The 60,948-nt window shown below is 43.8% G+C and overlaps 1 protein-coding gene across 5 annotated transcripts; it reads left to right on the top strand.

Annotated features, from left to right (window-relative positions):
* Window positions 1–1,700: 1,700 nt before the first annotated feature.
* Window positions 1,701–55,372, top strand: GABRR1 (gamma-aminobutyric acid type A receptor rho1 subunit). 5 transcript variants are annotated; one of them, XM_025383159.1, is made up of 11 exons: window positions 1,701–1,873; window positions 28,491–28,589; window positions 29,695–29,748; window positions 31,606–31,712; window positions 33,363–33,430; window positions 34,518–34,741; window positions 43,062–43,144; window positions 47,394–47,534; window positions 50,827–50,979; window positions 52,397–52,593; window positions 53,820–55,372. In XM_025383159.1, exons 4-11 carry the CDS (start codon window positions 31,694–31,696, stop codon window positions 54,111–54,113), a joined length of 1,179 nt encoding a protein of 392 aa, XP_025238944.1. In that variant the 5' UTR covers window positions 1,701–1,873; window positions 28,491–28,589; window positions 29,695–29,748; window positions 31,606–31,693; the 3' UTR covers window positions 54,114–55,372. The 5 variants fall into 5 exon arrangements, with proteins under 5 accessions (XP_025238944.1, XP_025238943.1, XP_025238941.1 ...); XM_025383158.1 differs by lacking the exon at window positions 1,701–1,873 and adding an exon at window positions 14,411–14,987; XM_025383156.1 differs by lacking the exons at window positions 1,701–1,873; window positions 28,491–28,589 and adding an exon at window positions 14,411–14,987 and having other exon boundaries at window positions 29,698–29,748.
* The last annotated feature ends 5,576 nt before the right edge of the window (window positions 55,373–60,948 follow it).

Genomic DNA, 60,948 nt, shown 5'->3' with positions numbered 1-60,948 from the left:
TGAAATCCCACAAATTACCACTAAAGAACTTACTCATGTAACCAAATACCACCTGTTCCCCAAAAACCTATGAAAAATTTTTTAAAAATCTAGACAAGGACATTGATTTTTACCCACTGTCAGACATCAAGTTTGTGATGATGCTTGTGATGACAAAATAATACATATGGATAAAATTAAGGCTCTGCTATCAAAAGGTCATAGTTTAATGGTCTATTGATTCTTGGCACCACAGTTGTGGTTGGAGCCATTGTGGAAGGCTGGGCTGGGTGTGTTCAGACCACAAAACTTAGACTGTAAAAAAAATTTAACTAAAGCTAATTGAGGCTTCCTGTCCATCTAGATTTCTCATCAATCATGAAAATTTCAGTATAGATGGTGGGCAGTCTCCAAAAAGCCTATTGTCATCATCGTAATTAATAAGTAAAGTGCTTTCAGAGTGACACCAGCACCAGCTGGTTTATGGCATTGGTAACTCAGCAGGGAAGGAGAGACAGGGAAATGACAAAAAGAGCACATTACAGATGGGCATTAAAAAACGTCGAGATCAAGGAATCTGACCTGAATTAAACGAGCAGATGCAGAACGGGGGTGGTTCCTTTGGAAGCACCCTATAAATACCACAGCCTTCCCGACGGGACTGATATTAATGGTCTGACTAATGTTTTGTCCCCTCTTTGTTTTATTTGGATGTTCTGACTAATCTGAGTGTTTGGCTCCAGATATGCAGTGGGCCAAGGGGAAAAGGAGCCCCGCAAAGTGGGTTGACAGGAATCGAATTTGGGATCCAAGTCACTGCTACTTGACTCTTGGGATGGGAAGAAAAATTGGAGAGTTCAGCACATTGCTGACTGTTCCCCCAAATTTGTTCTTTGTTTTCATCGTGATATAATTTTAGCTAGGTACAAGATGACTCATCAAGAGACTACATTTCTTGGACTCCTCACAGTTATGAGTGACTACGAGGCCAAGTTTCTTGCCAATGAAATGTGAATTGAAGTGATGAGTGCAGCTCCTATGTCACTTGCCTAAACAGAAATTGCTTGCCTTTCATGTCTTCTCTGCCTACCGGCAGCCCAACTTTAACCAGGTACACAAAGACCACACCCTGAGAAAGGGCAACAAGACAAAGGGCACTTCGTCCTGGAGGAGATTCCCATCAGCCTGGACCACTCACCTCTAAGCTGTTCCATGACAAAGAAATGCTATTCTATCTTTTTATTGATCTTTCCATGGTTCCATTACAAGCAGCTTAAATTGTAGGCTTGGCAATATAGTGAGTAAAGAAGCAGCTGCATCAGGAACTGAAAAATGGCTCTTTGGGTCATTGTTTCATCAAATTCCTTTCCTTTGCCTTTTTAATTGTCCCTTATCCCCCACCTGTAAAGGACCAGTCCAATGCTGGGAGATTGTGTTTAGGCACTGAGCTCAGAGCCAGAAGCAAAATTGGTGCACTTGTGCAGTCATCCCTCAGTACCAAGGGGATTGGTTCCAGGACCCCAAGGATTCCAAAATCCATGGATGCTTAAGTCCTTTCATAAAATGGGGTAGTATTTGCATATAACCTTCGCACATTCTCCTGTATACTTGAAATAACCTCGAGATTACTTCTAATATCTAATACAATGTAAATACTAGCAAGTAGTTGTTATACTGTATTAGTTTTTTGAATTTGTGTTCTTTAATTGTTTTTCTATCCCCAGATATTTTTTATCTGTACTTGGTTGAATCTACAGATGTAAAGCCCACGGATGCAGACGGCTGACTGTGGCTAGAAAATGTGCTGCAGGGAGCATGTGCAAATAGTTGATGAGCACCTGTAGCCACTGTCTGGAGCAGCTCGGTGTGCTGCCTGCAGTTCACCCATCAGTCAGTGAGTGCTTTGTGTGTGGTGTTGGGTTGGCTCTGAGGGCTTGGGGCAAGGGGACATTGGATGGCCATGAGAATATAAGCTGGAGTTAAGTACTGCCTGGTCCTTCCTCTGCTGATGAAATTATTGCCCTGGAGACCCTGCATTGCTGCAGGGAAGGCCATGATGGCTGAGGAATAAAAAGGAGAGTGATAAGAGAGAGAAGACTGGTATACTCAATAAAGGAAAAGAAGAGTTTTGTCAAAAAATAGTGTTTTTGGCCAGGTGCGGTGGCTAACACCTGTAATCCCAGCAATTTGGGAGGCCGAGGCAGGCGGATCGCCTGAGGTCGGGAGTTGGAGACCAGCCTGACCAACACGGAGAAATCCCATCTCTACTAAAATTACAAAATTAGCCAGGCCTAGTGGCGCATGCCTGTAATCCCAGCTACTTGGGAGGCTGAGGCAGGAGAATCGGTTGAACCTGGCGGGGAAGAGTTTGTGGTAAGCTGAGATCGTGCCATTGCACTCCAGCCTGGGCAAGAAGAACAAAACTCTGTCTCAAAAAAAAAAGTATTTTTAAAAATTGGTCTGGAAGTGTTATAGTTCAGTAAGTCAATCTGGATCCTTAATATGCTCTGATGCCAGCCCTAACTGGTTCTCTCAGGCCTCTTTACAGATCCCTCCTACATCCTTGTCCTATAAAGAGAGCACAGATACTCTCCGCATTAGAGCCACATGTTGTTAGTGGGAAATAACGTTGATTAAGAACATTTAAAAGCAGCAAAGTAGCGAAATGTCATGGCTTTCTGAGCTCTCATGATAGCAGTAAGAGGGATGCATGGTTGGCTCGAGCCCAAAGCAGAAAGGGCTCTAAGACAGGGCCCCTCCCCTCAAGGTTCTGCCATAGGAACTTCCGGGTGGAGGAAGTGGCCTTGTTGCAAATGCTCAGCAGCTGGTACCACCTGTCCTGCCATCAAGCTAACTGGGGACCTGCTGAACCAGCTCTCTGCTTAGCTAAGAGAGGGTAGGAAATGCGTGTTTGAGGCCTTCTGGTTTGCTCTCTTTGGTTATGCCCAGGCTCCTGGCTCCTGGAGCTAGCCCAGGATCCTCTAAACAAGAAAGAAATATATTTTCCAATCTGGGCATTAGGAGCCATGTCCTTTCTACCTCCCCAATTTAATGCCTTATTGTACTGTTCATTTTGATATACTCAGCCCCAGAATATCTCCCTTTAGACAATTTGGTCTTTAAATCAGCAAGTCACTACAACTTAAGTATCTAACCATGCTTAGCTTACGTTGACCTCGGGAGACATCACATATTCTGCCTTTATTTCTATATGTTGAATGTTTTCGACATCTATTAATTGAAAGTACATTAAAGGATGATTCATATAAGAGGATATAATCATGACTCTCACCTAACTTTAAATGAACAGACATTGAAGATTTTATTTAACTCATTTAGTTAAGGGACCAGTAAGATGTTACAACTGGTTCAAATAAGGACTTGATTTATAGAGATTTATACTCTCCACAGCACAAAAGGAATAATTTGCATAGTTATGGACAGGAAAGAGATGCGTTACTATCAGTTTTCTACGTGTTAACATCTACTATTAGAGAATTGTAAAATAGCCTAAAGACAATCAAAGGCATACATCCCTATAGGATCAGACAATCCCTGGAGGTCTCGCTGGACAAGGCTCAGCATTCTATTGAAAGAACACCCAGTAATCTATTTTGCTCATTTCAAAGTTTGATAATTTTTCCTGACCATCTTCCCTCTCCTTGTTATCATATATAATTCTAAAGATTATTCTTGATCACAAAAAAAGGCTGGGCTCCTTAGGTTTGGCTAACTACTTCTACAGTGCATCAAGAGAGTTATGCATCATAGAGGCCTCCTTTGAAGTTTGCTTTACAAAACCTAGAGTCATACAGTGTTGAATGATTCCAAATTAGCTTCTGCCTAGAAGTTATCATAAGGCATCTTAGATTGGACTTCTAAAAGTGTCTATTCTTTTCTTTTTTTGGGGACGGAGTTTCACTCTTTGTTGCCCAGACTGGAGTGCAGTGGTGCGATCTTGGCTCTCTGCAACCTCCACCTCCCAGGTTCAAGCGATTCTCCTGTGTCAGCCTCCTGAGTAGCTGGGATTACAGGCATATGCCACCCCATCTGGCTAATTTTTGTATTTTTAGTAGGGACAGGGTTTCATCATGTTGGCCAGGCTGGTCTCGAACTCCTGACCTCAGGTGATCTTCCCACCCTGGCCTCCCAAAGAGCTAGGATTACAGGCGTGAGCCACCATGCCCGGCCATGTCTATTATTTTCTATCCTGCTAAAATTAGGAGACCAAGCCGAAGAAACTCCACCAAATTTTACCTGCAGTACCTATAGATTTGAGTGAATTCCTTTCTTCTAGAGGTTTCAGAAAAATACCCCTAAGTACTTGCCTGGAAGTGACTTTCCTTACTAACTGCAAGACTGGACACTATAAACTGGACCTACATCAGTTTTCCTGAGAGGACATTGTAGGCATTGGTTCTGTAAGTACAGCCAACCTTTATTCCTTAAAATGGCTTGTCACACTTCACTAAATTAACATTATTCTCAAATAGGGCATTTAAGGCAAGGCTTTCGTTGCATAACTGATGCTTCTGTGTCCGGAATTGGTGGGTTCTTGGTCTTGCTGACTTCAAGAATGAAGCTGCGGACACTTGCGGTTAGGGTTACAGTTTTTAAAAATAGTGTGTCCGGAGTTTGTTCCTTCAGACATTCAGATGCTTCTGGAGCTTCTTCCTTCTGGTGGGTTTGTGGTCTCCCTGATAGGGGTGAAGCTGCAGACCTTTGCGGTGAGTGTTACAGCTCTTACAGGCAGCGTGGACCCTAAGAGTGAGCAGCAGTAAGATTTATTGCAAAGAGTGAAAGAACAAACCTTCCACCAGTTTGCAAGGGGACCCCAGCGGGTTGCCACTGCAAGCCCAGGCAGCCTGCTTTTATTCCCTTATCTGACTCCACCCACATCCTGCTGATTGGTCCATTTTACAGACAGCTGATTGGTCTATTTTACAGAGAGCTGATTGGTCCATTTTACAGAAAGCTGATTGGTCCGTTTTGACATAGTGCTGATTGGTATGTTTACAATCCTTGAGCTTGACACAGAGTGCTAGATGGAGAAGTTCTCCAAGTCTCCACCAGATTAGATAGATACAGAGTACCAATTGGTGTATTTACAAACCTTGAGCTAGACACAGAGTACTGATTGGTGTATTTACAAATCTTTTTTTTTTTTTTTTTTTTTTTTTTTTTTTTTTTTTGAGACGGAGTCTCGCTCTGTCGCCCGGGCTGGAGTGCAGTGGCCGGATCTCAGCTCACTGCAAGCTCCGCCTCCCGGGTTTACGCCATTCTCCTGCCTCAGCCTCCCAAGTAACTGGGACTACAGGCGCCCGCCATCTCGCCCGGCTAGTTTTTTGTATTTTTTAGTAGAGACGGGGTTTCACCGTGTTCGCCAGGATGGTCTCGATCTTCTGACCTCGTGATCCACCCGTCTCGGCCTCCCAAAGTGCTGGGATTACAGGCTTGAGCCACCGCGCCCGGCCTGTATTTACAAATCTTGAGCTAGACACAGAGTACTGATTGGTGTATTTACAAACCTTGAGCTAGACACAGAGTGCTGATTGGTGTGTTTATGATCCTTAGCTAGACATAAAAGTTCTCCAAGTCCCCACTAGACTCAGGAACCCAGCTGACTTCGCCAAGTGGATCCTGCACCAGGGCTGCAGGCAGAGTTGCCCGCCAGTCCCGAGCTGTGCCTGCACTCCTCAGCCCTCCGGCAGTCGATGGGACCGGGCGCCATGGAACAGGGGGCAGCTCGAGCCCTGTGGGAGCGCACTGAAATGGAGGGCTCGGACGTGGCAGGCTGCAGGCTCCGAGCCTGCCCTGTGGGGAGGCAGCTGAGGCCTGGTGAGAACTTGAGCACAGTGCCGGCACACTGGCACCCTCTGCAGCTGCTGGCCCGGGTGCTAAGCCCCTCACTGCCCTGGGCCAGCGGCACCAGCCAGCCGCTCCGTGTGCGGGGCCGCCAAGCCCATGCCAGCGCCCGCACCTGCCAGAACTCGTGCTGGCCCCATTAGCACCATGCGCAGCCCCGGTTCCCACCCGTGCCTCTCCCTCCACACCTCCTTGCAAGCAGAGGGAGGCAGCTCCAGCCTCAGCCAGCCCAGAGAGGGGCTCCCACAGTGCTGTGGCAGGCTGAAGGGCTCCTCAACCACCACCAGAGTGGACGCCAAGGCCGAGCAGGCACTGAGAACGAGGGCTGCTAGCATGTTGTCACCTCTCAATCCCCCCTCTAAACAGGACACCCCAACTGCTGTTGGGAATTTGGCTGATGACCGCTCTAGTTACTTTCTGCAGGATGGGGTGATGAAGGGGCCCTGCAGTTGTGGTGTCCTCCAGAGGGGAGTTCTCTAGGCCAGTGAAAGTGCCAGTGGGTTGGTCCAGTGGTTCTTGGTAGAAGTTGTTAGTTGAGCTTGTTTGGGGTTCCATTTGTAAGACCATCTGTAGCTTGAAGGCCTTGATTCTAGAGGAAACACATTTGACAAGAAAGTTAAAGATACAGACCCCAAAGATGAGTAACAGCAAGATGGCTGCCATGGGGCCTAGAAAGGGGAGAAGCCATGTTGCCCAACTCCAGAGGTTGGTATAAGAGTTTGAAAGGTGTTGTCTGATTTCAGAAGCATTTTCCTGTAAATGCCGAGCGGCGTCTCATACTATCCCTGACTGGTTAGTGTAAAAACCACACTCTTCCCCTGAGAAGGTGCAGAGTCCTCCTTTCTCAGCAGTGAGGAAGTCTAGGCCTTGACAGTTTTGGAGAGTCACTGCTGCTAAAGAGTCTATTTGGGATTGTAAAGTAAGGATAGATTTTGTTATTTCTTGCAAACTGTCTGAGAAATCCTTTGAGAGTGTGTGGCAGTAGGATAATGAAGTAGATAAACCAGATATTCCAGTTCCTGTAGCAGCAGCAGCCATTCCTAACCCTATAAGTAGGGGTATTAGTTGTATGGCTCTGTGTTCACAGACTTGAGCTTTGAGAGGTACTGATAAGTTCTGATTTCCTTGGGCACTATTAATATTGGGACTTAGAAAGACTAAGATGCAGGTGCCAGTCCAGTTACTGGGAAGGCAGATACAGGCCGACATTCCACATAAGAAGAACATGCCTTGGCTGGGTAGACATTTAGAAATTTACCCTGGGGGCTTTTAAAGGAATAAGGTACATTGCTTTTTCTTTACTACTTCCATATCTCTTTCTTTCTCTTCGACTTCTCCTTTGTCTCTCTTTCTCTCTGACTCTTTGTCTCTTCCTCTGTTTCCTTCTTGCTGGTCTTTCCCTGCCTCTGCCAGCTGCTTATGCTGCTGTTATCCCCTCTCCTTCCCATTTTGATGGCTTTGGCAGTGTAAGACTGCCACCTCCTTGGGTTTTTGCACTGTGTGCAATAACTCTGTAATTTTCTTGTGGTATTTAATGGGGGTTCCCCCAGAGGTTAGGAACTCCCTTTCTTTCCATATTGCAGCATGGGCATGTAGCATTAGATAAGCATACTTGCTATCTGTATACACATTTATTCTTTTTCCCTTTCCCAGTTCCAAGGCTCAGGTAAGTGCCACTAGTTCTGCTAACTTGGCACTGGTCCCTGGGGGAAGAGGCTTACTTTCAAGTACAGTTATATCACTAACTATGGCATAACATGCCCTTCATATCCCATTCTTCACAAATGAACTTCCATCGGTATATAGGTTAAGGTCAGGATTAGCTAAGGGGACTTCTAAGAGATCATCGCGGGTGGCATAAGTCTGGACTATAATTTGGTGGCAGTCATGCTCGATTGGTTCCCCATCCTCTGGGAGAAAAGTGGCAGGGTTGAGGGCCACGTATGTACGCATTTGAAGCACCGGTCCCTCAAGGAGTAGCGCCTGGTATCTAAGCAGGTGGTTGTCTGATAGCCATAAACTTCCTTTGGCACCTAGTGTGCCATTTACATCATAAGTAGTCCAGACAGTGAGATCCTTTCCTTGTATTATCTTGATAGCCTCTGACACTAAGACAGCCACTGCCACAACTACCCGTAAACAGTGAGGCCAGCCTTTTGCTACTGCATCAATTTCCTTACTTAGGTATGCCACTGGTTGTGGGGTTGTCCCACGAGTCTAAGTAAGGACTCCAAGAGCTATACCTGCTCTCTCTGTGACATACAGAGAAAAGTTTTGTCCTGAGGGAAGGCTTAAAGCTGGAGCTTGTACTAGGGCTTGCTTTAAAGTTTTGAAGGCTGTTTCTGCCTCTGGTTCCCATTCTACTAGATGAGTATTTGCCTTCTGTGTTTCCTTGATTAGAGTATAGAGGGGCCTGGCTATATTGCTGTATCCGGGGATCCATAGTCGGCAAAAGCCGGTAATTCCAAGGAACCCTCACAACTGTTTTAATGTCTTAGGGCAAAGATAAGTCAGTATAGGCTGTATTCGTTCCTTGCTGAGGGCCCTGGTCCCCCTGACTAAGATTAGGCCTAGATATTTGACCTGCTGTAGGCAAAGCTGGGCCTTCGACCTAGACACCTTGTATCCTTGATTAGCTAGAAAGTTCAAGAAATCTAGAGTAGCCTGCTGGCATGAGGCTTCCGAACTGGTAGCCAAAAGTAAATCATCCACATACTGAAGGACCAGAGTGCCTGGAATTGAGAAGTGGCCTAGATCTTGGGCCGGTGAATGACCAAACAGATGAGGGCTATCCCTAAACCCTTGGGGCAAGACCATCCATGTAAGTTGGGATGTGTGTTCTGTGGGATCCTCAAAGGCAAAAAGAAACTGAGAGTCAGAGTGCAGGGGAATACAGAAAAAGACATCTTTGAGGTCCAGAACAGTGAACCATTCTGCTGCCTCTGGTATTTGAGAGAGCAAGGTATAGGTGTTGGGTACAACTGGATATAGAGGAATTACTGCCTCATCGATGAGTCTAAGATCTTGCACTAGTCCACTGACCATTCGGTTTTTGTACTTCTAGAATTGGGGTGTTGCAGGGACTGCTGCATTTCCTTACTAAACCTTGAGCTTTTAAATGTTTAACAATATCCTGTAATCCTTTATGAGCTTCAGGCCTTAAGGGATATTGCCTTTGATAAGGAAAAGTGGTGGGTTCTTTTAAACTGATTTGGACTGGGTGGGCATTTTTTGCCCTTCCAAATTATCCTTCCAATGCCTAGACTTCAGGGTTGATTCCCTCCTCAAGTAGGGGACAACAAATGGGTAACTTGTTCCCCATATTCATGTAGATAATAGTTCCAGCCTTGGCTAATATATCCCTCCCCATAAGGGTGTGGGACTCTCAGGCATAACAAGGGCATGTGAAAAGAGCAAAGTCTCCCAATTACAACTGAGGAGGTGGGAGAAATACCTGGTTACAGGCTGTCCCAGGATTCCTCGGATGGTAACGGACCTTGAGGACAGTCGTCCAGGACAGGAGATTAACATTAAGAAGGCCGCACCAGTGTCCAGGAGAAAGTCAATTTCCTTGCCCTCAATGGTTAAGCATACCCGGGGCTCAGTAAGGGTGATGACACGAGCTGGCGCTTGCCCCGGGCACCCTCAGTCCTGTTGTTGGATCATCTGGTTGGGGGTTTCTGACCCAGAGAACCTTTGTCGTCTGGGGCAGTGCACCTTCCAGTGATTGCCTCAGCATAGTGGACATGGATGAGGGGCAGTTTGTTTCTCATTGGATAGTCTTTTTTAAAGTGTCCTAGTAAACCACACTGATAACAAAGCTTACTGGGTGATTGGCCTGCTCCATTTTCTATCCTCTCTGAACCACCAAGGTTTGTTTGTCTGAGGGCCATGACTAAGGCTGTGGCCTTTCTCTGATCTCGCTTTTCCTTTTGGGCCTGTTTCTCTTGGTCCCTATTATAGAACACCGAGGTTGCCAGGTTTAATAATGCCCCAAATTTTGTTCAGGGTGCAGCGCTTGCTTTTGGAGCTTTCTCCTGGTATCTGCGGCTGACTGGGTAATAAATTTTAGAATCAATTGACCCTCAAGTGATTCAGGTGACAGGGGAGTATATTTTCTTAAGGCCTCCCGTAGCCGCTCGAGGAAGGCAGAAGGATTTTCTTCCTTTCCCTGGGTTATGGTGGACATCACTGAATAATTCATGGGCTTCTTCCTAATTCTCCTTAGTCCTTCTAGAACACAGGTCAACAGATGTTTATGACTCCAGTCTCCATGATCTGAGTCAAGGTCCCAGTGGGGATCCATACTGGGGATGGCTTGCTGACCGGTAGGGAACTTGTCCCTTTCTTCGGCTGTCATTCTATCATTTACTTGACTGAGATACCAGGTATCTCCAAACTCTCGGGCTGCAGCCAAAGCTGCATTCTTTTCATTAAAGGCCAGGGTTTGATCTAACAGTAGCATGACATCTCTCCAAGTGAGGGTCAAGGTTTGCCCTAGACCCTGTAGGACATCTACACACCTATCAGGATCATCTGAAAACTTCCCTAGGTCCGCCTTGATCTGCTTTAAATCAGAGAGGGAGAAGGCGACAGGTAGCCAGGTTGGGCCAAATTCCCCTCCCCCTACGGTTTGAAGGGGACATAACCAATAGCCTGGGGGTTTTTGTGGTCCTTTGGAGATTTCTTTGCTTATTTCCTTCTGGTCAGGGGAGAGTAGAAGAGAATTATCACTAACAGGAAGGGGAGTTATAGAGAGGCTAGGATATGGGGGTAAGCTGAGAGGTCCTCCCGGGGGATGTAAATTGTAAGCTTTGCATAGTTGTGTATTCTCCCTCAATGAAAAGAAAGCTTGGACATAAGGTATTTCACTCCATTTGCCTTCCCACTTACAAAAAAGGTCAAGCTTCAGGATAGTATTATAATTTGTACTTCCCTCAGGTGGCCATTTTTCCCCATCAGAGAGAGAATATTGCAGCCAAACCATAGGGCAGAAAAAATGAGCCACCTCTTTTTCAGGGTTTGTGGGTCAAATTGGTCCCAATGGCTTAGGATGCATTTCAAGGGTGAGCCTGTTGATGCCTGAGTGTTTGCCATCTGAAAGACAAAACCGCCTGCGATTTCAGTTTGTTTTGTTTCTCCCCCTTCCCAAGAATCTGCAATGGTCCCCGGACCCTGCTGATCAGAATAGTTGCGCTCACGGATGCAGCAGCAGAAACAACCCCTGCTCAAGAACCTGCAATGGTCCCTGGACTCTGCTGATCAGAATAGTTGCACTCACCGACACAGCAGCAGAAACACTAGTTTTTCCCCCAGACCACATGGAGGACCAAGGAAGGTCGGATTTAGTGGCCCTTACCAATGCATTCTCGAAACCCTGTACCCTTGCCTGTCCACCCAGACCACATGGAGAACCGGATTGAGAAAAATCGAATTTAGTGGCCCTTACTGATGCATTCTTGAAAACCTGTTAGAGTCCTAAGCATTCTCCTGTTAGCATTAGGACTTTACCCCTGTCCTATAAAGATGTTATACCCCAAAATTGAAGTGGAGGGCCATACGCTGAGGGAGGGAAGGGATCTCCAGGGTTGGAATAGTGACACCTTTTGTCCTCACTTACATGAACAGGAAGGATACAATTGCTGAGGCTCCCCATATCCTTGCTTTCAGGAATAGCTTTTGTTAGGCCTGTTAGTCTGAGCAGGGATCCTGAAATTCCAGGTAGTCCCTGCTATGCCAGGGCTTTGGGCAAAAACTGTCTTTCTGATTGGTGAGTCTGGGTGCCTAAAGAAGGTAACAGAGTCTTGGAGTTCATATTAGAAGTCATTCTTACAGGAGAAACTAGAAAACCACCAGAGCCAGGGAGCGATTTTTAGAAGTGGGACTAACCTCAGAGAAGAGAGGCAAGAGGAAGTTTGTCTGGCAGGCATTAGGACCCAGGGGCAAGGGTCAGAGTAGATAGAATAGATGGGCGAGTCTCACTTGGGTGACATGCCTTTGAGAGTTCTGCTCATGGCCGCAGGGTCAATCAACTTGTCAGGACCCTGGAGCTGCATGACTTTCCTCTCAGTCGACCCTCAGCTCAACCCAGAAGTACAGCAAAAGCGGAATCTGGTTCTGGGCAAACCAACGCTCCCAACTCCAAAGGGTCGGGGGTTGTTAGAGAGCCCTTTCCCAAAAAGCCTGACACCCTTGTCTTAAGTCCGGTGGCCGCGCTAGTCGCTTTTAACTGGCCAACAAGTACCCGGTATTTAGCCTACAAATTCTAAGGAAAAATAGGCCAGAATAGCAAGCGAAAGGGGTCCGTTGGTGCTCACCACTCGGTGATAGTCAATGTCCCACTGCTTGGTGATAGGTGAAAGTCTCACCACAATAGGCGAAAGTGTCAGCACTTGGGGATAGGCAATAGTCCCTTTGTGGTCGCCAAAATGTATCCGGAATGGGTGGGTTCTTGGTCTTGCTGACTTCAAGAATGAAGCCACGGACCCTCACGGTGAGTGTTACAGTTCTTAAAGATGGTGTGTCCGGAGTTTGTTCCTTCAGACATTTAGCTGTGTCTGGAGCTTCTTCCTTCTGGTTGGTTTGTAGTCTCGCTAACAGGAGAGAAGCTGCAGACCTTCACGGTGAGTGTTAACAGCTTTTAAAGGCAACGTGGACCCAAAGAGTGAGCAGCAGCAAGATTTATTGCAAAGAGTGAAAGAACATAGCTTCCACCAGCGTGGAAGGGGACCCCAGTGGGTTGCCACTTATAGCTGGGGCCACCTGCTTTTATTCCCTTATCTGACCCTACCCACATCCTGCTGATTGGTCCATTTTACAGAGAGCTGATTGGTCCATTTTACAGAGAGCTGATTGGTCCGTTTTGACAGAGTGCTGATTGGTGTGTTTACAATCCTTGAGCTAGACGCAGAGTGCTAGATGGAGAAGTTCTCCAAGTCCCCACCAGGTTAGCTAGATAGGGAGTACCAATTGGTGTATTTACAAACCTTGATCTAGACACAGAGTACAGATTGGTGTATTTACAAACCCTGAGCTAGGCACAGAGTGCTGATTGGTGTGTTTACGATCCCTTAGCTAGACATAAAAGTTCTCCAAGTCCCCACTAGACTCAGGAGCCCAGCTGGCTTCACCTAGTGAATCTCACAGGGGGGCTGCAGGCAGAGCTGCCCGCCAGTCCCGAGCCCTGCCTGCACTCCTCAGCCCATGGGTGGTTGATGGGACTGGGCGCCATGGAGCAGGGGGCAGCGCCCATCTGGGAGCCTTGGGCCGTGCAGAAGTCCACCACAGGGAGGGGGTTACTTGGACATGGGGGGCTGCAGGTCCCCAGCCCTGCCCTGCAGGGAGGCAGCTGAGGCCTGGCGAGAACTCCAGTGCAGTACTGGCCCGCCGGCACTCTCTGCAGCTGCTGGTCTGGGTGCTAAGTGCCTCACTGCCCTGGGCCAGCGGCACCAGCCAGCCCGCGACCGCACCCTCTGGAACTTGCGCTGGCCCGCCAGCGTCTGGCACAGCCCGGGTTCCTGCCCACGCTTCTCCCTCCACACCTCCCCATAAGCAGAGGGAGGTGACTCCAGCCTCAGCCAGCCCAGAGAGGGGCTCCCACAGTGCTGTGGCAGGCTGAAGGGCTCCTCAAGTGCCCCCAGAGTGGATGCTGAGGCCGAGGAGGCATCGAGAGCAAGGGCTGCTAGCACGTTGTCACCTCTCACTTCCAGTTGTATTTTGGCAAAAGGGAGGACAGATTCTTACTAAACCTATGCAAACAACTATATTGCCAAGAAATGTTAAGAGACTGGGTAAGTTTCTGAATTCAAACAAGGAGAATCGTGTCAGTGAGAATCATATATCATTCAAGAATACTTCATTTTGGTTTATCAAAGCAGAATTTAAAAACTTATTGTGAATTACAGATAACATAAGAAGAGAAAGACAAAGCTTCTTACGATCTGGAAACAGAACCTTAAAACAACTACATTTCAAATAACCCCAACAAAATTTCTCTCATCAATTCGTTCAGTCCTGTGTGATTAATTCTCATTCTGTTGTATCTTGGGTTAGCAGTTGTGTGAAACTGCTTTTCAGCTATAGAGTTCTGGGAATCCTGACTCAGTTTACCGGTACAGTCTGAAAGTTATCAAAACCATATCAGCTCAGCTTTGAAGAAATAATAGTTTGGAGTACCTAGAACAGTCTCTTCCACGAGGCTCTGAGACTGTCTTTTGATGAAGACACAAACTCTGGCCTGTAGATTATAGCAGAGTCTTGAAGTAAGCATCAAAGCAAAAGAAAAACTATCTATAAATAACACAGACTTGAGGCTAAAATTAATTTATTACTGGTATTTTTGAAATGTGGAAAGTGCAGTGAGGTTCATGATAAGAATAATGCAACTGACAAGGAAATTTACTTATTTCTGTGCCAAACAAAGACAAAAAAGCCTCTTCCCCAGTTGGCCTCTCAATCTCAGCCATATAGACAGCCCACGCAGGTACCAGGCCCTGGGGTTTCAGGGATTCAGCCACAGGAAGTGGGGGCAGGGAGCTGTTCAAATCCAGCCCTCAGCTAAAGCAAATAATAATGGCTGTAAGCTTAAAATAGATCCAGGGAGGAGCTCATTAATGTGAACATAGAAAGCAGTTCTGCACCTCTGGCCTTATTCCTTTTGGAAACTGCTTTGGTCCATTTTTACTTTCCTTTTATTCAATGCACCAGAAAGTAAGACTTTCACCAACATTTTTACCACATTTGATGATGAACTAATTTAGACTGGCCAAAATAATTGTTCCACTGGGACACAGGAATTCAACCTCAGTTTAGAAAATCCCTGACATCTGACGTAGGAGGATTTATAGGTTTAGTGGAAATTGCTTTCTCCTGCTCTCCAGATTGCATCCTGTGGGTTGATTTTTTTTGCATGAGTAAACATCCTTCTAATAATGAACAGACCAATAATGTCTTAAAGAGAGAAAAAGAACAACATTTTCCTTTTTGCTGTTTCTGGAGAGAGCTGTTTGAATTTGGAAACCCATGTTGACTGTCCCAAATATGAAATTTGGCATCTTTCTTTTGTGGTGGGGATGGGTTTTGGCCACTGAAAGCAGAGTGCACTGGCCTGGAAGAGAAGTCCACGAGATGTCTAAGAAAGGCAGGTGAGTGGACATTTACGGATAGAGGATTTAGGAAAAGAGGGTGCGCAAAGTGAGCTTACAGTATTGTTCTAGAAATTGAGCATCATTTCCAGCATATGGTGTTTTGTGTAGATGCCTTTTTCTTCCCTTTCCCTTTGTTCTCCTGCTGCCCTGCTTTTAGAAGGTTAGAATTAGGTTTTCTTTTTAAATGATGCTAGATTAGATTATTTTATCAGTGCATATTTTAAAATTCCTTATGAATTGTCCTAGGTGAAAGGTAGGTTCTGGAAAATAGAATATATGCACATTAAAAAAAAATCAAGGGCAATTATTTGCTGTCTGTGTCCTAGGGTTAGAACAAATCTGTGAATTTTCAAATTACTAATGGGACCTATATTTCATGAGAATGATTCTGCTGTAATTATTTCTGTTAGATTTGTGAATCACTTTTTAATATTTTAAAAGAAAACAGCTTTCTCCAAGCTGTATGACTAGAAGGATCATTATTAGATGGTCCACTACCTGTAAACTGGGAGGGCCATGGACGGAGGTGCCTGCAGGCAAGTGTTTGCCTGTGGTCAACACTAAAGGTGCATGCTGCCCTGTCTGCCAACACTTGCAGAGGGAGCTTAGACAGGAAACCAGGTTCCCCACCAGCCCCTTAGCACTCGGCCTAGCCTGATGCCATTCTGATGGCATCCTTAGCACTCGGCCATTCTGATGGCAGCACTGGCAGTGTCTATCTGGGATGCACACCTGCTTGCCCCGCATCAGTCAATAATACAGGAGACTTGGAGACAACCTAATCCAGTGCTCTCTTTGTACTGATGAGGAAATGGAGACAGTAGGGCATTGTTGATTCTTGGTCCTTTATTAGCCTTAGCTTCAAATTGAACTTCACCTTTCTTTGAGTGTAAATATAAATAGAGTCTGAGAGATCAGTGAATATGAAAAGAAATCTAGCTTTTGGGAGTTTGGGGTTAGGAGGAGGGCTGTGTGTCTAGTGCCTCAGTGTCCTCCCTCTGGGGCTGGAGGGAGCCCTCCTCACATGGGCTCCCAGACAGCCAGCTGTAGCTCACAGCATTGTTTCAAGGTGTTCTTAACAACATCGCAAAACTAGGAGCTGAAATACCCAGTGGTCATGGTGAGCCCTGGGATACTAAGGGAGGCCACTGTGCCCTATTACCATCAGAGTCAGAAGGTGCTTGGGCAAACACTGGAACTTGTGGAGTGGTACAGCCATAGAGATTATTTGATCCAAATGTGCTTATAGGGATTAAAAGCCACAACAACAACAAACTCTGTTGGTCTTCATCAAAAACTTTTCCCAAGTCAGAGTTAGAGTGGCAACCTATTCACAAATATCGGTGATTAAGAAGTCTAAGAGAGTGAAATAGACTTTCTTTTAAATAATTTATTTTAAACATTTATATTTTAATTGACAAATTATGATTGTATATATTAATGGGGTACATACAAAATGATGTAAGGATATATACATGCAATGTGGAATGATTAAGTTTAATTAATGTATCCATTACCACAAATACTTACTATTTTTTTGTGGTGAGAACATTTGAAATTTACTCAGCACTTCTGTAATATACAATACACTATTTTTAACTATGGTCACCCTGCTGTGCAATATGTCTCAAAAAACTATTCCTCCTGTCTAACTGAAACTACCTCTTGGCCAACATCTCATACCCTCAATCTCCCAGCCTCTGGTAACCATCATTCTGCTCTCTGTTAATATGATTTCTATTGTTTTAGATTTCACATACAAATGAGATTATATGGTATTTGTCTTTGATGCTTGGCTTATTTCATTAAGCCTAATGTCCTCCAGGTTTATCCATGCTGTTGCAAATGACAGAATTTCTTTTTCTAAGGTTGAATAGTATTGCATTGTATACCACATTCTCTTTATCCATTCATCCATTGATGGACACTTAGGTTGTTTCTATAACTTGGCTATTGTGAATAATGTTGCAGTGAAAATGAGAGTGCAGATATCTCTTCAACAAACTGATTTTAAGTCCTTTGGATATGTACCTGGACATGGGATTGCTGGATCATATGGTAATTCTGTTTTTAGTTTTTAGGGGAACCTCCGTCTAGTTTTCCATAAAGGCTGTGCTAATTTACATTTCCACCAACGGTGTTACAAGGGTTTTCTTTTCTCCACATCTTCGCCAATTCTCGTTATTGTTCATATTTTTAAGTTTGTTTTGTTTTTTGTTTGTTTTAGAGACAGGGTCTTGCCTTGTTACCTAGGCTGGATTATAATGGTTTCATTAATTTATGAATACCTGGCTAATTTAAAAAATTTTTTTCTATAGACAGGGTCTCACTATGTTGCCCAGGCTGGTCTCAAGCTCCTGGCTTCAAGTGATTCTCCCACCTTGGCCTCCAAAAGTGCCAGGATTACAGGCATGAGCCACCATGCCTGGCCATCTTTTTGATAATAGCTATTCTGACTGGTGTCAGATGATATCTTATTGTGGTTCAGATTTGCATTTCCCTAATGACTAATGATGTTGAGCATTTTTTCATATATCTGTTGGCCACTTGTATGCCTTGTTTTGAAAAATGTCTATTCAAGTCCTTTGCCCATTTTTAATCAGGTTACTCGTTTTCTTGCTACTGAGTTGTTTTTCTTCTATATTTTAGATATGAACCCCTTATCAGATGTGTATGCCTTACAAATATTTTCTTCCAATCTACAGATTGTCTCTTCACCGCATTAGTTATTTATTCTGCTGTGCAGAAACTTTTTAGTTTGATGTAATCTCATTTGTCTATTTGCTTTTGTTGCCCAAGCTTTTGGAGTCAAATGCAAAAAAGTCACTCCCTAGACCAATATTGTGTAACTTTTCTCCTATGTTTTCCTCTATCAGTTTTACAGTTTCAGGTCTTACACTTAAGTCTTTAATCCATTTTGAGTTGATTCTTGTATATGGTGTGAGATAGAAGGTCTGATTTCATTCTTCTGCGTGCGGTTATCCAGTTTTCTCAACATATTTATTGGAGAGACTTTTTTTTTCCATTGTGTGTTTTTAGGACCTTTGTTGAAAATCAATTGATTGTAAATGTATGGGTTTATTATTAGGCTCTCTCTTCTGTTTCACTGGTTAATGTGTTCGTCTATATTCCAGTTCCATGATGTTTTAATTACTATAGCTTTGTAATATAGCTTGAAATCAGGTAGTGTGATGCCTCTAGCTTTGTTTTTTTTGCTCAAGATCATTTTGGCTATTTGGGATCTTTTGTGGTACCATATGAATTTCAGGGTTTTTTTTATGTTTATGAAAAATGACTTGGAGTTTTGACAGGGATTGCATTGAATCTGCGGATCACTTTGGGAGTATGGACATTTTAACAATATCAATTCTTTCAACCCATGAACATACCTTTCCATTTATTTGTGTCTCCTTTAATTTCTTTCACTGGTGTTTTACAGTTTTCATTGTACAAATTTTTCACTTCCTCAGTTAAGTTTATTAGTTAGTCTTTTTTTTGTAACCACTGTATATTGGATTTTTTAAATTTCTTTTTTTTAGATAGTTTGTTGCTAGTGTATAGAAACACTTCTGATTTTTGCATGTTGAATTGAATCTGCAACTTTCTTGTATTTGTTCATTAGTTCTGACAGTTTTCTTGGTGAAGTCTTTAGGGTTTTCTATGTATAAGATCATGTCATCAGCAGACAGCAACAATTTCACTTCTTTCTTTCCTATTTCTATGCCTTTTCTTTCTTTCTCTTGTCTAACTGCTTTGGCAAGGACTTCTGGTACTATGGTTGAATAGAAGTGGTGAGAGTGAGTCTTGTTACTGATCTTAGAGAGTGAAATAAAATTTCTTTGTAATTTTACTTTTAAAAACTTTCATTTCTTTAGTTATGAAAGACACATATAACTATTATTTAAATTTACCAAAAAAAAGAGAAAAAAATTTTTAAAACATCCAAGAATTGCCCGTAATCTCCAAACCCAGAAGTAACCTTGTTAACATTTTTGTGTATTTTCTTCTTGTCTTTTTTGGTAAGCATATACTGAATACTAAGTAGTTTGGAATTATGCTATACATATAGTTTTATAACCTTATTGTATTTAATATAATATTGTCTGCATGTTTACTTATTTTAAAAGTCAATAGAATTATCATTTGATTGGCTGCATAATAATGCAAATATGTAAATTAATGCACAGTGTGCTACCATTTAAGTGTTTTTCTCTATTTACAGACATTTGGTTGCTTCCTCTTTGTTATTACAAATAATCTGTTTGTACATCTTTGTATATAAGAAGAGTTGTTCACATACATAATTATTTAATTAGGATAGACTCCTTGAAGTGGTATGGATCAAATGGAACAAAAACATTGAACGCTCCAGATACATGTGGGCAAATTTCTTTCCAGAATATTAGGTAGGCCGGGCGCGGTGGCTCACGCCTGTAATCCCAGCACTTTGGGAGGCCGAGGCGGGCGGATCACAAGGTCAGGAGATCGAGACCACGGTGAAACCCCGTCTCTACTAAAAATACAAAAAATTAGCCGGGCGCGGTTGTGGGCGCCTGTAGTCCCAGCTACTCGGGAGGCTGAAGCAGGAGAATGGCGTGAACCCGGGAGGCGGAGCTTGCAGTGAGCCGAGATCGCACCACTGCACTCCAGCCTGGGCGACAGAGCGAGACTCTGTCTCAAAAAAAAAAAAAAAAAAAAAAAAAAAAATATTAGGTGGACCCAACTTATACCCCACCAGCCAGGTTAAACTTCATTTTTATGTAGCCTAAACTTTTAAAGGGCTTACTGAATTTCATCCAGACTCTAAATCCATAACCTGCTGGTAATTTGTATCCAGGCTTCTTCACATGGTCATGCTAATAAAATAGCTTAGGTAAACATGGGCACACCAGAAGGTGAGTCTAGTGAGGTGCCTAGGGTGCAAAACTGAAGGAGGTGCTTACATGCCCCAGAGAGTGACTGGCTCTTAACATTTTACTCCCTATGCACCTTACCTACCTCACTATAGTCTCCACCCCAGCAAATAATTCATGTTTTCCCAGAATCTCCATGGGAGGCATATCCAGATAGGACCCATCTTCACCAATCATGCAGAATCAAGATCAGAATGCCAGGGCACTGGGCAATGTTTCTAGAATAAATCAAAACTTACTGTCTCAGGCCGGGCATGGTGGCTCATGCCTGTAATCCCAACACTTTGGAAGACTGAGACATGAGGATAACTTAAGCCCAGAAGTTCAAGACCAGCCTGGGGAACAAAGTGAGACCCTGTTTCTATAAAAAGTACAAAAAAAGTAGCTGGGCATGGTGAGATGTGCCTGTAGTCCCAGCTACTCAAGAAGCTGAAGTGGGAGAATGGCTTGAGACTGGGATGTCAAGGCTGCAGTGAGCCGTGATCATGCTACTGCACTCCAGCCTGGGCCCATCTGACTCTGTCTCAGAAACAAAACAAAACAAAACAAAACCCAAAACTTACTGTCTGTCCTCTCCTCCTCTCTTCCCTGGAAGAATGGAAACATAAGCTGCCTACACTACAGGCCCCTGGACAATGCCAGCTCAGGCTGTGGGAGGGCAAACTGATCCTACCAGAAGCTGGAAGTACATTATCATGCATTCTTTGTCGTGCTAAAGAATTCACATTTATTCTGAAGGTAAAGAGGAGCTGAGTGGTCTCAGCAGATTTCCATTTCAGAGAGACGATGCTTCCTTGCTCAGCAGCATGATGGAACACCAGGAAGGGGGCTAGAGGGGAAAGAGAGAAAGTAATCCAGAGTCTATGACCAGAGTCTGAGGCCAGGTAAGAGCTGGTGCAAAGCTCATTCATAGTGGAAAGAACAGGATGGGGATGGGAGAGGAATGAATATGAGAGATTTCAAGGAGCTAGAATGGTCAGAATCTGATTGGCTTCAGGGTAAGAGAGAAGTTTAGGGTGAATGTTCAGCAGGTATTTGGATTGTACGATTGAGTAGATGGTGGTGCTAGGAAGGAGAGCAGGCGGAGGAGTAGGTTTGGGGATGAAGGTGGTGAGTTTGGTATGAACATATGGACCTAGATGTGCTTGCAAGATACCAAGAGAAAGCTGTCCAGTCAGCAGGAAGGGATGTAAGTCTGCAGCTCAAGAAGGAAACTGGGCTTGGAGAATTAGATTTAAAGGGAGTCCCCATAGGTGGCAATGGATGAGGTGGCCAGAGATAGCATGTGGCATGAAATAAGGACCGGATCAAGGACAGACCTTGGGGAAGAGCAGCATTTGAGGAGAAGATAAAGGAAGGGGACTCAATGACGGAAACTGGAAATGAGTGACCAGAGAAATGGGTATAGAACTGGAACACAGAGGTGTTGCGGATGTTAAGAGGCACATTTTTTCCACAGTTACCAAGTGCTTATTACAGGGCAGGCACTACATTGGGCAGTGAGCTCTTCACCAATCACTCAGTGAGATGCAGACTGTGCCATCAGAGGCTTTCTGACTAGGAAGGGGTTCTGGCGAGGTGTCAAGGGTTTTAAGAAGGAGGGAGTGGTCAGATCACTCCAAGGTCAAAATCAACTAGTTAGAGGACTGAGAAGTGAGCCCTAGATATGGTAGCTACATGTCATTAATGGTCATCCCACAAAGAGACAGATGTCAGTGGGTTGAGGAGAGGAGAAGAGAAAATGGAGTGAATATAGACAGTATTTACAAGAAACTTGGTGTGAACTGAAAGACTGAGACGGGATGAAGGTGAAAGAGGAAGACAGGAGAGCTTTAGGGTAGGAGGGACTTTGGAGGTTTCAAAGGATGAAGACAGGCCAGGGGTGGCAACAATGTGGCATGAGGTGTTGCTGTCAAATCCCTGTCATGCGTGACAAAGAGAAAGCTGTGGGATTAGCGACTGATTGCCCTAAACGCCTTAAAATTTGATTTTCTCTGAAGCTAGTAGCATTCTCTTTGTCTTGTCCCTCTGCTCCCCAGAAAGTTTGCTTGAACTTTTGAGTCCCCACTTTGTGCTGCCTGGTCCTTGTCTCCCTGCTGATTACGACCTGCCCTTCCTCCTTGCAGTCTCCTAAGGCCTCTGCACCTTCTGCTCCCATGCTCACAACGCCATTCTCTTTCTTATTTCTCTGACCCGTTTTTTCTCCCTCCAATATTTAGCAGAGGTGTCACCTCCTCTGAGAAGCCTTCCGTGGCCCTCCCTCACCCTCTGCCTCTCAAGTCTCAATTAGGTGGCTTACTTCTGAGCTTCTGCAGCTCTCCACCACTCTTCTGTCTAAGGACTAATCACTCAGCATTGCCTTTTTTATCTCATTTGTCTCTGCTTCTAGACTGTGAGCCCCTTGAGGGTGCATTTATCCTTGTTTCCCCACAATCAAGAACAATGGTGAATGTTCATGAAATGTTGGGCATGAATAAATGAGTGAATCCTGACCCTTGCTATTTCCTGTACTTCATTCATTCATTCAACAAATATGTATTGAGGGCACTATACTCCAGGCACTGTGCCCATGGCTTGGGAGGCAATGGAAAGCAGAAAAGACCTGCTCCTCCCCTCGAGGTGCTGACAGTCTAGTGGGGGAGATAGACCTTAGTCAGACCATTTTTGTGAATACAAAAATCAAAAATTTTGCAGAAGGCTGGGCATGATGGCTCACACCTGTAATCCCAGCACTTTGGGAGGCCAAGTGAGGAGGATTGCTTGATCCCAGGAGTTCGAGACCAGCCTAGGGAACATAGTGAGGCCCCATTTCTATAAAAACAAGCAAAAGTACCCAGGTGTGGTGGCACACACCTGTGGTCCTAGCTACTCGGGAGGCTGAGGTGGGAGGATCACTTGAACCTGGGAAGTCGAGGCTTCTGTGAGCTGAGATTGCGACACTGCATTCCAGCCTGGGTGACAGAGTAAGACCTATCTCAAAAAAGAAAAAAAAAAAAAAAAAAAAAATCTGCAGAATGTCAGACCTTCAAGGACCTTAGAAACCCCCTCACTTTAAAGAAGAAAAAAGCAAGGCTCAAAAAGGTACACAAACTTGTGCCATAGTCACATAACATACATGCAAAACCCCACAGACCCCACGTTTCTACTCTGGTGCTCTCCTCTCGCCATCAGAAAACGAAAGAAAGTTATATTGATGGACATAAAACTCAGGTTGAACCAAGTAAAAATGTTTTTGTATGTCACAAACAGTTGAATGTCAGCCATTTCCTGTGGTTCAAATTAACATTTTCTTGCTTAATTCTTACAGCATGCCAGTAAAGTTAGTATTATTCCCCCCATTTTATAGGAAACTGAGACACAGAAAGATCAAAGGTGTCACTGCCCAAGGTTAACGGCTAGTTTGTGGCTCCCCTGGGATTCACACTGAAGTCTGACTGATGCCAAGTCTGCACTCCTTCCAATACCGTAAGCTGCCTCATCAAATAAATCTAACCTCAAACAAGCAGTGGTGGCTCTTGGGATTGCGGTGATAGCATTGAGAAGACCTCGTGAGTCTTGACTAACCTCTGTTGAAGGCCTGGTCTCTGCTCTACTCCCCAGGCGACAGGGCGGGAGGTGAAGCGAGGTAGAGATGTTCCATCCACAATTTCACATTCTGAAATGCATTGCAGGCTGTCCCCTTGACAAACACTCGTTTTTGTTTGTTTTGTTTCTGTTTTTAAGCACTGAGACATTTAATTGGCTATGGGGATTTCACTCTAAAGGCATTAACAAGAGTCTAAAATGTTGGCATTGGGGTCAAATAGATATCTACAAGTTAGAAATCTACGTTTCTAACAAGTTAGAAAGGTAGATTATCTACGTTCTATAAGAAATGGGAATAATACAATCTGAGAATTCTAATAAAGAAAATAGGTGGACAAAATTCAGAGCTTTAAATTAAAAATAAATAAATAAATAAATAAATAAATAAAGTAACCTGGCATCTTCAAGTGAGAAGGCATATGGTATTCCCAGGCATAGGAATTCAGACATATGTACAAGGGGAGAAAAGGGATGATCTAGGCTGAGATTTTTTATTGAAGTCCACAACTTGGACTATAGGCTGAGATCTTATCTAAGAAGCAGTTAGACAAACATATTCTTGATGTGTTCTTTTTACTCTGTGGCAAGGCAGTAGCAGGCCAGGGCTGTCTGTGTGTTAGGGGCCCAAGTTGGTGGGAAGAGAAGTCAGTAATGGTGGCAAGACAGCTTGATCAAATACCCTGAGACTGGACAGAAGCTGACAGGTTAAAGCTGGGTTGGTACCCCCACCCCAGACAGCTCTCGCGGCCCTTTGGCTGCAGGCAACAGCTCAGATCTCCCTCAGATGTGCAGGCCTGAGAGGTCAAGGAGTGTTCACACTCTATCCGTCAGGGATCTCCAGAGGAAGAGAACCAATAGGCTGTCCACATCCACATCCTTATGCCTTTCTCTGTCTGGATCACACATTTGTGGGGACTGCCAAGTCTGAGATCTGCAGGGCAGACTCGCAGGCTGGAAGTTCTGGCAGAAGCTGGCGTGTTGCTGTCTTGAGTAGGAAGGCAGTCTGGAAGCAAATTCCTTCTTCTTCGAGAAACCTTAGTCTTTTCTCTGAAGGCCCGCAGCTGACTGGATGGGGGCTCCCCACATGATGGAGGGTAATCTGCTTTACTTAAAGTCCGCTGATCTAACTGTTAATCACCTCTTTTAAAAATATCGTCACGGTAACATTTAGACTGATGTTTGACCAGAACCAGTACCATGGTCTAACCAAGTTGACCCATAAAATTAACCCTCACACATTTTAGAGAACATGATTTGAAAAGCACAGTAGTGGTTACCAAAAACCCACTTAGGAAGGAATCAAAGGAAATGAACTATTTAATATTTACAGCCAAGGAAAAATACAAAATGGTCAACTCATTATGTGGAAGAATGCACAGCCCCTATAACAATTCAAGAAATGTAATATAAATAACATGATGAGTGCATGCTCATTAAATTAATGAAAGTTAAACACACACACACCCCCAGTGCTAGTGGGTCTGTGTGGAACCCAGACCCCTATTGGTGCAGCTCTGGCAGGGGACCTACCTTTCTAGCATCGCCTTCAGCCAACAGGACTAGAGCAGTGAAGCACCTCTCACATCTCAGGGAGCCTGCTGCCTTCTGGAATGAACTTGAAAGGTTTCGAAGCCATCTCATTGCCTAAACCCTTACTTCACAGCTGAGGAAACAGACCTGGAGAGAAGCAACTTGCAATCTCCCACCAGTAAGCAAAACAGGTTCAAGGCAGTGTGCTGGCTTCCTGACTGCCTGCTGTCCTCCTATTGTACCAGGTCACGGCCTCAGAGAGCTGTGCAAAAGAGCTCCATTTTTAAAATTAGAAATCACAACTTTGGTTGAACATTGGAATCACATGAGATTTGAAAACTATCGATGACTGGCTCCCACTCTTAGAGGTTCTGATTTAATTGGTCTGCTCTGTGGCCTGGGATTTTTAAGCTCCTCAGATGATTCCAATGTGTAATCAGGGCTGAGCCTTAGATGGTTGTGTGCTACATGTCCACTATTCTGGTAGCAAATAATTCTTTTCTCTCTTCCCGATTTGAAGACCACTCTCTTTGATGGAGAATAGCAAAGTAAAATTGGATTCTGTTAGCAGAATCTCAGCCTTATTGTAATTGTTTATTAACATTGCCTCATCTCTGCCAGGCGCGGTGGCTCACACTTGTAATCCCAGCATTTGGGAGGCTGAGGCGGGCAGATCACTTGAGCTCGGGGGTTCAAGACCAGCCTGGGCAACATGGCAAAACCCCGACTCCGCAAAAAATACAAAACTTAGCTTGGCATGGTGGCAAATGCCTGTAATCCCAGTTACTCAGGAGGCTGAGGTGAGAGGATAGCTTGAGCTCAGGAGGTCAAGGCTGCAGTGAGCTGAGCTTGTGCCACTGCATGGTAGCCTGGGCAACAGAGTGAGACCCTGTCTTCAAAAAAAAAAAAAAAAAACCAAAATGAAATCTTGCTTCATCTTCTCCAAGTGGTATACTTCCTTCTACTGACTCTCCTAGCTCAGGATGCAACTGGAAAGAATTCTGCTTGTCTTTACCATGTCTCTTGTGTCTCATTTAGACTCTGGCCTCCCTTGACTCATTTTTATGGGTCCCTTCAATTCTGTGGAATACACCCTTGAGTTTGTGCTTCTCCTTCCATATTTTGTACCTGTCCTTGTAAAGTCAATTCTGCACACTGCTAAGGGTTTACAGAGATGTGTAACATAGAGGCCAGGCATGGTGGCTCACAACTATAATCCCAGCACTGTGTGAGTTTGAGGCAGGAGGATCCCTTGAACCTAGGATGTGGAGACCAGCTTGGGCAACATAGTGAGACCCCTTCACTACAATTTTCTTTTTTTTTTTAATTAGCTGGGCATGATGTCACACACCTGTGGTCCCAGCTACTTGGGAGGCTAAGGCAGGAGAATTGCTTTAACCTAGGAGGTTGAGGCTGCAGTGAGCTATAATTGCACCACTGTACACCAGCCTTGGGCAACAGAGAGAGATCTTGTTTCAAAAGAAAAGAAAAAAAATAGAGTCTCTCATCTATTGATCCCACGGTGAAATGAGTGGGATGGTCAGAAGGCCTATCACCACAACAGCACAGTGTGCACATTCTGATGAAAGCATGTAAAGGAGAGAAGCACTGAATTCAGTGCGAAGGAGAAAAACTCAAGAATGCTTTCAGGAGGAGGTGGTATTTTATCTGGGAATGCATGGAGCTGTCTGGATAACAAAGGGTGTGAAGACTAATGGGAAGGGCATTCCAGACAGTTGGGACATCAGGAGCAAAGCATAGAGATGTAATTGACAACAGCAAGAAGTTGGGGGCAGAGTGGGAGCTGAGAGTGGGAAAGTGAGTAGGAGCCTTATTATGGGCCTTATATGCCCAGCTTCCACAGATTTTACTTTGAGGATGAAGGGTTTTAAGAGGGGAAGTGACATAACTGTGATTTTCATTCCATGGTATTGGTGGGATGGTTGGATTAGAGAAGGATAAGACCAGAGGCAGGAAAGCCTGCTGCCTCCCATATGCTAAGTAATGACACCCAAGGCAGCAGGGTGGGGATGGAGGGGGCAAGACAGCCGGGGCAGGGTGGGGGACGTTGAGAAGGAAGTCAGCCAGGACTGGCCACCTGACTGCTGTGGGCAAGGCCCCAGTTGGTCTTTCAGGGCCTTTATGCACATCAGAAAAATGGACCCCTATGAGCAGGTACATATCTAAGAAGTGGAGCTAGAACTGGATGTACCCTGTTGTTCTCAGTGGCTCTGGAGGAGGATTGAGAGATGGGTGGGGATTGGGGGGTGTGCGGGGTGGGGGTGTGCCAAGGACAACATCTGGGTGTTTTGCACTACATACAAGGACTTCTTTTCTTGGCTTTTACAAATGCTGAGAAAGGAAGATCATTTTCATTAGCCGATTTCTGCTTCTTTATAAAAATTAAGTTCTCTATCTTGTCAGGTGAAATAGTCAGCAAGGTGAAGTGTAATTTATCAGATGCCCGGCCATTAGCTGAATGAGCCTTCCAGCAGAGCTCCCTCATCACAAACCCCCATCCCTGCTCCAACTCACCCCTGAGAAAGTTCTGATACCTCTTGGGAAAACATCCACGCACAGACTAAGAACTAGAACAAGCAGACATCAAGAAGTCTCATAGGTTGGAATTTGTCATTTTATCCAAAATAAAAATGGGTGTTCAACAAATGTACACCGTATGTTCAGTTCAAAAAGCTGTCTCGAATGTCATCCTGTATCATCTTAACTTGGTACATGCCTATCCTTTCTTCATAACCTCCTGGGGCTCATTCAATAAATATTTATCATGCGCCTACTTTGTGCAAGGTCCATGTTAACTTGTATATGAGGAGACGATAAGCTCAGACCTTCCACATCTAAGCCAATTTCCTGGCAGTGGGAGGCAAATCTTCCAACGTGATGCTATGAACAGTCTTGCTTCCAACCCTGGAGCCAGAACCCCTGGCTCTGACTTCTGGCTCCTTCACTTTTACGAGTTATTAAAAGTCTTTGTGTCTCAGTTTCCTGCATATAAAATGGGGATAATGATGAGGCCTACTTCCTAGGGTTGTTTTGAGGAATAACCTGAGTTAACACATGTAACAGGAGTTAGCATATAACTCGCACATAGGAAGTGCTCAAGCAGTGTCAGATTTTCCTATTACTTGTTTTGTGTAATATATCATTTCAATACTAATAATCATACCCTCAGATGGCGAAAAGATGCCAATCACGCAAAAAATATTCCATGATATATTATAATTTGAGTTTAAAAGAAAGTTTCAAACTGTAATTCTCCAAGAATTATAAGAAATAAAGATGCAGAATGGCAGAGGTTACTTGTGAGTTTATATTCATCTTCTCCTTTATGATTAATCTATTTTCTAAATTTTTTTACACGGGCATGTAAACAGGAAAAAAGTTATTTAATAACATTAAACAATAATGAAAAAGACCATAACTATATCCTATTCATCCGTCTTCTCTTGGCTAGAATCCAGGCTTCATGAAAGCAAAGGCAGTGGCATCTCAGAATTTGACAAAACTCCTTTCGTCAGTGTCTGGTTCCATTTCAGGCTGGCCCAAAGCCAAAGTAAGAGCTGGGCTAAGCTTTTTTCCATTCCAACCTCCTCTTTCATTCCCTCCTGTCTCCCTTCTTAAGTGCCCATCTAAGGGGCTGATTCCTTCCTTCATTCAACTAATAGGTATTGAGGGTCCACCGGGGTCCAGCACCGTGCAAGGGACTGAATGCGAAGAGAACTCTGTCCCCGGTGTCCTTCGGCCTCATGCTGCCCATCAACTGTGATGGCCCATTGCCCGGAGTGCATGCCACTCCCCGGTCTTAACTCTGCCCACGCCTGCAGAGCGCACACCTGTCTCTGCTCCATTTTCTACAGATGACATAATCCCTGTGCATCTGTCCTGATGTGTCCCTGTGCATCAGTTGAGTCCTGGCAGAAAACAGCATTGCCTTCAAAAGGGCTTAACTCATGATAATTAAATAAAAGAACAATTCAAAGAGATGTGGGCAGAGTTCAGGGATCCAGTCAGGCGTGTTGATGCCCCCAAGGACTAGGAATAGCAGGAAGCCAGGACTACCCCTTGATTAGAAGGGGAAATATTATTATTGGAGTTTATTGAAGATACTGTGATTATCTGCAATCACAGAGTAACACAGGCATTGCTAGTCCCTGGCATCAAAGCCAGGAGAGAATGAGGAATAAATACCCTGACCTCTTTCTTCCTCCTCCTCCTCTCTCATCTCCTGTCAGTGCCCATTTGGCTGAAATCATGAGCCAAAGAACGAGGATGCTCAAGTGATGCAGTTCACTTAGCAAATGTGTTACTCTCCATAATGATGGTTTTATGGTGGATCAAAGTTAAAATGTATACATCCTTAAGAGCCTTCTAAGAGAATGGCGTCCATTTCAGACCTGGGTAGACCAGTGGGGAAGATTATTTTAGGTCGGACCTCTTCAAATTAGACCTTCTGAGTAATGAATCCTCCAGTTTCTTCTGTAGGTACTTGGAAAATGCTCAAGAAGAGGCTAAATGAATGCATTGAAGCTTTGTAGTTTTTCTCCTTCTTTCACATTTTATTCTGGTTAGATTTGAAGCAAATCTGAAGGGAGAGGGGTGCTTGGTTGATTTGAGTAACTAGACTGTCTCTACAATGCCTTTACTTTTTTTGTTCATAGTAGGCCTCAAAGACAAAGACGAGAAGTACATGAAGATGCCCACAAGCAAATCAGGTATGACCATAAGCACATGCACACTGTTTTGCAGATGTTTCTTCCCTGAACCTCAACCGCAGTGATTTTCAGCAGAGCCCCTCCCCGACCCCTCACCAAGGATCAGAAACTGGAGGATGGGGACCAGAGGAAGCGGAGCCTGAAAGGAGACGGCAGCAGGGGGTGGGGGGCTGGCTCCTGGATCAAGCTGGTGAGAGAGGATGTCCATGGCAATGGGAGCTGGTGTTCCTTCTCTTGACAAACCCGGCTTCCTCTCTTATATTTGTAAGCAGCTCGCTGGTTCCAATTCTTTCCCTGGGCCACCTCCTTTGCTGCCAGCACGGTAATTCCTCACTTTAGAAGGACACTTCCTGGTGGGTTCAGAAATGGCAATGGCTCCTCCCATTTGTGTACCACTTTCTAGTTTGAGAAGTACTTCCAGGTTGGGTGTGGTGTCTCACACCTGTAATCCCAGCACTTTGGGAGGTCTAGGTGGGAGGATTGCCTGCAGGCCAGGGCTTTGAGGCTAGCCTGGCAGCATAGTGGGACCCCTGTCTCTACAGAAAATTTTAAGATTAACTGGACTCAGTTGCATGTACTTGGGAGGTTGAGATGGGAGGATCACTTGAGTCCAGGATCACTCGAGCCCTGGAGTTTGAGGCTGAAGTGAGCTCATGATAGGTCACTGCACTCCAGCTTGGGTGACAGAGCAAGACCCTGTCTCCAAAAATAAATAAGTAAATAAAAATATAAAATAAAGAGGGAATAACTAGGAATATATATCTGTATATACTTGTATACAAGAAACTCTGCTCAGATAGACAAGAAACCAGTAAGAGAAACACCTGGCCAGGTGCGGTGGTTCATGCCTGTAATTCCAACACTTTGGGAGGCTGAGGTGGGTGGATCACTTGAGGCCAGGAATTCAAGACTAACCTGTCCAACATGGCAAATCCCCTGTCTCTACTAAAAATATAAAACTTAGCTGCGCATGGTGGCAAGCACCTGTAATCCCAGCCACTTGGGAAACTGAGGCATGAGAATCACTTGAACCTGGGAGGTGGAGGTTGCAGTGAGCTGAGATCATACCACTGCACTCCAGCCTGAGTGACACAGTGAGACCCTGTCTCAAAAAAAAAAAAAAAAAAAAAGTGAAACACCTGTGGATGAGGGCTGGGGCGGGTGGAGGCAGAAGTGGGAGGCTGAGTCTTCACTACATTTCTTCTTCTAAAAAATTTTCAAATGCTAAAAGTATGTTACCAATAGAGAAAAAGAGAAAATAAATACAAATGACCCCAGGTGCAGTTCAGAAGCAGCAGCAGGAGTAGCCGCCTTCCATGCAGACGGGATGGTCAGCATTTCCCTCCAGGGCAAGGTCCTGCTCCCTCCACAGTGGGCCAACAGAGATCAGGGGACCAGGCTCGGACCATACTCACTTGCTCTCCCCTCCAGCTCAAAACCCCTCAAAAGGCTGAGACACTTTAAGGGAATTTGGGCTATTAATAACAAGACTAGAACCAGCGATTAATAACAAGACTAAACCAGCAATTTAATGTGTTGGTTACACATTAAAATCATCTGGGAAACTTTAAAAAGACCAATTTTCAGGCCCTATTTCCAGACAGTCCAAATCAGCATCTCTGAGGTGGGGCCTGGGCATCAGTATTTTTAAAGCTCCACAGTCACGGTCAAAGTCAATGTCTTGGACCTTCTGGGTCAGTTCATTTATCCAGAAAGATGGAGAAAGGAAGAGGGGATAGCTTAAAAGAAGAAATAGCATACCCCATCACACCTATCAAGATCAAGTCAGAATGCGAGTTACTTTTTATTTGTCTTGGTTGGAATATATGATCTCACTGGTTTCTTCCCCCTTGGCAGCCCAATTCTGAGACGAAGCCCTGACATCACCAAATCGCCTCTGACAAAGTCGGAACAGCTTCTGAGGATAGATGACCATGATTTCAGCATGAGGCCTGGCTTCGGAGGTATGGGATGTGTGCTCTCGGGGTGCGCTCTTTCTTCTGGTCCTCAGTCTGTGGGCAGGAAATCAGCCAAGGTACAGCACAGCTTTGCTCTCCCCTGACCCAGTCTGCCTCGGTTGTGCTTGGTGGACAAGACATCGAGCCCACAGTACTTTCTGAGCATCTGCCTTGCCCCGCCCTGGGTTCTGCTGAACAGAGTCTGAGGAGGCATCTGCTGCTGGGTGGCTGCTGCCCCTCTAGGATGGCTCACAACGAGGGAGGCCAGCAGCTGGCTGTAGGAAGGGCAGGGGAACACAGGGCAGCTGCAGCCCAATACAGCCTCCTAAAAATACCTGGAAATAACAACCTTGGACTAAATTTGTTGTCATCTGGGAGCTGGCAGATAGAGTTCAGGGTACATATCTTAGGGCAGAATGTGATCTGCTCATTTTAATTAAATGAAAATAGCTTGAGAGAATAATGATTTAGTGCAGAAGAATAGCAAAGCCCTATGAAGCTTAGCCTGCAGCTGCTGGGTTTCAGCCTTCTTAATGGCAAGAGGTTTTCATCCTTATGGGTTTATTTTCCTGGAAAAAAAAATATTTTAGAAATCTTTCTCAGCCGGGCATGGTGGAACACACCTGAAATCCTAACACTTTGGGATTTCATCTGCCCTGGCTGAGGCGGGCAGATTGCCTGAACTCAGGAGTTCGAGACCAGCCTGGGCAACATGGTAAAACCATGTCTCTACTAAAAATACAGAGCTGTGGTGGCGTGCACCTGTAGTCCCAGCTATTCAAGAGGCTGAGGCAGGAGAATCGCTTGACCCCAGGAGGCGGAGGTTGCAGTGAACTGAGATCACACCACTGCACTCCAGCCTGGGCAACAGAATGAGACTCTGTCTCCAAAAAAAAGAAATAATTATCTTGCCATTTATTTCTTCCGGTCACTTTTATCCAAAGAATAAATAGGCTGTAGAAGAGAGTCTCTATCCAGTCCATAATCCACCATTGTTGAATTCAAACCCACCTTTTTAATACTCTATAATGATTCAGTGTGCTCCATGCCTGCCCTTCATCCCGAGAGCAAGGAAGAAAGGGGGCAGGAATTGATTCCCTTCATTATCTTCCTTACTCTTTATCAATATTGAGTCCGTAAGGCCCAGAAATAACAAAAAATCTAATGTTTTAAGGCCACTTCATCACGTTGCAAAGATGCAGATCTGTGGGTTTGGCTAATGACCTGAATATGACTTTGGTTCTGAGTGCCTATTACCAAACAATGCCTTTCTCATGGCCAGACAAGAGACACTGGCTTCCAGAGTGAAAGAGGTGCAAAACTAGAAGGCAAATATAGGGAATAATGTGGGTGACCTCATGCTAAGAAGTCAGTTAGTCTTAGATCAGACCCAGCCTTTGACCTAGGTCTTCATCATACCTTCACATGAGCATATACAACCAAGAAAGGATGCTTTCAAACTTTTGTTGGAATATTTCAGAAAGCCAGCCTATGGTTCCATGCTTTTGTCTCTGGTTTGACTTCAGGTTGGCATGACCAAACCTCCAAATCTGACATGACGTTGAGGTTCCAGGGGAAATGCTTCTTTTGCCTATTTCCTCCATAGTAAAATTTCAAGTAAAAACAGTGAATGCTCTTATCATGCTCTGTCCCCAGGCCCTGCCATTCCTGTTGGTGTGGATGTGCAGGTGGAGAGTTTGGATAGCATCTCAGAGGTTGACATGGTAAGTGCTTCTCTGACCAGGGCCGTGGCAGGGGGATTCACAAAGCCTGTCCAGGGCCAGGAGCTCCACGCACCTGAATTCACTTAGTCTCACAACTGACCTGGGTGGTGGGAATCCCCACACTCCTTTTACAGATGGCTCAAGAAGATTTGCCCAAAGCCACCCAATTGGTATGAAACAGAGCCAGATAACAAGCTTGGCTTTTCCCACTCCAGTGGTCAGGCTCTTGCCACTGGGATGCATTTTCTGGACAAATGTTCTCAAATGTGAGCAGCAGGGCCCAAGTTTGCAGCTGCCAAGTAGTTAAACACATCTTATATCTGTGGATTCTGTACCTGGCTGTGGAAATGCAAAAGAAGCAAAAGAGTGTCCTTTTCTCCCCACTTTTTGGTGGGTTCAGATAAAAAGTGCAACATTCTCTAACTCCTTGACTTACAGGACGTTTTAGGGACCTAGCTTAGTTTGGGTCCCCCAAGAAGCAGACCTGAGACAAGCAGTCACAAGCATAAGTATAAGCAGTTTATTTGGGAGGTGATCCTGGGAAACACCAGAACAAAGTGGGGAAGAGAGGAGTAAAAGGAAGCAAAGACGGCTGTGCTATCAAACCAGTTACTTTGGAACTGGTGTAGAACTCAGTTATAGAACCACAGAACTCAGTGCCACTGGAGTACTCTGGGAGTCAGCGAAGAACACACTGCAGGGTTATCCCGACTCAGGGGTGCAGGAGCTGGGGTATTTATCCACCGCCTTCTCTCTGGTTGAGTGCTGTTTGCAGACATTAACTTTCTGGCACTTGTGGCTTGAGTCACACATGGTGGCAGTAGCAGCCCCTCAAGTGTAGAGCAAATGCCAGTGGCTTGAGGCAGGGCCAGGCACGCTCACACTGTCTGCTCCAGGCTTCTCACTGAGTTCCCCGCCATTGCAGCATTCTTTTCCTCCTACTGCAGCAAACTCCGGGGACTAGAAGCAAGACCTCCCTTGGCTCGGTTTCATTCCCCAGCTAAGTGAGGCTCCACAGGGGCTACAGAATCCACACTTCAGTGGGTTTGTGTGTGTCTGGGGTTCCCTCTCTGCCCCTCTGCCCCAGGACTTTACGATGACACTCTACCTGAGGCACTACTGGAAGGACGAGAGGCTGTCTTTTCCAAGCACCAACAACCTCAGCATGACATTTGATGGCAGGCTGGTCAAGAAGATCTGGGTCCCTGACATGTTTTTCGTGCACTCCAAACGCTCCTTCATCCATGACACCACCACAGACAACGTCATGTTGCGGGTCCAGCCCGACGGGAAAGTGCTCTACAGTCTCAGGTAGGAAGAAAAGCAGATTGTTCATATTAACCAAGAAAAGCATTGGTTTCACAACAGCAGTTTGGGTTTTTGGCTCTGAATGTCTACTTTCTAACTTTTCAGTAGCTGCCAGCTTCTCAACATCAAGGAAAACTAACTTTATATGTGAGTAGAACTTTTAAAGAATTAGTCTTGAAAATACATTTGGGGCAATTTCTCAAGCTGATACTATTCTATATGTTATCTTTCAATAACAAACAAGTTTTTTTCTCTAGTAGGAGTCAGAGAAATAGATAGTGTGTTCTCAAGGACTGACCTCCTACAATCTCTCTGATTCCCGTTTTTCAGGAACATTTTAGAACTTTTGTTTAAAAAACGTTCTTTTGCTTCATCTGGCCACCACAGGCATGTTTTCTGTCCTTTCTCTCCACAGTGTCCTACTTGAGAAACTATGGGGACCCCCGGCTACTTTATGACTTGACGTGCCATTCCGAACATCACGTTTTCAATATAATAAATAAAATCTTCTTACCAGTTCAGACACTTTAAAAATATTTAATTGCTCATTAAACGCTGGCCTGAGGAAGCTTTCCTTAAACCCAGCTCCACAGTGTGGTTTTCAGGCTGCACAGGAGCTTTAGAAACTCATGGTACTCTAGGCATGTGGAGATGAGCAGCAGGCCTTCACAGAGAAGGGATGTGGTCACTTGCTGTGGTCTGCTCCTATTTTGCTGTGTGGACGGTGCATTCCAGTTTCACGGACTTTGCTTTGGCTTCCATGTTGATGAATGGTAAAGATGAATCCACACATCAGTGTATAAGTAGAAGGTTCATGGATAGTTGCACAGTAGACCTATAGATCTATAGAGTCAGAGATTGCAATGTTGAAGCTGACTTTCTGTCCCCATTCCCCAAAGGAATATTTATGATGATCCCTCCATACTCATTCTGGCCTGGAACCTAAGTAATTAGGTACCTGACACAGAGTGGGGTTATGGGGTTTTCATCTTTAAGGCTTAAAATGCTTCCTCCCATAAGAAGTACTCAGGCGGATGCAGGATGTGCAACCCCTTCCCCAAGCCATGTTGAGCTGGTTCTCCCTGAAGTCCTCATTTCTGAAGCAGGTTTTCTTTCTTTTTCATTCTTTTCTTTCTTTCTTTTCTTCTTTTATTTACAGAGTTTTGCTCTGTTGCCCAGGCTGGAGTGCAGTGGCATGATCATGGCTTACTACAGCTTCAACCTCTCACGCCCAAGCAATAATCTGACCTCAGTCTCCCAAGTGGCTGGGACCAAAGGCATGTGCCACTATGCCCAGATAATTTTTTAAAAAGTTATTTTTGTAAAGACAGAATGTCCCTATATTGGCTCAGGCTAGTCTTAAACTCGTGAGCTCAAGCTGTCCTCCCACATTGGCCTCCCAAAGTGCTGGGATTACAGGTGAGAGCCACCATACCTGGCACACTGAGACAGGTTTTCAAGGCATCTTAAGGCTCAGAAACTACCAACACAACAACACAACTCAATGGCATCACCAGGGCTACAGAGTTCTAGACCATAACATATGTGACCATTGGTATGCCAGTAAATGTTTAACAATTGGTTACCTGGGGGGAAAGTATGCATATCTATGTGTATATAAGTTTATTATAAACATCACTGACATAAAGGATGTATAATGCTCTTTATTATAAATTCTATGTATTTATAACTTAAGCATGATTTCCTAGTTCTTGGAAAAACCACTGTAAGTTTTTTATAATTCTATCATCAACAAATGAATATAGATCTGATGAATGTTGGTTGATATTTTCTTTTCCATTAATAAGACAAAAGTGAAACAGTGAAGAACTATATAGGAACTTTACTCATTCATCAAAGAAAAAGCAAGTTCTTTGCTGAATTGGATGATAGCTTTCAAATATTGAAATATGTCCTCAATATTTTGTACTACTCGCAATGTAATGGTAATAGGCATAACACCCTTTTAGGCTTAATCTGCCTTAAGTCTAGACAATCAGCAAAACAATAAATCAAGCCCTGATGTATAGTGTTTGCTGATTTCTGTAGTGTAAATACTCCCATCCTGGCTGATTTCAGGCTCCCAACCTGATGTCACTAAATGCAGAATTAGGAAGAAATTCATGGCAGCACACCATTATGCAGTATTTCTACCATACAGATGCAATAAGTGTAAATGGCTTCAAGAATATAGATAATAATAAAATGTAGTTAAATAATTAGGAAGTGATGAGTATTTTTTACTGTTGTCTTTACAAGATAAGTCTGGTAATAGTGAATTCTCTCAGCTTTTGTTTGTCTGGAAAAAGACTATCTCTCCTTTACATGCAAAGGATAATTTTGCTGGATGTAATATTCTTGGATGACAGTGTTTTTTCTTTGAACACTTTGAAAATGTTCTTCTACTTCCTCCTGGTCGGCATAATTTCCACTGGGAAGTCTGTTGTCAGACAAATGGGAGCTCTTTTTTTTTTTTTTTTGGAGATGGAGTCTCACTCTGTCCCCTGGGCTGGAGTGCAGTGGTGCAATCTCGTCTCACTGCAACCTCCACCTCTCAGGTTCAACTTATTCTCCTGCCTCAGCCTGTCAAGTAGCTAGGACTACAGGTGCATACCACCACCCCTAGCTAATTTTTTTGTATTTTAGTAGAGATGAGGTTTTAAGACCAGGCTGGTCTTAAACTCCTGAGCTCAGGCAACCTGCCCTCCTCAGCCTCCCAAAGTGCTAGGATTACAAGCATGAGCCACTGTGCCCGGCCCAAATTGGAGCTTTTTTTTTTTTTTTTTTGAGACGGAGTCTCGCTCTGTCGCCCAGGCTGAAGTGCTGTGGCTGGATCTCAGCTCACTGCAAGCTCTGCCTCCCAGGTTTATGCCATTCTCATGCCTCAGCCTCCCAAGAAGCTGGGACTACAGGCGCCCGCCACCTCGCCCGGCTAGTTTTTTGTATTTTTTTAAGTAGAGACAGGGTTTCACTGTGTTCGCCAGGATGGTCTCAATCTCCTGACCTCGTGATCTTCCCATCTCGGCCTCCCAAAGTGCTGGGATTACAGGCTTGAGCCACCGCGCCCGGCCTAAATTGGAGCTTTTTAATGTGTTATTTGCCTTATTTATCTTGCTGCTTTTAGGATCTTCTCTTTGTTCTTGACCTTTCAGAGGGATTACTATATGCCTGGAGGTAGTCTTATTTGCATTGATTCTGTTTGGCGTCCTCAGACTTTCCTATACCTGTATATTTATCTCTTTCTTGAGTTTTGGAAAGTTTCCTGTTATTATTCCTTTGAATAAGCTTTCCACCCCTTGCTCTTGCTCAGCTCTGTCTTGAACACCAACAATTCTTAGATTTGGTCCTTTGAGGTAATTTTCCATATCTTATAGGCAGCCTTTGTTATTTTTTATTCTTTCTTCATTTTTTTCTCCTCTGACTATATTTTCAAATAGCCAGTCTTCTAGCTCACAGATTCTTTCCTCTGCTTGGTTTGTTCTGCTGTTGAGAGCCTCTAAAGAGTTCGTCAGTTCAGCAAATGTATTTCACAGTTCCCGCATTTCTGTTCGATTTTTGTTGTTGTTATTTCAATCTCTTTGTTAAGTTTCTCTGATAAATTTCTTTTTTTTTTTTTTTTTGAGGCGGAGTCTCGCTCTGTGGCCCAGGCTGGAGTGCAGTGGCCCGATCTCGGCTCACTGCAAGCTCCGCCTCCCGGGTTCCTGCCATTCTCCTGCCTCAGCCTCCCGAGTAGCTGGGACTACAGGCGCCGCCACCACGCCCGGCTAATTTTTTTGTATTTTTAGTAGAGATGGGGTTTCATTGTGTTAGCCAGGATGGTCTCGATCTCCTGACCTCGTGATCCGCCCATCTCGGCCTCCCAAAGTGCTGGGATTACAGGCTTGAGCCACCGCGCCCGGCCTCTCTGATAAATTTCTGAATTGCTTTTTTATGTTATTTTAGATATCACTGCATTTCCTTAAAATTGCTATTTTGGATTCTTGGTCAGAGAGATTACAAATCATGGTCTTGTTAGGATCCCCTTTGGGGGAGGTCCTAATTCCCTGTTTGCTGTTGTTTCTTGTTGGTATACATCTACGTCTTTGCATTGAAGGATTAGTTATTTATTCCAGTTTTCTCTGTCCAGTTAGTTTTGTTTTTTATTGACTATATTTGTTTAGTGAATCTGTTACTAGGTTGCTGCCTCCTTTTCAGCTCTAGGTGGCACCTTAAGCCCAGGTTCGCCTCACTCCAGTAACCTGTCTGTCTGTGCACTACCAGTCCCAAATCGGGGAGGTCCCGAGGGGATTATCCCAGCAGTGTGGGAAGGCTGGCTAGGAGTTCGTGCCCAGGGGACCTACAGAATGTTCTTCCTACAGTACTACTGAACAACCACTCTGATTTGGCAACTCCTTTGGTCAGGTTACAGAGCATAATTTCCAGGATGAGGATGGTAGTCCTGCCTCCCCTTTGTCTCTGCCTGTTCTCAGGGCTATTTCACCCTTCAGGCAATCATGATGCTTCCCGTTGGTTAAGCTAAGGAGAAATCTCCTGCCAGGGAACCCAAGAAGGTAGGGAATCTGACTGATCACCTCAATTTCACTTTTTCCAGTGTAGAAGTCATGAGTTGGGGGGAGATTTTCCATGCATTTGGTGGCAGGTAGAATGGGAGAGAGGAGCATCAGGGATGTGTAAGTCCAGTTCTCCTACTGTCATCTCAGTTTTTCTACTTCTCTGTGGCCCAGGGAACTGTCTCATCCTCATCCTTGAGCTCTGGGTTGTTGCTGGTGAAAATCTTAGCGTGATATATTTGTTTTTGGTTTTCGGTGGTGGGGAGTGAAGCAGCTTGCCTCTATGCCACGATTTTGGAACTGGAAGCTATTATTTATGTTTTTTAATGTGACATTTAATTTTAATGTTTAATAGTGACTGTGTTTAACAACTGGCTCACAAGCTTCCTAAAAATCTAGCAATCAGCTCCCGAAAGCCTACAGAAGTCTAGTCCAGTGCACCACTGGATGTGAGTGCAAGAAGGGAGTAGAACATCTTTTGTATGTTCAGAATAAAAAATCCTCAGTGAGCCTCACCCACCAGGAGAACACCTCCTTTCCCTCTCTGTGCCTGAAAACAGATGAGTTAATTTCTCATTGCAAATAGAGTTATGAGTTTGTTCAATTTAAATGAAAAAAAAAAAAGAGATCTGAGTTACTGAAGACCACCACTTTGGAATTTATTTTAAGGAAAATATGTCAGCTCTGTCAGCCACTGGCCAGCTCCTAAAATACATCTAATTAACCATCTCCTCACTTCATTCACTCATTGATTACTCCACCAGATTCTTATTAACAGCCTCCTGGGTGCCACGGTGGCCTGCGGAGTTGTACGAATGAAAGCCATGCCAGGTTCTAGATCAAGCTCTGGGGACATAAAGACAGGAATAGAGGTCACTGTCCTTCCCAGGACTGCAGGCTAGTGGAGGAGACAGGCACAGAACCCAATCTTAGTACGCAAATGAGGAATGCAGCAGTGCAGTGGGAGGAGGAGCAGGGAGCCACAGATAATAGGATGATGAGAACAGTTTCCTAGGCATCAGCATACAATAAAAACCGAAATCCACAAGTAAGATGCTCTGTTATGCTTGGTAAATATTACTAAGGTAATATTGAAAAACCAGTTCCATGACTTTTGAATCCCTAGTCAACTTCAAGATATAAAAGAGTCAGTGAGGCCGGGCGTGGTGGCTCAGGCCGTAATCCCAGCCCTTTGGAAGGCTGAGGCAGGTGGATCATCTGAAGTCAGGAGTTTGAGACCAGCCTGGCCAACATGGTGAGATCCCATCTCTACTAAAGATACAAAAATTAGCCAGGCATGGTGGCACATGTCTGTAGTCCCAGCTACTCTGGAGGCTGAGGCTGGAGAATTGTTTGAACCGGGGAGGTGGAGGTTGCAGTGAGCTAAGATCACATCACTGCACTCCAGCCTGGGAGACAGAGCGACACTGTAAAAAAAAAAAAAGAAAGAAAGAAAGAAAAACGAAAAAAGAAGAAGAGGAGTCAATGACAGCGGGAGAAAGGAAAGAATTATGAAATTTTCCCGGGAGAGCACTGTGGGCCTGCCGTGAGTGGGCCTTCACTGGGACCTCTCAGAAAGTTTGGTGTGTGTGTGCCTGCAGTTTGGGACACTGTGCAGTTAGGTGGGAGAGAAGAGCTGTCTAACCACCCTGGGGGCAGAGTCAGAAGTTTTTGCTGCAGTGGGATCAGCCTGTACTTATCTGTGAGTGTACGTGGAGAGGACGGTGGGTGAACCAAGAGCTGGAGAACAGAAGCCTGCAGTGTGGGAGAAGCACACAGTCGTGGGAGTGAGGAAGCCAGGAAAAAAGTATCAGCTTCCACCAGGTAGCAGGCCCAGAGAGCAGGAAACTGCCCAGCCACAGAACTACCCTGCGCCCACCTCCCTGTCTCCTTGCACTTCCACCTGTGCGGGAGGAGATCGGAGATGGGCAGAAACTGATCACTCAAATGCCAACTTGTTTTTTTATTTTTTTTATTTTTTCGATGGAGTCTCGCTCTGTCGCCCAGGCTGGAGTGCAGTGGTGCGATCTTGGCTCGCTGCAACCACTGCCTCCCAGGTTCAAGTAATTTTCCTGCCTCAGCCTCCTGAGTAGCTGGGACTACAGGCACCTGCCACTACACCCGTCAAATGCCAACTTTTTATCTTAGCTGAGGAGGGACAGCAGAAGTCTTCATTTGAATGAACTTTGAAGCTAATGAATACCTCAAACCAAAACTCTTAATTTCTGAATTAAGGTGTTGTTTGTAACTTAAGAGGGTTTTGACTATTACATGAGAGTGAACAGAAGAGCCACGGGACCTGCCAAGTTTCCATCCAGGGCAGGGAAGAGCCCCTCCAATGAATCCTTTAAAGGGATTTGTGGAAATGACAATAAACATGGGCTTTGATTACATCACAAATAGTTGTTTTATGTATAGGTTATATGGAGAGAAGCATCAACTCAGGGTGGGAAGACCCATTCTGATTATGTCTGTAAATCTGAAAACAACTATTCCTGTACCAACTAACAGAAAGAGAAGGAGTATTCAGTCCCCTTGTTCGTAGCAAAACATTTCCTTCATTGGGCATTCTATGTCCTTAAAGTTAGCTCCAAGTGTCCCTGAAGTTAGTTCTTAGCTTATTTCATGTTGATGATGCCATTGGGCATCGTTATGCGATGATGTACCCACAGAAATGGAAACCCATCCATGAGACATCTGAGTCAGCTGCCAGCCTGACCCCCACCTCGACCCCTGCACTCTAACATTCCCTGTTTATCAGGATTTCCGGGAGACATAAGACCACCCAGCTGCTGGCAATCAAAAATGCCTCATAGATAGAATACAACCATTCCATCCTCAAAGCAGTGGGAAAAAACGAGGCAAATGTTTGAAAAATTCCATTTCAAGAATGCTCTTTTCCTTGAAATTTCCATTTAAATTAAAAGTGATTTTTCTTTTTGACCATGAATTATTCATATAATTTCCACAACTTTTACATAACAAATATTGCGTGGTCGAAGGAAAAGTAGTCCACTCGGCACCAGCGAAGAAGAGTTAATCGTGTCCTGCTGCAAAATTTCCCACTGGATAGGAGCCTTTTCACCTGTGAAGAATGATCTGTATGTGTTTGGCTTTTGATGCAGAAGCCTCTTTCCCAGCGTAAACTCTGAAATAAAATCACTCAATGTCAGCAAGTGCTTGCCTGTTAACACAATAAGACCTTTCAGTGTTTTTCCATTACTTTGATCTCCAAGGAATTATCCACTAACAACACATATGTCCACTATACTATTATCAATATAAAAATATCAACATTGTTAAAGAAAAAGTGCCAGGCTTGGCAACTGGGGTAAGTGTACACCGTATTGTATACGATATTGAATATCAATAAAATCAATAAAAGAGCAAAAGACCTGGAATTTATCTGAAACGGGAGAACAACATATGCTCCTAGGGCTTCTTTTAAGAAACCACATCATGTAAGTTTTTATTTCACATTATTATATTGATTGAGACCATTGCTTCTTTAAAATGCTTGAATGTGATAAGAGTTAGCGGAGACATTCTATTTGCCTCACACTGACCCTTGGGTTAAACATAAATGCCAAAGAGTACTCCAGTGAGGGTATCTCTCTTAAGCTACTTATCTAAACCCTGACACATTGCTTATGAAGTATGAGAAGAGGCATTTATGATATTGGAAGGAAGCAGAGGCTTTTCTGTTTGTTTTATCATTTTGCACTTGTCTTTTGCAGGCTCTGAATAAATCAATTTTGTCTTTTTCGCCCTAGGGTTACAGTAACTGCAATGTGCAACATGGACTTCAGCCGATTTCCCTTGGACACACAAACGTGCTCTCTTGAAATTGAAAGCTGTGAGTAGACTTGTGCCCAGGCATCAGCACACAGCTCCTGATAATTCTCGACACCTCTAACTCTCAGCTGCAGGAACAGTGTGTGTTCCTTATTCATGAGTAGACTTTTTTTTTTTTTTTTTTTTTTGAGTCTGAGTCTCACACTGTCCCCTGGGCAGGAATGCAGTGGTGCGGTCTCTCTGCTCACTGCAACCTCTGCCTCCCAGGTTCAAGTGATTATCCTGCCTCAGCCCCCCGAGGAGCTGGGATTACAGGTGTCTGCCACCACACCTGGCTAATTTTTTGTATTTTTGGTAGAGACGGAGTTTCACTATATTGGCCAGGCTGGTCTCGAATGGCTGACCTTGTGATCCACCTGCCTTGGCCTCCCAAAGTGCTGGGATTACAGGCGTGAGCCACTGCGCCCAGCCTTCATGACTATACTTTTAAAGTAATGTGTTAGATTGAAGCTAGGTCTAGGGTAATTTTAAATATCAGGAACAAATTTGAAACTAAAATCTTCATCGCCATAACTGGCCTTTTTAATGCCCTGTGGCAATGGTTTTAAACTTTGTTCTATTGAGTCAGGGTAACTGCTTGGGGAGGGGAAGGAGAGGGATAAGCGAATGTGGGTCTCCTTCCAGGCCCTTTGCCCAACACACACACACACACACACACACACACACGAGTTCATCCAGAGAGCTCATTTTTGATATGTTTTATTGCTCTTCTGAATGTAATTTCTGCTGAAGAAAGGATTTCCTGGCCAAAACAAGTTTGACAACAGTTGCCCTAGGGAACTGCCACTGCGAGTTCGTGTGGTGGATGAGATTCTCAAGCACAACAAGCGACTTCAGGAAGCTTGCACACACACAGACATCCTGGAAAAGCTAGAAACCAGGCCCTGTGACACCATAGGCGCAGGTGACAAAAGAAAAAATACGCAAATTGGACTATATGAAAATTGTTAATTTTGAGCATCGACATTATCAACAGAGTAAAAAGACAACCCACAAATGGGAGAATATATTGATAAATCATCTATCTGATTAAGATTGATATCCGGAATATAAAGAGAACAACTAAAACTCAACAACAACAACAAAACAATCTGCTTTAAAAAAATGGACAAAAGACTTGAATAGACATTTCTCCAAAGAAGGTATACAAATGGCCAAGAAGCACATGAAAAGATGTTCAACATCACTAATCATTAGGAAAATGCAAACCAAAACTACAATGAGTTCCATTTACTGGGATGAATACTGTCAACAAAACAGAAAACAATGCTGGGGAGGATGTGAATAAATTAGAACCCTTATGCTTTGTGGGTAGTAATGTATAATGGTGCAGCCACTGGGGAAAACAGCTCCTCAAAAAATTAAAACAATGGCTGGGCACGGTTGCTCACACCTGTAATCCCAGCACTGTGGGTGGCCGGGGTTAGAGGATCACTTGAGTCCAGAAGTTGAAGACCAGCCCGGGGAACATAGTAAGACTCTGTCTCTACAAAAAATACAAAAATGTGCCGGGCATGGTGGCTGGTACCTGTGGTCCCAGCTACTCGGGAGGCTGAAGCAGGAGAATCACTGGAGCCCAAGAGCCTGAGCCTGCAGTGAGCTATGATTGTACCACTGCACTCCAGCCTGGGTGAGAAAGCAAGAGCCCTGTCTCAAAAAAAAAAAAAAAAAAAAAATTAAGAACATATGATCCAACACATCCATTTCTGGGTATATAACCAAAATAATTGAAAGCAGGGTCTTGAAAAGGAACTTGTATACTCATATTTATAGCAGTTTTATTCACAATTGCTAAAACATGAAAACAACCCAAGTGTCCATCACTGGATGAATGGATACACAGAATGTGGTATCTGCATACAGTGGAAGAGTGTTCAGCCTTAAAACACAAGGGTTTCCGATACATGCTACAGCACGAATGAAACTTGAGGGCAGTGTGCTAAGTGAAATCCGCCAATCGCAAAAGACAGATACTGTATGATTTCACTTTTAAGAGGTACTTAGCAGAGTCAAAATTATAGAGACAGAAAGTAGAATGGTGGTTGCCAGAGGCTGGGGGGAGGGGAAACAGGGATGAGGGGTTGTTGTTAAATGGGTATGGAGCTTCAGTTTGGGAAGATGAAAAGAGTTCCGGAGATGGATGGTGGTATGACCATCATAATGGTTATATTTATGTGGTAATGTAGTACAACATAAATACTACATGAAAATTTAAAAATGCTGTGCATCAAAACATTATCAACAGAGTAAATGCAACCCACGAATGGGAGAATATACATTGGCAAATGGTATGTCCAACCATAAGAATGGTTGTATTTATGTAGTAATTTTCATGTAGTATAATTTTCATTATATTTATCATGCATCATAAATACAACACTAAGAATGTAGTGCAATACCACTGAAGTTACACTAAAGGTTAAGATGGTAAATTTTATGTTATGTGTATTTTAACACAACACACACACACACACACACACACACCCCAGAAACCAGGCCACAGAAAGAGCCAGGCTGAAGCTGTGTAAAATGATCCATATCCACATGCATCTCTGTCCCTCTACGTGTCCGCTCCTTTCTCCTCCCTGCCAAAACACTTTCTCTGACAGCACAGGGGACACCCTTGTGACTCCTACACTCCCCCTGAACGCTGGCACTCCCTGGCAGTGTCAAAGCCCGAGTGAGGGTTCTCACTGGTCCAGGGCACTTTGTAAGCCAGCCTGGGCTTGTGGCAGTGGATCAGGTGTTTGTCCCCTGGCTCCAATCACCTGGGACCAAGGAGTGCAGAGATGTTGACATCACACACCACTGGGGCCAAAGGGACAGCTGCCTAGGGCATTGGATGTGGGGAAAGGGTGTAATAAAACCCAGGACCAAGGGAGTGGCTGCTTATTGCACAATGGCTTTACCTCTGCCTTGTCATGCAACCCTCACAAGAGCCTGATGAGCAGGTTATCATCATTTTACAAAGGAGGGACAGAGCTCGGTGGCAGAGCCAGACTGAAATACTGAGTTCATTGTCTCCAGAACTTAGTTTTCCCCACTATTCCTGGGCAGCTTCTGCCTCCATCTGGAATGTAGCCTTTTTTCAGGTTGTATCGGTCATGGCTCCACCAAATAAACAGAACCAGTAGGATATACAGAGTAGAGATTTATTGCACAGAAGTGGCTAGCGGGATTGTGGGGGCTGGCTAAGAGTCCCACATCTGCGGGGCAGGCCATCGGGAGTGCAGGAGGGGCGCTCTGGGGCAGGAGCGGATGCCACAGTCCACAGGTAGGATTTCTTCTTCCAGGAAGCCTCAGCTCTGCCCCTAAGGCCTTTCACCTGATGGAATCAGGCCCACCCAGATTATCCAGGAAAATCCCCTTTAAAGTCCACTGGTTGTAGATGTTAGTCACACCTGCAAAACACTGTTACAGATTACTGTTTGATTGCATAATTGGGTACCACAGCCAAGCCGAGTTGACTCATGAAACTGACCATCACACAGGTCAAGTGTTAGAAAACAGGAATAAAATAGTGCCAGGGAGTCCTGGAAGGAATTGTTTACACTTGAGCAGACTGGACTGGCAGTGCCATGCGGCTTTTCCTCAGTTATGCTCAGGCTGGAGGTAGGTTTGTTCACTTGGAGTTCACCGGAAGCAGGTGAGGGAAGGGGAAATGGTAGCACCAGAAAGGGTGATGATCATGGAGTCACTTCGACTTTACCCTGAGTAGGAGTAACTGGAGTCCTACAGAGGAGGGACTTGTTCCACTCCCATATCTTTGTGGGTCTTTTCTTGCTAAAATGCAGCCTTTATTACCTGATAGTGTTTACAGATACTTGCCATCAATTGATGAGTCACCACACTTTGAAAGAAGAAAGGAAAAGGCTAAATTACTCCCTGTTTGTAAGGCTGAGCCATGTGAAATTTTGCCAATATTTAACCATTTCTAACTTACAAAAATAGCAATTTCATTTGATTGAACCTAATAAATGGCAGGCCGAATTGTAGGGTGAACCTTTTGCAGGAAGTATGAGCATTTGGGCTTGAGAACTTTGCTCTGATGACTTTTGGAAGAGTGGAGATAATTAAATTTGTCTTTTTGGATATTGTTTTGCTTTATTTAGACTGTGGTTTGTTTTTCAAACTATCATATCACAATCCCAGTATCAGTGTGGGAGGTCAGGGCACAGCTTCCACGTAGCCCCACAGACCATCCTGTCTTGCCACCACCTTGTGTCTGACGCTGGCCCCTGTCTTTTCAGATGCCTATACAGAAGATGACCTCATGCTGTACTGGAAAAAAGGCAACGACTCCTTAAAGACAGATGAACGGATCTCACTCTCCCAGTTCCTCATTCAAGAATTCCACACTACCACCAAACTGGCTTTCTACAGCAGCACAGGTAAGTGTGGGGTGAGGGCTGAGTCAGGGCGGCTTCAGCTTGGTCTCAGAGGTTCGCCCTCTATTACAGGAAAGGTTTGAATTGGTCATCAATTGAGCAGTGTCACTTATATTTGAAACTAAAGACAGAGGCAGGGTGCAGTGGCTCATGTCCCAGCACTTTGGGAGGCCAAGGTGGATGGATCGCTTGAGCTTAGGAGTTCAAGACCAGCCTGGCCAACATGGCGAAACTCAGTCTCTACTAAAAATACAAAAATTAGCCAAGCATGGTGGCACATACCTGTAGTCCCAGCTACCCGGAAGGCTAAGGTGGGAGATCCCTGGAGCCCTGGAGTTCGAGGTTACAGTGAGCTGAGATCACGCCACTGCACTCCAGCCTGGGCGACAGAGTGAGACCCTGTCTCAAAAAAGAAAAGAAAAAAAAAGAAAAGAAACTAAAGACAGAAATCCTAAGTGAAATCTAATAGGTAGCAAGCAGTGGGTGGAAGTGATTTTTTTGATACCACCAATGCATCAGAGTAATAACCTAAAAAATTAGTAAGGACTGAAAACATAAGCCGCGTGAGCGGGTTTATTTGAGACAATCGCATTGCCAGCTTAGTAGGCATCTCAGCCATGATATGCCGATCTGAGCCCCCTCCTTGACAGCAAGAAACAAGTATAATTCAGGTCTGTTGTTTTCAATTTACGTTCTCGCTGCTCCAGCCAGCCCCATGGGGTCACTCCACTCTTGACCAGTCTGCTCTTGCTATGCTGCTTGCACAGCCCCTCCTGGTGACTCCCTTCTAAGTCTCAGTGCAGTCCCCTGTGGACCCAGTTGTTCCTTTTTGAACCAAGGGTGGGGACAGGCTCACCCTCTCCTGTTGCCTGAGGGCATGCTCTGTGACCTCTCTACTGGGAGTTTGCTTGCACTAAATAGCTGAGGTTAACTCGCTCCATTTCTTGCCTTTAAAAAAAAAAAAATTCAATAGTTTTAGGGATACTAATGGGAATACTAGTGGGTTTTGATTACATCAATGAATCGTATAGTGGTGAAGTCTAGGATTTTTTTGTTTTGTTTTGTTTTGAGACGGAGTCTCACTCTGTTGCCCGGGCTGGAGTGCAATGGCCAGGTCTGGACTCACTGCAACCTCTGCCTCCCGGGTTCAAGCAATTCTCCTGCCTCAGCCTCCCAAGTAGCTGGGATTACAGGCACCCACTATCAAGGCTGGCTAATTTTTATATTTTTAGTAGGGATGGGGTTTCACCATGTTGGCCAGGCTGGTCTCGAACTTTTGACCTCAAATGAGTTGCCCGCCTTGGCCTCCCAAAGTGCTGGGATTACAGGTGTGAACCACTGTGCCCGGCTGAAGTCTAGGATTTTAGTACATCTGTCACCTGAGTGGTGTACATTGTACCCAATAGGTAGTTTTTCATCCATCACTCTCCTCCCACCCTCCCCGCTTCTGAGTCTCCAGTGTCCACTATACCACTCTGTATGCCTTTATGTTCCCATAGCTTACCTCCCACTTATAAGTAAGAACATGTGGTATCTGCTTTTCAATTCTTGAGTTATTTCACCTAGAATAATGGCCTCCAGTTCCATCTAAGTTACTGCAAAAGACATTATTTCATCTTTTTTTTAATGGGAGAGTGGTATTCCATGGTGTGTATATACCATATTCTCTTTATCCATTCATCTGTTGATGGACACTCAGGTTGATTCCATATCTTTGTAACTGTGAATTGTGCTTCTTGCCTCTTTTTTGACCAGTCACCTTTCAGGATGATTTTGCTCAAATCTTCATGCAGTTTCTATGGCTAAAATTTGCGCAACTGACTGCACAGGGAAACACATTCTTTTTAAATACCCCATGGTCTTTCTAATCTGTAAGAGGGAGAACCAACATAGCACTGCAACCCAGCACATATTATCTCCTGTATCCATCACCCCAAAAGTATTGGTTCCTTGGGGGAACCCTGTTCTTTTGACCCTCAGCATTCTGACAATCCCTCTGCAGTAGCTTGCTGGTAACCAGAGGCGTGTCCCATGCATTATAATGACCCGGGATGCCAAGTTTCCAAGTTCATATTGCCAAGTCCCTATCCATTTTATTTTCAGTCCTAGGCATCTCATGCATATAAGGCCTTTTCCTTTTTTTTCCCATCATCCTCCCTTTCTCTTCAACCCCTCCATGCATATGTTTTCCTTGTAAGGATACAAAAGAAGAGCTAAAATGTAGCTGGACCTGTGATTGTTCACTGTGTTCCTAAATACAATGTTGTATGTAACTTTCTTTTTTAACTTAAAGCACATTTCTCCCCTTAAGGAATCTAAAGAGATTGTTTAAATCAGTGCTTCTCAAACTTTGACGTGCATATGAATTATGAACAAATAATAAATATACATATATATACATATATATATATACACATATACATATATATACATATATATATATACACATATACATATTTGTTTTTTTCCTAATAGAGACAGGGTCTCACTCTGTGGCTCAAGCTGGAGTGCAGTGGGGCGATCATAGCTCACTGTAAACTCGAACTCCTGAGCTCAAGTGATCCTCCCACCTCGGCCTCCCAAAGTGCTGGGATTACAGGCATGAGCCACCGCGCCTAGCCGAGAATACTGTTCAATGGATGTCCAATTAAGTAGGTTTGGGTTGGGGCCCAGGTATCTGCATTTATCACAAGCTCCCAGGTGATAGTGAGGTTGCTGAACCCTAGACCAGGTAATGGGAGTAACAGGAGTTTAAATGACCCAGGCATGATGGTGGTTCATACCTGTAATGTCAGCATTTTGGGAGGCTGAAGTGGGTGGATCACTCGAAGCCGGGAGTTCAAGACCAGTCTGGTGAACATAGCAAGACCCAGTCTCTACCAGAGAAATTTAAAAATTCATTCGGTGTAGTGGTACCAGCTACTTGGGAGGCTGAGGTGGGAGGATTGCTTGCACCCAGGAGTTCGAGGCTGCTGTGAGCCAAGATTGCACCACTGCACTCCAGCCTGGTGACAGAGCGAGACCCTGTCTTAAAAAAAGAAAAAAATTTAAATGATCTTTTCAAGGGGTTCCCTTTGTAAATAGGACAAGGGCCAAAGGTTTCTCGAAACAGATGCACCCAGGTGGTATGTGTTGCTGTATAATCACTTTGTTCCATGATTTCTCTCACTTTCACCTTATAAAGACATGGTCCAAGAGTCCATTGGAGTGTCTAAGGCACTTATGATTTCCTGAATAAAATGTGTTTTATGAAGGAGCCATGATGTGTACTGTCTTTTATTCCTGTGTCCCCCAGGCTGGTACAACCGTCTGTACATTAACTTCACGTTGCGTCGCCATATCTTCTTCTTCTTGCTCCAAACTTATTTCCCCGCCACCCTAATGGTCATGCTGTCCTGGGTGTCCTTCTGGATCGACCGCAGAGCTGTGCCTGCCAGAGTCCCCTTAGGTAAGGAATATCTCAAGTGCATATTCCAAGCATCTGCAAATATAGGTATTAACAATTCCTTCCAGATAAAACCATTCTTTTCAAATTGATTCTGAACCCCTTTTGGCGTTATGACTTGGAAAAACTCAAGAGTTATTTATTTATAGGTAAAATCCCGTAATTAGGAATCTATGTAGCAAAATGCTTTCCAGGACTCTGCAGGTGCCCATCCAAACAGACCCCCTTTAGTCTTGTCAAAGCCATGTTCCAGGGTGGGTGAGCCTGGTCTTTAGGTGCCTTCTTTGCTCACCTACAAAATGAATCATGTCCTACAACAGTGTTTCTCAAATGGTAGCTCAAGGGCTCTTTGTGATAGAATCTTTGTGGGAAATTGTTAAAAACGAAGGGTCCTGGGTCTCATCTGCATCTATAGAATGAGAATCTCTGAGGGAGGATCAGGAACCTGCATTTTTTACAGGCTCTCCCAGTAATTATTCTATGCACTCAAGTCTGAGAATCCTTTCTCTATAAGCATTCCACTTATGGCTATTTGCCATCAGCTCTTTTTCTCACCTTAAGTATTGTACCCATTTATACACACCACCATTGCTCAGACAGTTCAGGGGCTGCAGGGGAGAATGCAACCCACCAGGTTTTAGTGAAACTGGATTGGAGCTGGCCCTTAAGATGACCCCAATCCCCTGTGATTTGATGTTTGCCAAACAAATGTTCTGAGCTTAATTTGAAATCCTGGGCAAATTTCCATGGACAGATGCCTTGTCCTCTAACAGTTGTTCCATAGCTTGAACAGTTACTGTGCTAAATAGATAAACACTCTAGTTTTAAAATCTGTTTCCTATAAATGAAGTTAATGTTGTCATCCTTAGTGAAATTGACCCATGAATCCTCAAGTGAACAATGCTGAATGGGCAGCTAGGTTCAGCATGGTGGTGGCTGCTGGGGGTGCCCTGGCAGCTGTCAACACAGGCCCGGGACAACAGGACTACACACCAAGAGCCAGGACATGATATTAAAATAAACCTTATGGGCTTTTTCCCCTTGATGGAGCAGTAGTTATAAGAAACATATATACCTGTTCATACATGCAACCTCTTATTTTGTAAAACTTGAATTGAAACAAATGTTTTAATGTCAAAATGTCTAGGGTTCTTTGCAGAAGAATAGTGACACAGATGCTATGATGAATACACAGGGTATGCAGAGGGGTGAAAGGGTAGGGATGCAGGGGGAGAGGAACAGGAAAAGCTTCATGAAAAGCTAAATCTTGAAAGATGTGTGGGTGTTTGCTAGACAGTGGAGCAGGGATGGCGACATTCTAGGTTGAGGGAGCAGCAGGGACAAATGAGCAGAGGCATGAAACCATCCCGTGTTTGTTGAAAGGCAAGCAAACACTTGTTTCTCATTCTTGTGCTTGCAGGTATCACGACGGTGCTGACAATGTCCACCATCATCACGGGTGTGAACGCCTCCATGCCACGTGTCTCCTACATCAAGGCCGTGGACATCTACCTCTGGGTCAGCTTTGTGTTCGTTTTCCTCTCGGTGCTGGAGTACGCGGCCGTCAACTACCTGACCACCGTGCAGGAGAGGAAGGAACAGAAGCTGCGGGAGAAGGTGACTTTGCCATGCGCTTATAGTGTCTGGTCAGGATGGAGCCTGATCTAGTTCTGGAACCTCAGGCAGGGCAGACCTCCCCTGTAAAGCAGGGTCATGAAACCCTCTCCTGTGCCTACTTCACAGGGTTGTTGTGAAGAGCAAACAAATTGGTGTATTTCAAGTCTATGAAATTTACTTTGGGTGACATCTTTCATTCATTGAAACATTTATTTTGCCCTTACCACATACTTGGACCACGTCTTAGTTAAGCGTTAGGGAACTTCTTGGTGTTGTTCATAGTTTAGTGAGGGAATCCCAGGAGAAAAATAAATGACAATTTAACATGGTGGAACAAATTATTTATGAACATAAAGGTGTAATAAAAGAATTGTCCAGGGAAGAACTTTCTCATTCTAGGAAATCTTTTTTCATATGTAACCTCATGCATCCTCCACCTTTCCCCAGGTTATCTTCCCTCCCACCTGACTCTCCTTTCCTCCTGCAGTATGCAGCTCAGGGGTTATCTCCCCCAGCAAACTCTAACCATATTGCAGTAATCTATCCCCACAATGCCAATCCCCATCCCCATGGCAAATGCACATGTTCATGCACACACTTGTAATAATGTGATCTGTAAACATTTTCATCAAGGGCTCATAACAGCTTATGATCTCATGGAGAACAGGGTGATCTATGAATCAGGAGCATTCTTCTTGGTCTTTGGTATGGCATTGTGATATTTCCTAAGAGTCAGTATGCAGATTTTAGATCAGCAAAAATGGATACCAGGCTGGGCTCAGTGACTCACGCCTGTAATCCCAGCACTTTGGGAGGCTGAGGTGGGTGGATCACCTGAGAGCAGGAGTTTGAGACCAGCCTGGCCAACATGATGAAACCCCGTCTCTACTAAAAGTACAAAAAATCCGCCTGGCGTGGTGGTGCGTGTCTGTAATCCTAGCTACTTGGGAGGCGGAGGCAGGAGAATCGCTTGAACCCCGGAGGCAGAGGTTGCAGTGAGCTGAGATTGATTGTGCCATTGCACTCCAGCCTGGGCAATGAGAGCGAAACTCAAGTCTCAAAAAAAAAAAAAAAAAAAAAAAAAAAAAAAAAATACTTACCCTCTTCCCAAACTGGGAATACCAGAAACCAGAAAAAGGTAACACCCTCCACTATGCAGTTCCTTTTGAAGGGCTTCTGAGAGGTGATGCTGAGCTCACACCCCAGTGTGTTTGCTGTGTTTGCAGCTTCCCTGCACCAGTGGATTACCTCCGCCCCGCACTGTGATGCTGGATGGCAACTACAGTGACGGGGAGGTGAACGACCTGGACAACTACATGCCAGAGAATGGAGAGAAGCCTGACAGGATGATGGTGCAGCTGACCCTGGCCTCAGAGAGGAGCTCCCCACAGAGGAAAAGTCAGAGAAGCAGCTACGTGAGCATGAGAATCGACACCCACGCCATTGATAAATACTCCAGGATCATCTTTCCAGCGGCATACATTTTATTCAATTTAATATACTGGTCTATTTTCTCCTAGATGTTTGTAATTCTATAAATTTCACATTTCCATGGCATGCACTACAGAAATAACTGTATAATGAAAAAGAATTTAAGGGTATGGTTAAAAAAAAGTCCCAGGACCCACCCATGTTTTCACTATCCCTTCTGCAGTTTTGCAAAGCTACATTGACAAGACACTTACTGGTTTAATTTGTACTTATTAACCATCTATTGAATATACAGCATTATATTAGGTGCTGCAGGATTATGACTCTGTAGTGATTGATGTTAGTTGTTACCCAGATCCCCTGGAAAAGCACACTACCAGTGTTGTGGGCACATTTAGTTCCACCCATTAGACCCTTGATGCTATTCACATGAATAATTTATTTTCGTCGAGTGTCATTACATTCTTCAGGCTAGGTGGACTTGGAAGCACCTAAAGGCCATTTGCATGAAATTCACACGCGCCTAAATCCTCACTTTGACAGAAACTCATGCTTCAGTTTATAACCTATTACCTATTTTGTATGCAACTCTGCCTCTGCATGTTTATTTTAATAAAAGGCAATGATAATATTCACATTATTTTTCTTTATATGCTGTGGTTCACAAGTTTTACTCCTTCACAAGAAAAACTCTTTAGATTGGTGCAATTGCTTCTGATTTTGGTAAAAGTTTCCCTGGTAGGGAAACTTTGAAGATAAGAGTACACACATGCATTTTGTCTGTTGTGTCATAGAGGTAACTAGGCTAGAAAATTTGTGTTTAAATGTTCCCTTTTTATATAATCACCACTTCGTGTATTCTTGGAGCATGTCCTTGTTCAAAGAGAAGTCCTTTCTCAGTGATATGATGTCTTCACTGAGGAACTTGGGTAGAGAATGATTTCTTCTGCATAAACATTTCAAGGAAATACATTATTTGGGACTACTTGTAACTCATTAGAATGAGAAATACTCACACGGTTTCTTAAGAGAAAAAGAACATCAGAAAGCAAAATAAATGGGAAGACGTCACTGGACATCTGCATTTATACTTGAAATGCCAGCATTTTCTATGAACCAGAAAACTGCCATCACCTAGACCACACAGCCCAGATACCAGGCAAAAGGATGGCCCAATGGCAACTGATGTCAGGGCATGGGGTAAAGGAGAGGGTTCTAATTTGATGTATCATTGAAAAACAGTTATTTATATTATATATCTACTATATAGATCAACCCCCACCAAACTTACCCAAACAGCATTTGTTTTATTTGAAACTCACTTTAATAAAGTGAATTATATACACAATAATGTCATTTTCATTTCAAAGTTAATTTGACTCATCACCAGTGCTAAATATTATATTTCTACATTGCAGGACTGTATACTAATTTGAAAAAGCCTATTTGCCTAAACCCTAATTATAATGTAATCTCCCATTATCTCCAATGAAAGCTCACCAAAAGAAAGCTTTTGGCAAACTTGAATAAACTTAAAGGGATTTAGATAAAATAGTTAAATTTTAACTCTTTAAATATTGTATTCTCATTTTACTTTTTTGAGACAGGGTCTCACTCTGTCACCCAGGCTGGAGTGCAGTGGTGCCATCTCAGCTCACTGCAACCTCTACCTCCCAGGCTCAAGTGGTTCTCCCACCTCAGCCTCCTGCATAGCTGGGCTACAGGCGTGTTCCACCACACTCAGCTAATTTTTTAAAGTTTTTGTAAAGACAAGATCTCATTATATCGCTCAGGCTGGTCTCAAACTCCTGAACTCAATCAGTCCTCCCACCTCAGCTTCCCAAAGTGCTGGGATTATAGGCGTGAGCCATCGCACCTACCCCTAAATGTTAACTTTTGATATTTAAAAATATTATTTTAAAAACACTGCTTTTTTCCATGATTATTTTATAGAATAATTGCAATCAAACTCTTTACAGACATCTTTGCTGCTGTCTTCTTCCTCATGATCACTAGGGCCACTGTGAGTCAGCTGGAATGTATCGAGGGCACACCATCTGAACTTCCGTCTGTTTGTACGGGATACTCCACCATTTGAAGCAGCCTATGGGATACTCTATCAGTGTGCCAAAGTTGCCATAGCGAAGTACCACAGACTGGGTGGCTTAAACAACAGAAATTTATTTTCTCATAGTTTTGGAGACTGAAGTCCAAGACCAAGGTGTTGGCAGGCTTGGTTTCCCTGGAAACCTCTCTCCCTGGCTTGTAGATGACTGTTTTCTCACTGTGTCTTCACATGGTCTTTCCTCTGTATATGTGTGTGTCCTAATTTCTTCTTCTTATAAAGACAGTGGTCATATTGGAATAGAGCCCATGCTAATGACCTGATTTAACCTTTGTAAAGGCCTATCTTCAAATACAGCTATGTTGGGAGTTAGGGCTTCAATATATGAATTTGGGGGCCATAGGGAGACCCAGTTCATTCAATAACAGATGCCAATGGAAACTGTCAATTTGCTTAATAGTATAATGCATCTTTTAGATGTTTATTCTTGATGATTTTTATGACATAATCACATGCAGCATTGTTTTTTAAAGTGAGATTTAAAAGACTTATTTACATTGATAGTCACACCAGTGATTGTGAGGAATCAGTGATTAAATTCATGTTAAATGTCTTTGCTATCTTTTCTGGCAATTCCCGGTGACCACTTTGAGTATCTAAAACTAGCATTAATTGAATAATTTCCATGCTAATGTGTTTTTTTAAGGCATTACTTTTTCTGTCAAAGTTATGTAATTGACAGAGAGCTCTGTAGCATGACTTAGTGAGGACCCAAATATAAATCAACTCCCTCTTTTTTGAAGGATAAGTTTGGAGAAAACCATATAATATATCTGAGCATCTATAGTACTTAATACATTTTACTGGCATGAATAGGAAGATTTGGTTAATAATATTGTCTGGTTAATGGGCAGATACCATGTGGCTATATTGAATATTTTTTTTAATTTTTAAAATTTTTTGAAGAGACAAAATCTCACTATATTGCCCAGTCTGGTCTCAAGTAAAATTCCTGACCTCAAGCAATCTTTCTCTGCCTCGGCCTCCCAAAGTGCTGGAATTACAGGCATGAGCCACTGTGCCTGGCTTGAATAATTAATTTTTAAAGAGTTAAAATATATTTGACTAAAACCGTATCAAACATAATGTATTCTCTGCCTGGTATTCAGAAGGCGCTGTAGGATTCTGAAGGATTTTTATCACTGTGATACAGTGCGGGCATCATCCAGATGTGCAGAGGGGTTAGGCAGTAGAGAACTGGAGTTTCGCTCTTCTCTAGTTGCCTTCATAATTCATACTTTATAGGGAAGGGTGGTGATGCTAGATCTTAGAATAAAAAATGGCTTATATTTTAGTGACAATGAAACCTCACATTTGTAAATCCAGTTTTACAAAAAATACTTCCACATTCTGTTTCATTTGAACCTGAATGAGGAAATTCTAAAAGCCAATAGAGGCTGATGGAACAACATGCAGATAACATGGTTAATAAGTGAAAGACACTTTTTTTTTTTTTGAGACAGAGTGTTGCTCTGTCACCCAGGCTGGAGTGCAGTGGTACAATCTCAGCTCACTGCAACCTCCGCCTCCCGGGTTCAAGCGATTCTCCTGCCTCAGCCTCCTGAGTAGCTGCGATTATAGGCGCCTGCCACCATGCTTGGCTAATTTTTTTTTTTTTTTGTATTTTTAGTAGACATGGGGTTTCATCATGTTGGCCACGCTGGTCTCGAACTCCTGACCTCACGTGATATGCCCGCTTCAGCCTCCCAAAGTGCTGGGATCACAGGTGTGAGTCATCGTGCCCAGCCTTAAGTGAAAGACTCTTGACTCAACATTCATTCACCTTATTACAGATAATAAATACTGGACAACCAAACTGTCATACACAATACATAAACATTGCTATAAGGAAATATTTTAACTAATCATTGGTATATTTTAATTAATTCATTCATTTATTCATATATTCGTCAAGTAATACAGAGCACCTATTACATTGTAGGAAACATTTTAGACCAGAGCTTCTCAAACTATCTGTGGTGAAGGTTCAGCTTGTTTTATTTTTTAAAATGTCAGTCCATCAGCTATTTGTATGATGAGTTTTTTGAACATGGAGAGTCCCTGACATAACCCAGTCCTGTGCCTGCATCTCCTCCTTCAGAACCATGGAGCCCAGTACCGTGTGTGGCTAAAATAACAATCACAATAATCCATGTATAGAAAGAACAATTTCATTTTGACGTTATCAAGAAAATTGCTACAACTGAATTTCAGGGCTTGCTATGTATGGGAAATTTCAGTACCTGCAGTAATAAGAAAGTACATTCTCCAATGCACACGTCAACAATGTTAAAAGTAAAACCATTTAGCTCACTTCAGTATTATCACAACTCTTAAAATAAGTGGATGTGTTTTCAATTCCATATTCTAAATTTAATTTCAATCTATTTCCTTTCAATTATTTCAAGTATTGGTATTTGTGTAGAAGGAAACATCCTTACTTTTCTTGAGACCAGAGTATTTTACGAAAGCCCTCTAGTTTACTTCAAAAACAATGAACAGATCCTTATTGGTGAGTTTAGTGGGTTTCTTCAAGTAGCATTTATAGCTCTGTACACACTCGGTGCCTATTGTGATGAAATACAGGCATTTGTAGGCTACTTGGCTGGCAGGGAGGCCTTGGCCATGAGAACTGAATGAAGATAATGGAATCTCTTTGAGAATCAAAGCCATGGCTAAGTGAGGTTAACTTATATGAAGTGTTCAACCACACAACTATACCTTATATCTATAATGGGGAGTGGAAAATAGGGAAGTGTTTTTTTCATTTTTCTTGATTTGCAAGCTTCAATACTCTGTTTAAAACAGCATAATTTTAGCCGGGCACAGTGGCTCCCACCTGCAATCCCAGCACTTTGGGAGGCGGAGGTGGGAGGATCACTTGAGCCCAGGAGTTCAAGACCAGACTGGACAATACTGTGAGACCCTGTCTCTACAAAGAATAAAAAAATTAGCTTCAGCCGGGCATGGGGGCACATGCCTGTAGTCCCAGCTACTTTGGACACTGAGGCAGGAGGACTACTTGAGCCCAGGAGGTCAAGGCTGCATTGAGCCGTGATCACACCACTGCACTCCAGGCAGGGCGACAGAGCAAAACCCTGTCTCTAAAAAAATAAATAAAATATTGTGAAAGTAATTAAGGAAATTTTTTAAAATAGGAAATTTAAAATCTAGTTAGCAGGACAAAACAAAAAGTGAAAAACTTCCATTTCAGTCCAAATGGAGTTAAACATAATCCCACTGACTGACAGATAAAAATTTAGGCAATATGTTTTAAGTCTATACAATGTTAGACAGTTTGACTGGTATGCTGAGTTGAATAATTGCTTTGGCATTTTGTAGACTGAACCCTCATGTACCTATCTAAACTTTGTGATTCTCCAATAAACAAAAGTCCTTTAAACGTTTTAAAAATCTAATTTGTTTTGAAAACTAAAAATAAAACAGGACAGCTGGGCACAGTGGCTCATATCTGTGATCCCAGCATGTCGGGAGGCTGAGGTGCAAGGATGGCTTGAGCCTGGGAGTCTGAGACCAGCCTGGGCAATATAGTGAGCCTCATCTCCACCAAAAAAAAAAAAAAAAAAAACTTAAAAAAAAATGAGCTGAGTGTTGTGGGGTGCACTGGTGGGAGAATCACTTGAGCCCAGGAGGTGGAGGTTGCAGTGACCTGAGATGACGCCACTGCACTCCAGCCTGGGCAACAAGCAAGTCCTTGTCTCAAAATCAATCAATCAATCAATTAGTAAAAATAAGCAAACATAAGACAGGGAACCACATGCCATAAAGAGGTGCAAAAAGTAAATCCTCTCAAATTCCCACCATTTTCATGGCTTAAAATTTTAATTGGCATTTCTAAAAGTGGTCACTAACACTGATGAAAATCCACTGGAGCAAGAAAAAAAGTCCAGCAACAAATAAAAAACATAACCTCAAATTTAATTTTTTGTTGCAATGTACCTAGATGAATGTCATTCCAAAACACTGTTCCTAAAAATGATAGATTCTAAAGAAAAAGACATTAGTTGCAGGGTGAGAGGTGAGTGGAATTATTTGAGAATTAAAGAGGTAGAAGTTGCTTTAGGAATTTTTACTGGCTGCAGTGCCAAGATTTCTGTTGTTCAAAGGCCAAGTTTTAAATCTCATTCCGGCATGTTATAACAGGATTCCATTTGTAATTTTCCAGTGGGTTTTTTCTTTTAGACTTTCTTCTTCTTCTTCTTCTTCTTCTTTTTTTTTTTAGACAAAGTCTCGCTCTTGTCCCTCAGACTGGAGTACAATGGTGCGATCTCGGCTCACTGAAACCTCCTACTCCCAAGTTCAAGCGATTCTTCTGCCTCAGCCTCTTGAGTAGCTGGGATTACAGGTCCCTGCCATCATACTCGGCTAATTTTTGGGTTTTTTTAAGTAGAGACAGGGTTTCACCATGTTGGCCAGGCTGGTCTCGAACTCCTGACCTCAGGTGGTCTGCCTGCCTCGGCCTCCCAAAGTGCTGGGATTACAGGCGTGAGCCACTGTGCCCGGCCCTCTTAGACTTTCTATTGGAAAGCAATCAACTTTATATTGCCCAGTTAATGACATGTGCAGAGAAACAGATCAAGCATGATGAGAGAAGAAAAAATCTTTGAAAATTTCTCAGTCTTCACCCGAAATTGGTACCGTTTCTCATGTTATGCCTCTGCACATAACTATCCTTATTTTAAAATCAATTTTAATGTTCTGGCTTGTCTCCAAAACACTGTAATTACAACTTAATATGAACCTAGCTATAAAGTTGCTGGCTTTGCCATCCCAAATAG

The sequence above is a fragment of the Theropithecus gelada genome, chromosome 4, assembly GCF_003255815.1.
Source record: "Theropithecus gelada isolate Dixy chromosome 4, Tgel_1.0, whole genome shotgun sequence".
Lineage (NCBI taxonomy): Eukaryota > Metazoa > Chordata > Mammalia > Primates > Cercopithecidae > Theropithecus > Theropithecus gelada.
The sequence above is the reverse complement of the archived record's forward strand: the minus strand, read 5'-3'. Positions and strand labels throughout refer to the sequence as shown.

Excerpts from the sequence above, each read along its gene's own strand:
- GABRR1 (XM_025383155.1), top strand. The coding sequence starts at position 14,866 with ATGTTGACTGTCCCAAATATGAAATTTGGCATCTTTCTTTTGTGGTGG. Across the intron at positions 43,145-47,393 it reads CTCTCTTGAAATTGAAAGCT|ATGCCTATACAGAAGATGAC; the intron begins GTGAGTAGACTT and ends CTGTCTTTTCAG. Across the intron at positions 52,594-53,819 it reads AACAGAAGCTGCGGGAGAAG|CTTCCCTGCACCAGTGGATT; the intron begins GTGACTTTGCCA and ends CTGTGTTTGCAG.